At 46.0% G+C, this 71,500-nt stretch overlaps 2 protein-coding genes across 8 annotated transcripts in view; one reads left to right on the forward strand and one right to left on the reverse strand.

Annotated features, from left to right (window-relative positions):
* Window positions 1–25,587: 25,587 nt before the first annotated feature.
* On the reverse strand, window positions 25,588–54,699 carry SCPEP1 (serine carboxypeptidase 1). Its single transcript, XM_036106065.2, has 13 exons — window positions 54,566–54,699; window positions 51,184–51,332; window positions 47,128–47,217; window positions 42,586–42,741; window positions 42,161–42,235; window positions 39,059–39,131; window positions 35,497–35,534; window positions 34,917–35,045; window positions 34,197–34,290; window positions 33,308–33,421; window positions 31,682–31,819; window positions 29,905–30,068; window positions 25,588–26,163 (listed from the first exon to the last, which is right to left on the reverse strand). The coding sequence occupies exons 1-13, from the start codon at window positions 54,630–54,632 to the stop codon at window positions 26,101–26,103; spliced, it is 1,350 nt and encodes a 449-aa protein (XP_035961958.2). The 5' UTR covers window positions 54,633–54,699; the 3' UTR covers window positions 25,588–26,100.
* A 10,575-nt stretch (window positions 54,700–65,274) lies between these two features.
* Window positions 65,275–71,500, forward strand: part of COIL (coilin) — a 17,259-nt gene continuing 11,033 nt past the window's right edge. For 5 of the 7 annotated variants that reach the window (XM_036106092.2, XM_036106095.2, XM_036106105.2 and 2 more), the window contains exon 1: window positions 65,275–65,552. In XM_036106092.2, coding sequence (XP_035961985.1) covers window positions 65,308–65,552 — 245 coding nt within the window. In that variant the 5' untranslated portion in view covers window positions 65,275–65,307. Of the gene's footprint in view, window positions 65,553–65,740; window positions 66,090–71,500 lie in introns of those variants that run through there. The other 2 variants (XM_036106138.2, XM_036106131.2) reach the window with 2 other exon arrangements.

The raw sequence follows: 71,500 nt of genomic DNA on the forward strand, positions 1-71,500 counted from the left end.
AGACTCAATCAACCAAATCTAATTCCAATGATATTTTTTACATTATTGAGAAATTCTAAAACATCTAATTTAGAATTTTCTTCTTTTGCCCTTATTATCTTTTGAAAACCTTTTTATTATGGAAAATGTTGTACACAGACAGTTCAAAAAGGAGATAATCAGTGTAATGAAACCAATGTGTAAACACCACCCAGCCCCACCAACTGGGAACCAACTTGTGGCCAACCCTGTCTCACCCATAACCCTGTCCACTTCCCCTCTCATATTTTAGTTTTCCAACTAGTACTTTTATTGAGGCATCCCTTTATTGAGGTTATTTCCTTATTGAGGTAAAATTCACTTATAATAAACTGCATCCATTTTAGTGTACACTTTGATGAGATTTAACAGATATATACACCCTTGAAACCACTGCCATAATCAAAATACAGAACATTTCTATCATCCCCCAAATTCTCTTGTGCCCCTTTGCAGTCTCTTCCACCTTCTGGTGCTAGTCCCAGACCACCATGATTGGCCTTTTTTCACAATATATATCCCCCGTCATATTATTTTGAAGCAAATGTTAAATAGCTTATCACTTTGTTTATAAATATTTTATTGACTTATTTTTTAAAGATTTTATTTATTTATTCGACAGAGAGAGACAGAGAGATAGGGGACACAAGCAGGAGCAGAAGGAGAGGGAGAACCAGACTCCCCACCGAGCAAGGAGCCCGATGTGGGACCCGATCCCAGGACCCTGGGATCATGACCTGAGCCGAAGGCAGACGCTTAACGACTGAGCCACCCAGGCGCCCCTTGACTTATTTTTAATAAATATTTTAGTATACATCTCTAAGATGTTAAGACCTCCTTTAAAAAAAACCCAGCATAACCGCAATACCATTATCACACGACATAATGAGCAATAATTCCTTAGTATTACTAAACATCCCGTGGCAGAGCAGGTGCACAGCCCGCACACTAGGCTGAAGCCCCCCAAGCCTGGAGAAGGGGAGAAAAGCAGGGATCATGAGCACATCCAGCAAGCAATATCCACTGCTAGCTGCACAGCGCTCAGGAGCAGCCTGCCTGTACCTGGCCGTCAGATGCTGAATGCCCTCCCCTCAGGTGGCCAGATTTAGGAAATAAAAATACAGGATTGGGGCGCCTGGGTGGCTCAGTTGGTTAAGCGACTGCCTTCGGCTCAGGTCATGATCTCAGGGTCCTGGGATCGAGCCCCGCATCGGGCTCCCTGCTCGGCGGGAAGCCTGCTTCTCCCTCACCCACTCCCCCTTGCTTGTGTTCCTGCTCTCGCTGTCTCTCTCTCTGTCAAATAAATAAATAAAATCTTTAAAAAAAAAAAAAAAAAAATACAGGATATTGAGTTGAAGAGTTAAATTTGAATTTCAGGTAAGCAATGAATCATGCTTAAGTATGTCCCATGTAACACTTAGGACATACTTATACTAAAAAGTTATTTATTGTTTATCTGAAATTTAAATTTAACAGGTGTTTATCTGGCAATCCTACACCTCCCCCCCACACACACACATATTGATACTGAAGAGATGCTCTTCTCGGCCCTAAACACACCTCAGTTCCATGTGACCCTGCCTCAAGTGCAAGTGACCACCCCCCCCAAGTCTATATATAGAACACTGTCAGGAGCCCAGGAAGCATCTAGAGAGGGCTGGTAATTCAGAAAGCTAAGCTCCCTCTTGACCAAGGTGGGACTGAATAGAATGAGCTCAAAATCCCCAAAGGAGATAGGACATCTTCCTCCAGTCCCCTCCCTCTTCCCCATCCTTCTTGTGGACAGAGACTGACCTCCAAATTCCTCTCATGTATTTCCAACTGGTCTGGCTCCAGAGTCTCAAACAAAACCCAACCCAGAAGTCCCCTCTGCCCTTTTTTTTTAAAGTTTGTTTGTTTATATAATCTCTACACCCAATGTGGGGCTCGAACTCACAACCCTAAGATCAAATGTCGTATGCTCTTCTGGCTGAGCCAGCCAGGCGCCCCGCCCCCACCCCACCTCACTCTGCTTTTTTGACAGGCTCATAAAGAGAATAAAGTAAAGCCTAATTAATCTGAGGTACCTGGGTGGGAGCTTTCCCTCACACTTTTGTACAGAGTTGCACTTTGCTGTGGAAAGCTCCAAGTGGCTATTGTTACAACGTGAATGGGGTCTCATTCTTCGGCAGCCCTTTTAGGAATGCTCAGACATGTTGGCTCAAACGGCAAGATGATCTCACCAAGCACTGTCCTCCTCAGAATTTATTTTGTGTCTAAGGCACATTACCACAGTGGTGAGCCAGCCTGTGGGTTCACCTGCATGGGACATTTGCAGAAGGCAAAAAGACCTTTTGCCCCCTGTGGCTCTTTGACTGCCATCCTGGGTACCTGCACCTGGCCAATAACATCCCTCACCACACGATTGTTCATTACTCTAATTTTATTTATTGTGATACAGTTGCATGTGTCATTATAAATTGGGCGGCCACCACCAGGGCCAGAAGAGTACTCAGCTCCCCAGAAGCCCCTAGGGGACCCACCCCTCCTCACGTTCCCCTCCTCCCTTCGGAGATGGCCACCACCCTCATCTGTGGAAATCATTTTTGGCTATTCTGTTCAGTGTGTCTATTTGTGTACCACTAAGCAAGCCCCTGTTTTTGAAGTTCATATAAATGGAATTACGTTGTATGTATTCTTTGTGACTTGTTTCTTCCTCACAATTGTTCTTAGACTAGCAATGTTTTCAAGCTTGTGGATTCAGGAGTATGCCATCTTCACAAAAATTAGTGGCCTTGATGTCATACCAACCAGCTTTGTTTGGCCTCCTAGCTCAGCCACTTACTTGCTAACTGTGTGACCCCTCTTTTCCTCCTTTGTAAAACTGAAACCAGTTATACCTCTGGACATGAGCACTTCAAGAGCAGGAACTGTACTTCAGTTGTCTTCCTGTTTTCAGCAGCGCAGTGCCCGCTAGCTGATGGATCCCGAGGGAATAAAGGATTGGGGGGGCACCTGGCTGGTTCAGTGGGTAGAACACGTGACTCTTAATCTCAGGGTGAGTTCAAGCCCCATGTTGTGCTTGGAGCCTACTTAAAAATAAATAAATAAAATAAAAATAAAGGAGTAGGGATGAGGTGATACATGTGAAGCCCTAATACCACCCCTAATTCATAGCAAATGTTCACCACATGGTGGGTAAACTCATTATTATTGTCATTATTTTTTTTTTTTTTTAAAGTAAGCTCTACACCCAACATGGGGCTTGAACTCAGACTTTGAGATCAAGAGTTGCATGCTCTACCCACTGAGCCAGCCAGGTGCCCCTCATTAGTGTTGTTTATTTGAATACGCACCTGCCAGTGGTAGGCAGCCTCTGAAAGGGCCTCTGAATATTCCTGGTATTCTTGTACTTGTATATCCCTTGAGTATGGCCTGGATTTGCTAACTCTTTTTTAACAAATAGAATGTGGTAGAAGTGATGGGATGTCAAGTCCGAGAGTAGGTTATAAAAAGCCATGACTTCCACTGTGGGTCCTCTTTCTCACTGCTTCTCAGGTTGCTTCCCCTGGAGGAAGTCCCCCCCCTCCCCGCCGCCATGGAGGAAGCCATGTCATGAGGTAGTCTTGTGGAGAGGCCCAGGCGATGAGGGTCCAAGGCCTTCCAACAAACACACAAGTGAGCTCAGAAGCCTATTTCCCTTCTAGTTGAGCCTTCGAATGAGACCGTGACCCCAGCTACGCTTGACTGCAACCTCACAGAAGACCTTCAGCCAGAGGCTCCCGGGTAAGCCATGCCTGGACTCCTGACCCACGGAAACTGTAAGATAACAAATGCTTGCTATTTTAAGCTGCTACATTTTGGGGCAATTTGTTACACAGCGATAGATAACTCACAAACACCCTTCTCTTGGATGAAAGGGGTTTTCAGGAATTTTTTAGAATTTTTAGAGCATGTGACAGACAGGGAGATGCACTGCTCAGATCCCCATTTAAGGAGATCTTAAGCGCCTGATGCAAGGAGTGCAGTTCACTGACAGCCTTGAGGGGCCAGCCCAGTTTTCAAGCTGAGATCATGCTCTTCTTGGAGTGCTCTCCCCAGCCAATGGGTGAGCTGCAGTAGTGGTACAAGGGCCCACCCATCTCTGCCCAAATGCAGGACCCCTTGAAATGGGCAGTCGTTGCTTCAGAGCTCCATGTTGGGCTGGCAGAGACTTTGACTAGTCTGCACTGGGTCTTGTCCATCTGTGGGTGTCACTCCCCAATAAACCTCTCATTCTCAATCCCATTTCGGCCTCTGCTTGCACCCGTTCTGTAACCAAGGACAACATCTGCTTCACAGAAATCCAAACTTTCTAGTCAGCTCGGACCTGGATCCAATACAGACTCTGCCCCTTCCTAGCTCTGTGACTGTGGGCAAGTTACTTAACCTTTCTGAGCTTTTTCTTCTCACATGTAAAACGGATGATAAATAATGTGGGGCTGAAGTGAGATACTTATAGTGTGTGTCACAGAATGTGGAGCACAGAGTAAGTGCTAAATAAAGGATAACTATCGTGTACCCACAGACCATACACCAACCAGCCACTTTACATTTTCTAGAAAGTTGTATTGGAAATCAGTTCAATATATTGTGTAGTCTATCTATATTAGATCTTTAACATTCATGAGGATTATACCCATTATCCTTATGGGACCCCAAACTACCAAATGCCCCCATAGCACATACCATCACCCATAAAATGAAATAAAGTACAACTGAAAATTATACATGGCTCTTTTAGATCCTTAACAGTTGTATAAATAGGGAACTAAACCTTTATAAAGCTATTAAGTTATGCCAAAGCAATTTGGTGAATTGTTTCTCTTGTTTGCATTGGACTTCATAACATCAGAGGGCTGAGTCACCTCTGAATGCCGCCCTTTTAATAAACCCAGACATCTGAAATTTAACATGCCCAAACCCGTTCCTCCCACAGTCTGCCTCACTTTGGTAGATAATTCCAAGCCAGAAAACAGGAAGCCATCTAAGGCACCTCCCTCCCTCCCCTTCCCACCTCTGATCCAATAGCATGTTCTATTTGTTTTCCTTTTAAAATGCCCTAAACCCACGCACCTCTTTCCAGCTCCACGGACGCCACTCTGGCCTCTTTCTTCTCTTTCAAGAACCTCCTAGCTGGCTTCCTCTTGCCTTTAGAATAGAGACCCCAATCTTTGCTTAGAGGCTCTACATGAGCTGGGCCCTGCCCCTCCACAATACCACCTCCACTCCCCAAACACACCCGAGTCCAAGCTCGCCCTTGCTGTTGGACCATCCTGCAGGCCCTTCCTGTGTCTGGAACTCCCCTCCGCCTACTCTTTGCATTGCACACTCCTTTTCTTCCTTCAGGTCTGGGCCTACACGGCACCTATTAACCACCTTCTAAAGTAGGTTCCACCACGCACGGCTTCCTCCCATTACTGTCAAGCCCAGCAGCCAGGTCATTTCTTCTGTTGCCTGCATCCCAATTTGTCACGACATAGTTATTTGTTTACTGAAGGCTTTCTTCAGCTCGTTGCAGTTTCTTCAAGTGCACCAGTCTTTTGTATCCCTTTTGTTCATCCAGGGCCAAGCCCAGCATTGGCCATAACCACAGGCTTTGTAAACGTCTGTCGGATAAATTTTCCAGCTAAGAATATCGATTTTATCTTTAACAGTCATTTTTCCCCCATTGCCAAAGCCATACCTTTCCATTGTAGAAAAGATTATAAAATACAGATTGAAGAAAAGGATAAGACCATGTTACCCCACATTTAGAGCTAGCCACCATTAGCCTTCAGATTCATTCTTCTGGGGCAATCGTCATGCATCTCTAGCACCTATATAGGGATATATATGTTCTCAAGTCCTTCAGCTTTCTGTGGTCACTCTTTCAACGGCCCAACAGAACATCTTGGTCCCCATGACACCCTGAGAGAAATCAAGCCTTCTGGAGGGGCTGTAATGGGGCTTGGCATCCTTGTTTAGGAGGAGTAAAGAGTTCAGATGGCAGCATTCAGGGACAGCCTCTGGGGAGGTCCCCCGAAGCTGGGGAGACAAAGCTATCACGGACAGCAACCCAGAGCTGGAGGAGAAAGGGAAACGGGTGGCTCATAATCAATGTGTTTGACTTCGTGTTTTCCATCTTAGCCAGTTTAGGTTTCCTAGTGCTTCTCAAGACAGCCCATCCTATTTCTCGAGAACTGACCCGGTCAGATTTCAGCCAACCTGCCCGGCAAGATCTAAGCTGAGGCTAACAGCGTGTCCAGAGAACACAGAGGGAACAGTTACCAACAAGTGAGTTTAACTTTAGCCAAACTTAACCACATGTGGGAAAAGCATGAGAAGTCTAGGAGACCCCAGAGCTGTTTAGAATATGTGTGCCATCAAGGGGAGCCACTGGGCCACTTGACGATCAGACCAGATGGACAGCATGTGGCCAGGCACTTCTCATGATTGTTCATCTTCCCAACAACCTGCAGGGCAGAGGAGGTGTTTTTCACCCCTTTCGCAGGGAGGTTAAGTCATGCGACCAGAGTGACACGGCTAGAGGAGGCAGAGCTGGGATGGGAACCAAATCTGACTCCAGAACCTGAATTCTTCCTGTGAATCAGAAAGCTAGATAAAAGGATAGCATCAGCATTGCTGAACTCCAGGATGGTTCGTGGCATGGTCCCGTGTTGTTAGAAAGTAATGAAAATAACAATGAATATTTATGGCGTTGTGCTAAAATTCATACGTACATAATCTCCTTACTCCCCCTGATACAAAGAAGGCCCTATTATATCTGTCTTGTTTTTGCAGACGAGGAGATTGAAGGACAGAGAATCAGAATGATTTGTCCAAGGTCGAGTCAATCCCTGTGCTACAGTTCACACCCAGAGAATCTTGCTCCAGAACACATCCCTTTATGCGCCCATGCTATGCTCCTCCTAACACAACAGAGGCATCAGCTTTTAGGCACCAGCTGCAACAGTTCCAAAGGCCTGTGCACGAGGGACATGACTGTCCAGATAATGGGACAGGGGCTGTGGAGTCAGGCAGTGCTGAATCCACGTCCAGCCTGGTGACTCACCACCTCCTTCCTGCCATTTTCCAGGACTGTGATGTGAATGTGCAGACGAGCAAAAGCGCCCCAGCCCTGCTGGGGCTTTCCTACCTCCTGTGTCCAGCACCGTTCCCTCTTTTGTTCACCCCATGTCAACTGACCGCAGAACTCAGCACCTCCTCAGTTTCCAAAAAGACTGTGTTCACCCACATGCACAACAGGGAGCACCACCAACTTGAATGAAGATTTGAAAGCACAGCTTCGGGAGGGGACCTACAGCCCACGACTCACAGAAAACCATTATTGCATTTTCATTCTTCAACCCTTCTTTCCAGCCTGCTACCCATTTTACACCCATCCCGCTCTTGGCCTTTTTCCCACACATTTTCCCTGCCCTCTAGGGTAGCAGATGGTGGTCCAGAAAGGCCTTCTCTCTCTTCTGTGTCTTTCCTTCTCACTTTCCCCTCATCCCCTGGGCACACACAGATTTCTCCTGGAGCCTTGTTTGGGTTAGCTACTATCTTTTTTTTTTTAACTTATTAAGTAAGCTCTACACCCAATGTGGGGCTCGAACTCAGGCCCCCGAAACCAAAAGTCCCATGCTCTAGGGACTGAGCCAGCCAGGTGCCCCACCGCTACCTTTTCTTATATAGTACGTCCTTTGGGCCCTCCCTCTAGCCCAAGTGATTTGTTCAAATATTTGTTCCAAGTTAAGTGCTGTTCTCTCCCTGCTTGGAATGCTGGTTAATACATGAGCTCCCTCTACTGCCCCCTGCCCTCACGGAAGCTCTTCAGAAAGAGGACGGTGGAAAAGTCTAGCCAGAGCTGTGGTGCTTGTGTTGGGGGATGGGGAGGGGTTATTCAGCTGCCTTTGCCTGCACTGGCCTTTTCCCCACTTCCTCCCTTTCGAAAGGTCATTGGCTTCAAAGGTCTTGGCAAGTCTGCCCTGAGCTCCTATTTTTCCATCTGTGGGTTTCTAGCAACTCCTAACAGCAGGAGGGATTTGTCTCTGGTGACAGCGGCCAAACGTAGTGGCACGAATCTCAGAGCAATTACCTTGAAGAGCCTTCCCTGGAGAACAGGCTCTTTCTCTTCCAAATTGGAAAATTCTCACATTGTGCCAATTAGTCCAGAGGGCACTTGGAACTTTACCAGCGGAAACACTAACAACTCTTAAAGGGAAAGTGAGCAAGGCACAGAGGCAGGTGGCTCTTAGAAAGCACAAGGTAATAGTGAGCCGTTATCCTGGCTGAACACACTGGGAATATAATGATAACACCCATCACTGATTCAAGTTCAGTGTGGGGCTTGCCCCCACCCCCACCCCGCTCCCGCTCCCCAAGAGAGTATAGATTTCATTGCCACTGTCTCCTTTACCCTAGAGGTGAAATATCTATTCTGAAAAAGTCTTATAATACCGGAAGCCTCCTCAAGTCCATACATAAATGGACAATTTGACCCGCTGAAGGTTAATTATTTATCATAATAAGAGAATGGCCGAGGATGGTTGCATGTTTCCTTGTAATCGTATTGGCTTTGGGCTGCACTGCATGGTTTCCTTTGAGACACATTTGCCGCCTCTGTTAGGCTTTGCCTAAAATAACACTTAACTTTGTTTGCTCTCCCCAGGTGGGTGGCAACTGACTGGAGTAGTCCAGAGGTGTGCAGACTGGCAAGAGGATGGCTGGCTCGGGCTCACATGCTGCCATGTGCAGAATCACAGACTGCACGGCCGCTCTTCGGCTCACTCAAGAGAGGACTGCAGGGTTGTGCACACCCCCGGGAGCTTCAGTCCACAGTGAGTTAGGTGGGAGGAGGGAATCTTGCAGAAGCTGGCCGGACCCCTCCCATGTGGTTTGGTAGAGGGGACAGTAAGCAGGGAATTTGGAAAAGAGAGAGAGCTCTGTACACCAGAGGACGTCACATTAAGCTAACTTGACATTCCTATTTAATTCTGGAGAGAATCACCTGGGGGCAGCTCTTTGCTTTTGAGTCTGACCCTGATTTGCACTGCTGATGAATTCTAACTTTGGCAGGGAAGAGTGAGCACCACGATTGCTCTAAACATCACAGTAAAATATTGCATTCCCTTCGCCACATCCACAAATAACTTTTTTTTAAAAGTAATCTCTACACCCAACGTGGGGCTCAAACTCACGACCCCGAGAGCAAAAGCTAGACACCATACTGACTGAGCCAGCCAGGCACCTCAATAACCATCCTTTTTTAAAGTATTTTTTTTTTTGAGGAACAAAAAAAACCCTGACTCCCCAATCCTAATGTATTTTAGATCTAAATCCCAAAGTGTGTTTTCAGCAGACCTGATTTACTGTAACCGAAGTACATTCTAACACAACCTTCTTTGGACTTGGCATTTTACTTCTTTTTTAGATTGGCATTTTTATTTTAAAATATTTTCTCAGTGGTTTCCTTTTCTCAGCCCAGATGAAAACACGGCTTGACTTGAGCTTTTTAGCAAATTAAAACAGGTTATTCTTCTAGGAGCAGAGTTAAATGTGTTCCCAGAGAGATGCCAAATGCCACTTTATTTTTGGTTGCAGTTCTCTCAAGAGGGCCTTTTAATAGTTCTTGGAGTGGGGATGGTAATCTCTGGAAACAAGGTAAACTGGGAGAAGATTACCCTGCCCCAAGTCTTTTCTTTCCTTTACACTCAAGACAACCGTATTAGAGGTTGCACATCATGAATCTCACCGTTGAATCTGGACTTACCTGCTGCTGCCACTAGATTTTGTGCTGGGATCAGGAGGACTTAAGAAGCGAAACCTAATGATATGGTCTCAAAACACACTTGAGATGCTTCTCATGGCAGTAATTCTCAACATCTCCCGGCTTACGAAACAGACTGAAGCAATGCCGTTCCTAGTTTCTAAAACCACACTGTATTAGGACTAGGTCTGGCTCTGTGGGGTCGAAAACCCAAACCACCTGGGGCTTAAGACAGAACTTTCTTTCTTTCCCATGCAGAGACGGAAGTGGTGGGAAAGTGGAATGGTGACTCTATTCTTCAGAGATCTCAGGACCCTGGCTTCTTCTGGCTTCCCTCCCCATCACACCTGTGTTTTGGTCCTTATGCTCATTACCCCCACAAGGTGGCATCCACTTTCTAGCCAGTAAAATGAAAGAAAGGGAAAAAGAGGACAAAAAACACCTAATGGGGAAGGCTTCCATCCACTACCAGGAGAACACTTCTGCTTCTATTCCATTGGCTAAAACTTAGTCTCATGGTCGCGCTGAGCTACAAGGGAGGCTGGCCAATGTAGACCTTTTTTTTCCAGACAGCTGTGTGCCCAGTTAAAAATCCTATTTCTTTGTCATATACTCTAGGGCTTCTATTCTTAAAATTCATCCGTGTCTATCAATTTATCTTGAAAAAATTGGAACGCCTCTTGTGATTACTATATAACAATACAAGATAGCATAAAATCAGTATTAGAAATGCCCCACTCAGATGGGCAGGGGGCAAAAAAAAAAAAAAGAAAAAAGAAATGCCCACTCTTTATAATATTCATACTCTTTTACCAGTAATTTTGCTTTTGGCAGTCCATAGTAATTAAATACCCTAAATACAGAAAAAGTTTTAAACAAAACCATATTCATCCCATGGTTATTTGTAATCACACACAAAAAATGGAATTAGAATGCCAAAATATGGGGGATTGAGCACATCAACTATGGAATATGTTCTTAATGAACTATTATGCATCTGTTAAAATTTAGGTTTACAAAGAGTCCACAGTAACAGAAAACTGCTTATCCTGTTAAATAAAAATACAGAGATATAGATTTGCAGTACAGTTACAACTAACCTAGAGAGAGAGGAAAAAAGAAACAAAAACAACCAAATACTGAAAACCAACCCCAGTGACCTTTTTTGGCTAATGAGACTCCTAATGACTATTTTTTCTTATATTTCTTTATTTTCCAATGTTTTCTTAACAATCACACTTATTGTCTTATTAGAAATAAAAATAAAGGGGTGCCTGGGTGGCTCAGTCGTTAAGCGTCTGCCTTCGGCTCAGGTCATGATCCCAGCGTCCTGGGATCGAGCCCCACATCGGGCTCCCTGCTCGGCGGGAGGCCTGCTTCTCCCTCTCCCACTCCCCCTGCTTGTGTTCCTGCTCTCGCTACCTCTCTCTCTGTCAAATAAATAAATAAAATCTTTAAAAAAAATAAAAATAAATAAAAATAAATCCTATTCTCTGGTTTTTCTAGGTACCTACATTCTAACCAGCTCACAGGGTTCAATTTAATCCTTCTTCCTCTCTAAAAGCTTCCCCTGATCCCTCCCTCTCTCCCCGGCCTCACTGTTAGGGATGTAATGGAAAGTCACTACTTTGCCTTTCCAGCACCAAGGGGACTTTTCTGCTAGAGAAGTCTTGGGGCTTGAAGGGGTCTAGACCTCTGCTCTGTCTGCTCCTTGGCAGTTACTGTGCCATCCTGTGACCCAAGCACACTGATCAAATAAAATAAAGCATGGGATATGCTTTAAAAATAATCTATTTGGTGGGGGGCGCAGTCGGTTAAGCATCCAACTCTTGATTTCGGCTCAGGTTATGATCTCAGGGGTTCATGAGATTGACCTCCATGTCGGGCTCCTTGCTGAGCATGGAGCCTGGTTAAGATTCTCTCTCTCCCCCTCCTTCTGACCCTCCTGCCCCCACTCATGTGCTCTCTCGTTCTCTCTCTCTCAAAAAACAAATAATCATATGGGGCGCCTGGGTGGCTCAGTCGTTAAGCGTCTGCCTTCGGCTCAGGTCATGATCCCAGGGTCCTGGGATCGAGTCCCACATCGGGCTCCCTCCTCGGCGGGAAGCCTGCTCTCCCTCTCCCACTCCCGCTGCTTGTGTTCCTGCTCTCGCTATCTCTGTCTCTGTCAAATAAATAAATAAAATCTTTAAAAAAAAAAAAAAAAGACTGATAGAATGAAGAGAATTTACATAGATACAATGGAATATTATTCAGCCATGTGAAAGAAGAAAATCCAGCCATTTATAACAACATGGATGGACCTTGAGGGTACCATGCTAAGTGAGGTAAGTCAGACAAGGAAAGAGAAATACCATATGATATCACTTTTATGTGGACTTTTATTTTTATTTTTTAAAGATTTATTTATTTATTTAAGAGAGAGAGCATGAGCAGGGGGAGAGGGAGATGCAGACTCCCTGCTGAGCAGGGAGCCCGATGCGGGACTTGATCCCAGGACCCTGGGATCATGACCCGAGCTGAAGGCAGATGCCCAACGGACTGAGCCACCCAGGCGCCCCTATATGTGAAATTTTAAAAAGCTGAACTCATAAAACCAGAGAGTAGAATGGTGGTTACCAGGGATTAGGAGATGGGAGAACTGGGGAGACGTTTAAGGTTACAAACTTGCAACTAGTAAGTAACTTCTGGAGATTTAATGCACCGCATAGTGATTATAGTCAACAATACGGTATTATAAGCTTCGAAGTTGCTAAGAGACTAGATCTTAATTGTTCTCCCCATGAAAAAGAAATGATAATTATATGACATGAAAGAGACGTTAGCTAATGCTGCTAGAGTAATCCTATTGCAATGTATCAATGTAGCAAGCCAACATGGTGCACACTTTAAATTTACACACTGTTATATCTATTATATCTCAATTAGAAAACAAGAAGAGAATTAATACTGGGCTGGCAACCAACATGCCATGGATACACCACCGATCCCAAATTTACAATTCTATTTCAGGCCTCTGCACAAACTGAAGGTGAGTTCAGTCCCCTATTGCCAGAGCATTACTATCCTCAATCTCTATTCTAGATCCACACTCACCACTTTAATTAGGGTCCAGCTTTGTTGATCTTTGACACCGTGTGTTGTTAAGGTACACATTCTCTGCCCTTTCCTTCCAGGGTCTTTTTTTGATTCTCAAATACCTCTTCCTTTCTATTGCAAATCAAAAGCTATGGTTCCTAATGCTTCTTTCTTTTTTTTCAGGTAGTCTCTGCACCCCCACACAACCCTGAGATCAAGAGTAGCATGCTCTACCAACTGAGGCAGCCAGGTGCCCCTATTTGCATTGTTTTAATAGCTCCAATCCTTCCTTCCTTCATTCATTTAAAGTAGGCTCCAGGGGTCCTGGGTGGTTCAGTCAGCTAAGCATCTGCTTCCACTCAGATCATGATCCCAGGGTCCTGCGATTGAGCCGTGCATTGGGCTCCCTGCTCAGCAGGGGAGTCTGCTTCTTCCTCTTCCTCTCCCTCTCCCTGCTTGTGTGCTCTCTCTCTCTCTCTCTCTCAAATAAATAAATAAAATCTTTAAAAAAAAAATAAAGTAGGCTCCATGCCCAATGTGGGGCTTGAACTCATGACCTCGAGATCAGAGTTGCATGTTCCTCGGACTGAGCCAACCAGGTGCCCCTCTTCAGGCATTTTAGATGACCCTGGATGATTTGGTGAAGGATAATACACTCAGTAAGATAGAGAAGAACATCTCAAGGATTAACATTTCAAAATATTATCTTGCGGTAGATAAAGAATGCTTGTGGCAGTAAATGTAAAGAGAAGCTAACATAAACATAAAGACAATGACATAAATCATTATAAATCAATTTCATAGAATTACTCTGAGTCCAGAAAATGGGAACTATAAAATTTACATAAGTACCTGGAAAGTTGTTGTGGTTGTTGTTTTATTTACTATTACTGGTTTATTAGCAAGGATATGACTCAGGAACAGCCAAATGGAAGGAATGCATAGGGCGGGGCATGGGGTGACGGGTGTGGAGCTTCCACGTCCTCTCTGAGTATGTCACCCTCCCAGCACTTCGATCTGTTCACCAACCTGGAAGCTCCAATCACTGGAAAATTTTCTATGCAATATTATTCAATGAAAAACAGGGTAGGGCATGAAATAGAAACACATGATGTTTAAAAACATATCAAAATTAAATTTCCGTAGGGATCAAAATCAGAAGTGCTTATACTTCATCTTTCTAAACTGATTTCCTCATAGATAAAATGGGACAATTTTTTTTTTTTTAAGGTGTCCAGTTCATGAGGTCGGTGTAAAGAATAAATAAGACAAATGACGCCTGTAAACGCCCAGCATTTCACACATGCCAAGTGCTGAATAAATGTTAGTTGTTAGCATGGTATGGCAGTCAGAAATTAAATTGTAAGATGATAAGGTAGGAAGGGCAAATTTTTTTTGCAAAATTATTTCAAGGTCAAACATTTTTAAGGAAAAAAACACAAGAAAATTTGTTTCACTTAATAAAACACCAAAGTGGGGGCGCCTGGGTGGCTCAGTCATTGAGCGTCTGCCTTCGGCCCAGGTCGTGATCCTGGGGTCCTGGGATCGAGCCCCACGTCGGGCTTTCTGCTCCGTGGGAGGCCTGCTTCTCCCTCTCCCACTTCCCCTGCTGTGTTCCTCTCTCGCTGTCTCTGTCAAATAAATAAATAAAATCCTTAAAAAAATAAAATAAAATAATAAAACACCAAAGTGTCTGTTGATGACCTGATCAATCAGAGTTCTATGTATCTCCCACAAGACCTGACAAGTCAAGAAACAAGACCCTAATGAGATAATGGAAATAATGCAACCCAAGTTTGGTTCCCAGTTGGGCTGACGTGGTTTGTAGTGTTGGGGTACGGAGCCAATAGCCAAGAAAGAATTCTTGAGACATCTTTGGTGCAAAAATGTGGTTTTATAGGATAGGACCTGTGGGCAGAACAAGCTGCTGCCTCGGGATTATGGGGAGCAACTGATTCTGTACTTTGGGATTGGAGGAGGTAAGACAAACGGAAGTTCTAAAAGGACTTTCATATGCTAAAGAAGACTCAGAGGATCCTGGAGGCCTGGCTATTGTCAAGCTAAGGTGGTTTTCTCCTCCAGCAAGGCATTCACATTAAGACCGTTGGGAGCTTCCTGGAGGAAGGTTCTTCTCTGCCTGCCTGGAGTATTTGTCCAAGGGCTGCAGGTTATAAGGACATTTAATTTTATCTGCATTTCCTCCTGCCTTTGTTTCCCACATCAGGTCATGCTAAAGGTCAAGCAGGCAGAGCTCTCCAGGTGATGAAGGCGCACCTGGCAGGAGGGTATCCTGAGAGATGGGAGAAAGGGCAGGTGCATGGTTTCTCGTGCAGACAGCCACCAGGGTCTGCGGTGGACTGCATGGCCACAGGAAAACTGACATCACCGAAGTCCCAAATGAAACTGAACATGTATTCCTCCATGTCTTCGGTAGGCTCCATGCTCCCAATATGATGCTCACAATTTAGTTCAGTTCAGCAAAGATTAAGCAAGCACTCAATGTCCAGGCACTGGGCCAGGGACTTGGGATACAGAGACGAGTAAGACACTTTCTGTTCCCCTGAAGAGCTCTCCAGTCTGCTGGGGGGAACGGATAATGGTGTCTTCAGGGAGTCAGTCCTACATCCAAAGCTGCACGAGGTGACAGAGAGTCTTAGTAATCTGGGGACGACATGGAGGTGAAGTTGGAGAGCACCCATCCAGGTAGTTGAAGTGCTCTTAAGATTTAAGACAAATCCATTTTAAGACAGAGAAGGCTTTTAGTCCTGGCACATTCAACCTACAATCTGCTTGATTATCTACACCACTGCATGAATATGGACCTCCATAATGTCCAACCTGGCAACAGGCAGCCCTAAGTCACAGGACAGTTCCTCATGACAAATACCCTCCTTCTTGCTGTCACTGAAGACACTGCTCCCAAGGATCCCGCTACGGTGAACCTCATCTGCCACTAGAGTTGGAAAAAGAGCGGCACCCGTGAGGAGACCAAGTTTCTGGAAGGAGGAAATGTGGCAAATTTTTATAAACAGATGAAGCAAAAAGTGGGTGTCGTCATGAAATGTTGAAATCCCAGCCAAAGCAAGTGAGGTAGGTCAGAGCCTGCAACAGAGCAAACTCCAGTGGACCAAGAATGCAGCTCAGGGGCCACACTTCACATTCCGGAGGAGGTGCATCGGGTTCTTCCTCCAACCCCACCCTGGAATGTCAGCCAGCCAGCCATCTAATGAACACTGAAGGCCTGCCGTGTACCGGGGACACAAGGACATCATCACAAGAAGCCTGAGGATTACAGAGTACAGGGAAAGTGCTAGGAAGGCAAGGGAGGGGACTCTTAACCTAGTCTGGGGGACCAGAGAAGGCTTCTGGGAGGGGGGGGTCCTGTTTTTGCTGAGACCTGAAAGCTAAGGAAGAAGTAACCAGGTGGGGAGGAGCAGGAGGTATTTCGGCGAGAAGGGCACGTGACTAGTCCAGTGCTAGGTGTTGGGGTGGGGAGGAGAAATGCCTCTTCCCTAGTTCCGGTTTTAAGTCTTCCCTAAAGACTCCTGGCCTCGGGCCCTCCCTTAATGGTCCCCAGTGAGGAAGGGTGAGTTACTTGATGGGTATCTGTTTTGCGATGGTCTCAGCCTGTTGATGGTGCTGTGGGGCCACCAGCTAGGAAGGCCTGGGGGCACTCACCTGGACCCCTAGTACTGCCGCAGGCCTCCCCTCCTCCTACTGGAGCCAATTGGCTGCTAGGCTGCAAGATGCACCTCCCGATGACCTTCAGGGAACCTTAACAAAACAAGGTTTATTACTCACAAGCCCTGGAGGGTACACAGCAGCCTGAGGGCCACACCCGGAGGTCAGGGATAAAGAGTGCAGCAGACCTGGGATTCTGCCTTTTCTGGGTTGAGGATGGAGGCCTAGGGTTTCATGAGTTCATTCTTTTTTTTTTTTTTTTTTTTAAGATTTTTTATTTATTTATCTGAGAGAGAGAATGGGAGACAGAGAGCATGAGAGGGGGAGGATCAGAGGGAGAAGCAGACCCCCCGCTGGGCAGGGAGTCCGATGCGGGACTCGATCCCGGGACTCCAGGATCATGACCTGAGCCGAAGGCAGCTGCCCAACCAACTGAGCCACCCAGGCGCCCCCATGAGTTCATTCTTTATTGGTGAATTTAAAGCAAAGTTCTGAAGATCTAATGCACTGCATAGCGATTACAGTCAATTGTACTATAAAGTTCAAAGTTGCTAAGAAACTAGATCTTAACTGTTTTCACCACATAAAAATTTATGTGACATGACAGGTGTTGGTGAACATTGTGCTGGTAAGCACAGTGCAATATATAAATGTATCCAATCAACACGATGCACGCCTAAAGCTTACACAATATTGCTTATCAATTATATCTCGGAAAAAAAAAATGGAAAAACTTAAAAAAATCAAACATAAGAGGGAGAATTAGAGCACCAGAGGGGAAAGGCAGGGTCCCTCACGTGGCCAGTTTTGTAGGTCACCCAGGGCTCTCTAAAAGGGGAGCTTCATGGATGGGGCGGCCTGGCTCTCTATCCACGTGTGTAGTTGGTGGTACGTTTATTGGACACGGATGTCTCTGAGAGGGATGCCTTGGCAATCCAAGGCCCAGTTAATGGCAGGCACTCGTGTTACAGTCTAAAAAGCTAACTGTCAGGCACTGAGTATCGTATCATTCAAAGTTTAGTGCAGGAAACAGAAAGCTCTCTAGATGTTTGGGGCAGAAAAGGATTTCCCAGGTATTCATGCTTACATCATTGGAAAGACTGGAAAGAGGTGAAGAGCTGGCTCAAGGATAAGGTCTCCAGGGGTGACGTCAAAAGCCCAGGAGAAATGGCCCACGAGGGGAGCTGCGCTACCTGAGCCCTCCGCTGGACCACTGACTGAACGCAGACCTCCACAGTTGCAAGTCAGGGACCCGGAGACCCTAGTCAAGAAGCTGCCACAACAGCCCGTTGATATGCGCCAAAGATGGGTGCTGGAAGGTTGCTGCAGAAAAATCTCATGTTTCCACACCCTGACTTGCTGGCAACAATAACAAAAATCAGAAGGGGCCGCCATCAAATTTGCACCTATTTCCAACCAGAACCCTAGCTACAAAGGAGTCTGTGACTACGGTTTTTGGCTTTCTGACCTCTGCAGTCAGGATGGTGTCTTGGAGGGTGGGCTGGAGGTTGGAAGAGCTGGGCCACAGTACTCATCACAGCGGGCACACACACTGGCCTACATTTCTTGACTGGGTAGATCCAATCTGGCAAAGGTCCTGGATCTCAGGATTTGGTTTTTCTTTTTCTCTCTCTACTGGGATGAGTGGGAGGCAGTGTCTGCCGTACACATGCCTACCTTTCCCTTAGATGGTTTGGTTCAAGGTCAAGATTGGGGATTGGGGATTTTGACTCAAACACTGAGCTATGTCCTCCAATCTATTTCAGTTTTCTTACCTGCTGACTTTGTTTTTTGTTTTTTTTCATTTTTGCTTTTGTTTTCCAATTGTTTCAGAAGGTGGGTAGAGAAGAATACAATTTATAGGATCCTTCCAAAAACCCATCTTCTAATATGCTGCAGTGCAAAGAGCTGGGGGTAGAGAGACACCAAATGAGACTGAAGAGGATGATTCTATTAGGTCTTCTGGGTTTACTTAAGGATTGTGGATTTGAACATAAGACCACGAGAAAGCCATTAGAGAAGCATATTTGAAGGGACAACCCTAAAGTTAAAATGTATTAAATGAACAAAGAAGCAAAACAAGGAAAAAACCATTGCAGGAAGTACAATGAGTTGAGAAACAAATACGTTTTCTTTATTCTGCCCCTCGTGGGCTGTGTGAGCTCTGCCTCTCAGTTTCCTCATCTGTAAACTGGGCATATTTAAATCTTTCTCTCAGGAGAACAAAAAGGGAAAACTGCCCAGGATGGTGCTTGCCAGAAAAAGGTTGAATCTGAATCCAAATCCAACACTGTAATCACTAATGAAGCAAGTTCACAAAATGAATTGGGACGAAAAGAAAGTAACCTAAAGCACCCTCTCTCGGAAACCAAACCCCAAACAATGAGTTTGCTTGAGCGTGTCTGAAACTTTATATGGTGTTTACACACTTACATTCCAGAGTTGCCACTCATAGCTATGGGACCCCGGCCAAGTCACGTGATCTTTCCAAGCCTAGGTTTTCTGTTCTTTAAAAGGGCAACAAATTATTGTACTTGACTTCAGAAGCCTTCAGGAATCAGATGTGAAAATCCACACAAAGCGTCTAGTATAGAATAAATGTCCAAAAGCCGTGACATGGTGTTCATGTTATCTGTTGTTCATCTGGACCAAACTTTCAGAGAAGCAGGTGTGAGACGCAGCGCCTCCCTTCAAGGCAGGAATGCAGTGTGGTGCAAAGGGAGTGCAAGCAATTCTTAAGGGTTGCACTACTATTCCTCCCACTTTTAAGATGGACTTCGAGTCGGGCAGGTGTCAGGACAGACGGAAAACAGCCTGGTGAGCTCACTCTTCCACTACAGGAGTGTGGGGAGTGTGGGGAGTGAGGAGAGCCCACAGGCCACATGTCACCATGCGTTCTCCACGGACCCTGCTGCTGACAAGAAGAGATCTGACGTGAGGAAAGACAGAAGCAAATACAAGACCGAGTGTCGACCCACCATGACAGCTGGCTTCTAAATGATTCCTGATGACGGTCCAGCTCCTGGTACTCATGCCCTTCTGTAATCCCCTCTGCTCGAGGGTGGGCTGGACATGATGACTTGCTCCTAAAGAACAGAATAGGCCAAGGCGATGAGATAGCACTTTTGAGATCTAAGACGGTGACCTTGATCCTGCCTGAACTCTGACTCCTCTCTTGCTTGCTCTGATGAATCAAGATGCCACACTGTGAGCTGCCCTAGGGAGAGGTTCCCAGGGCAAGTAACTGGGGGAGGCCCTCAGTCCAACAGCCTGGGAGGAACTGAATCTCGGACAACCTCCTGAGTGTGAGCTTGGAAGCAGGTCCTTCCCCACTGGAGCCTTGGGGTCTCAACTGCAGCCCCGGCCAACACCTTGCTGGCAGCCTCGGGAGACCCTCAAGTACAGGACCCAGGTAAGCTATACCCACGTTCTTGACCTACATAAGCTACCAGATAATAAATGTTGTAAGTCACAGTTTATGGGTACCTTATTATGCAGCAATACATAACTAATACGCCCAGCAAACAAGGAGTCCCTAGGTCTCTCTTGACTTTGTTTCTTTACCAAAGTGGTTGGTCCATCCTGAAGCAGGAAACACAACAAAATCTGAGTGTTTCTGCTGTTAGTGGTCCACAGGGAATACGTTCCCAGTAATTACTGCCCAACCTGCTAGCATCCATCTTCCTCAGGCAGCAGAAAGACTAAATGGATCATATAGATCCACAACATCCAATCTTCCTGAATAAGAACTCAGTGAACAATCTAAGAAATAACCAGATGAACTGGAAGGGGAATTAGAGGATTCCCATAACCACCCTCATTCAAAAAGACGTAGGCAAACACACGAACCTGAAAAACACACACAAAAACCGAAACTCAAGAAGTTAACGCGAGATAAAAAAGATAGATGAGGAACATTCCTTCGAAGGTTTGTATTAGGAAAGTCTAAATACTTTGCTCCCTTTCAAGGAGATTAGAGCAAACACGGAGTCCAGGAAATAGGAAATGAAGAAGCAGACGAGGAGACTTCAGTCAGAAGGTGAAACGCCAGTTGGCATAACGGGAAAATAAGGAGAAACAAAATTACAGAAAATAAAAGCACTTTAGAAATGTCAAAACTTGACCAAATTTGGGGCACTTGGCTGGCTCAGTTGGACGAGCGTACGACTCTTGATCTAAGGGTTGTGAGTTCAAGCCACACGTTGGGTGTAGACATGACTTAAATAAATAACTTAGGAGTGCCTGGGTGGCTCAGTCGGTTAAGCATCTGCCTTCGGCTCAGGTCATGATCCCCAGGTCCTGGGATCGAGCCCCACGTTGGGCAACCTGCTCGAGCGGGGAGCCTGCTTCTCTCTCTCTACCTCTCCTGCTCCCCCTGCTTGTGCTCTCTCTGGCTCTCTCAAATAAACAAATAAAATCTTAATAAATAAATAAATCTTTTTAAAAATTGACCAGAGTTTATCAAAAAGTGAAGTAGTGATGCTAATGTAGTCTTGTTTTTCCCAGCTTTTTTTGAGATACAATTGACACATTGTGTGAATTTCAGGTATACAGTGTATTGATTTGATACATTTATAAGTTGCAAAATGATTAGCACCACAGTATTAGCTACTACCTGCTGATGGCAGTCTTGGTTAAAAGTACCCGGAACGGGGGCGCCTGGGTGGCTCAGCTGGTTAAGTGTCCAATTCTTGATTTCAGCTCATGTCACGATCTCAAGGTTGTGAGATCGCGACCCCTGTTGGGATCTGTGCTCAGCACGGACATTGCTTGAGATTCTCTTACTCCCTCTCCCTCTGCCCCTCCCTCTTCACTCTCTCTCTCTCTCTCAAAAAAAAAAAAACAACTCACTAAAGAAAATCACAAAAAGCTCACTAAATATCAGGCAAAATTAATTAAAAACTACAAACATCGGGGCGCCTGGGTGGCTCAGTCGTTAAGCGTCTGCCTTCGGCTCAGGTCAGGATCCCAGGGTCCTGGGATCGAGCCCCACGTCGGGCTCCCTGCTCAGCCAGGAGCCTGCTTCTCCCTCTCCCGCTCCCCCTGCTTGTGTTCCCTTCTCTAGCTGTCTCTCTCTCTCTCTCTCTGTCAAATAAATAAATAAAATCTTTAAAAAAAAAAAACTACAAACACCAATGTACCCCCTGAAGTTACCAATCTGTAAGATTAAACAAAGAAGTGTACGGCAACAAGGTTTCAAAATTAAGCGTTTATAAAAGTAAAACAAACAAACAAACAAAAAACCAAAGTCAAGTTGGTTTCAAATTTCTCAGCAACTGTTGATGCCAACAGGGAAGGCGAGATGTGACCCAGGGCTCTGCATCGATCAAGTTGCTGCTCAATGTATAGAAGAGAAAGGCATTGTCACACATGCAGATTCCCGTTGTGGGCAACTCTGAATCCATTAAAGAGTAACTGAATCTCATTTATGGTATCAGTCAGGATTCAGTCAGAGAAGTGGAACTGTGTGCATGCACATGCATGTGTGTGTGCGTGTGTAGGGACTGGACTCACGCAGTGTGGGAGCTGGGTGGGCAGTCCTCCTCAGGCTGGTGCCTTCAAAATGTGATGCTGGGGATTGAGGGACAGAGGGCCGGCAGTCAGGAAGGGACAGTAGAGATAAAGTAGAGAAGGAAAAGCAGTCTGAATCCCGTGAGCTGGAGTCCATGAGGACAGTCCACGGGACAGAAACTCATGCCAGGTGGGTCCTCATCATAGAGCTAAGCACACTCACCTGGCCCAAGAGGCAGAGACGCTCCAGGAGGATCCAAGGGAAGGTGGAGCCGTGGCAGGCCTGGCTGCTAATGAGCTGAGCCGGCAGATAGATGACAGCATGTTTGAGCTAAAATTGGCCGCTGTCTCATTTCCATCCTCCAAATCTCCATGAGAATCTCTAGTCTTGTGGGCCGTTCTAATCAGAAACATACAGGAAAGGTAATTCTGGAAAATATAATTTGGCCTAGGCAAGTGGAAACATTACAAAGACCCCACGGTCCATCCCTTTTGGACTTGGCACCTGTACACATTGCCCTAAACCAGACTTACTCTCCAAATAAAGACAGTAACAAAATCACGCTTCTGCGCAACACGATACAAAATCCCCCGTACGGCCAAAACCACACTGACCTTCTCCCTAGAGACCCTTGTTTGTCTTTGGAGAATGTGCATTCTTTTCTGAGCTGGTTCATACTCCTCTTATAACTTAAATACTTACACATAAAGTTATTTATTATGAGCACATCTTAAATTAGAAGATAAAGCGTTGAGAGAAGAGATTTAAAAAAATTGGCTAATATTTATTAAAATATATTCGAATCACAATAAGGAAGAAATACTCGTAACTATTACAGTCTTTGTTCTACAACAGGTCATGAGGTCATAGCTAGTATTTATAACTACCATCATTCACTACTTATTTCTTTTGTCCTCAGCAAGCCCCCCGGTCATAGTTCCTCGCCTGGTGGAATGACCCAAACCTTTGTGGAGGGTGTGGGCCATTACCAGTATAAATTGGGTTATTATCGTTTTCCTTTTACTTTAATCAGAGGCTATGGGAGTACTATAAGGTACCACAAAGGATCTCTGGCATTCTCTTGCCTTATCCTCACTATGTAGTAACAACCCAAATTCCCTTTGATAGTCAGGATCACTCCAGACAGTACTTTTGCCTTTTTATTCAGTGCCCAAACACTCCAGATGATAGCTTCAAGCTCCATTTCAAGGCAATCTTTGCTGTGTCTCCTGGTGAAAGCATTTCTCCCTTTGTAATTAAGACTTCTAGACTAGCAGAGGCTAAAGTTGCAGGAATGGGAAGCAAAAATTTGACTATTGGATCAACAGGGCTGAAAGGGGAGGAGTGACTTTCATTTTTATGCCTTGATTCCTGGACTCCTGGGTCCGGGGTGTGGGAGAAGCACGATGCTGATTTAGATCGTATACCACATGCTGAAGGATATCGCCTCAGCCCTGCAAGGATCGCCACCTAGCTGGTACTGTAAGCTAATCTTCAAAAACTCATTCAACCATGTTTCAGGGCAGTTGCTTCAAGATGATGGGGGAACATGGTAAGACCAGTGAATGCCATGAGCATGAACCCACTTCTCCATTTCGTGTGCTGTGAATACCATGATGGCAGATGACACATTCTCTAAGGCCACAGATGGCAGTTTTGGCAGAAGCACTGTGGGCAGGGAAGGCAAATCTATGCCCAGAGCAAGTGTCAATTCTAATAAGAACAACTTGCTGCCTTTTTCATAATGAAAGTGGTCCAATGTAATCAACCTAACACCAGGAAGCTGGCTGATCCCTTCGGGCAATGACACTGTACCAGGGGCTCAGTGTTGTCTCTTGTGCTGGCAGATTAGGCACTCAGCAGCAGCTGTGGCCAGGTCACTCTTGGTGAGCACAAGTCCATGTCCAAGAGCAAATGTATAACCTCCATTGCTGTCACTATGGCTCCTTTGGTTGGCATTGAGTCCCCAGGAGCTGCTGGGGAAGGAGGCTGGCCGATGTCTACAGAATGGGTCGTTCTAGCCATCTGATTATTAAAATCTTCCTCTGCTCTTTGGTGAGCACTCACGTGGAACACAACTTAGCTTCATATTCTGCCATTCAAAGGTCTATCCTCATACCTCTTCCTCAGGCCTTTTGATTTTTCACTGATGTTCTTTCCAAGTCCAACTACCCAGCCAAATGGTGATCTGGTACCCTTTCTTCTGACCATCTCTCCTTCCAGGCAAAATGAACAAATGGGTACCTTGTCCCAAGTTCTGTCCCCTGGGAGGATTTCCACTCTGTCCACTCTCAGCTGATGCATGCCCACCGTGCAGAACTATCTGTAAACTAAGCCCCAGACTTCCTCCCCACGTGAACTGATCACAGGGAACGTCCCATGAAGGCATGGGTGTGGGTTGAGAGCGAATGTAATGTAGCAGAAAGAGGGCTTTGGGCATCTTGGAATTGGTGACAGGATCTTAGGGCAGGAGGAGATTGACTTCCTTGGGCAGGGACGGAAGGGCTGCTTCTAGTGGCAAAAAAGGTTTGAGGAATCTGGAATTCACTGGAATCTGCCCATGTGGCCATCCTAATGTTCAAACTCAGATTCTTTCCCAACTAGTACCCTAACTTCCTTTTTTTTTTTTTTTTTTAAATTAGGCTCTGCACCCAGCATGGGGCTTAAACTCAGACCCTAAGATCCAGAGTCACATACTCTACCAACTGAGCCAGCCAGGTGCCCCCTAATACCCTAACTTCTAATGAAAGAGACCCTGTGAGGTTGGGAATTCAAATGTGTTGTAATTCAATGCCAGAAGGACTCACAAGATTCGGTAAATAGTTATACTCGTGGCTAAATTTTCTTCCGGCAAAGGACACCCCGCAGAAGCAACAGGAAAACAATATGCACTGGTGGAGGATCCAACGGGATCCAGCATAAGCCTGTCATGTTTTTCCATGTCCAGGGGCACACAGGAATGCTTTCTCCCCAATAGCGAACCACAGGTAAGTGCGGGGTGCCTCTGCCCAAGAAGCCTGCTTCAGTCTCAGGTCCAAGGGGGATGGTCATGTAGACATAACCCACTATTTTTTTTTTAATTTAAATTCGATTAGCCAACATATAGCACATTATTAGTTTCAGATGCATAACCCACTATTAACACTCTCCTCACTGAGTTCCACAGGAAGACCCTGGGTTTGGTTTTTAATAACTCAGCCCCACAACCACAAGACACAGTGTTTCTTTCAGGGGCATCATAGAAACTATGACATCCCTTCTGCAGACCGTGGGCTGCAAGTGAAAACTTAGAGGTCCTGCTTTTTAAATTAAAGAGATCATTTCAATTTTAAAGAGAAGTTATAATTCTTTGACTAAACCATTGTGCCTTTAGGAATTTGCTGTAAGAAAAGAAGAAGGATGTGTATAAAAATATAACTGTCAGGATGAATCACCAGAGCACTGTCTCTAGCAGACACACTAGACGTTGCTCACATGACACAGTTGCGCATTTGGTACATCCACAAAATGGAATGCTCAGCAGCTATTAAAAATGTTACAGGAGAACATTTATTGACATGAAGAGGCGTTTAGGACAAACTGATATGTGAGCCAGGTAGTCAAACAACATACAGTAATGATTCCATTTTTGTAAAAAATATATATGCATATATAGCAAAAAAAAAAGGCTTGCAAGGATGGACACTAAACTGATAACAGAGCTTGTCCCAGGGAAGGGAGGAAAAGGGTGTTTATTTTGTTTACCTGTATTTCTCTTTTTTTCCCCCATACATCACATCATTTACTTTTGTCATACCAAAATGTCAACCTGTTTCAACTCTTCATTTTGATTAAAACAAATCCGTTGGAAAAAAATGGGGGTTTTTCAGAAGCAGAAATGATTTCCAAGTTGCCGCGGTGGCAGCGAGTCTGTTCTCTGGACACACGGGCAGGAACCTTCACGCGCGCAGGCAGCCGGGTTCGCGGGAGACCGGTGCTTCCCGGGTCCTCACTCTGGGCCCCCGAGCCCTAGGGCCAAGCAACTCACCGCCAGTCCATCCTACTCCTGCTGAGTCACCATCCTCATCATCTTCAGAGCCGTGTCCCCTTGGTCAGAAGGAACCTAGAACCAAACAGTATCCAAGTCCACACTCCGGGTTCTGGGTTCAGGGGCGACATCCTGAGACCCTGCTCCCAGGAGGAGTGCCGGCTCCACGACCAGCCTAGGAGGACATCTGCACCTGAATGCGCCCCTTACGGGAGGGTCCCATCTGAGAAATAACCCCTGCACAGGACAGAAGCTCATCAGGTTGCAGGGGTCTAAAGCAGTCAGCATTTAGGAAAGAACCTGCTGTTCCATTTGGGGCTGATCTGTTGATTGATTGACTGATTGATTTTTAGAGAGAGAGAGAGAGTGAGCGCGAGTGGGGGGAGGGGTGGAGGGAGAGGGAGAGAGAGAATCTCAAGCAGACTCCCCACTGAGGGCTGAGCCCCACCCAAGGCTCAGTCCCATGACCCTGAGATCATGACCTGAGCCAAAATCAAGAGTCGGACACTTAACTGACTGAGCCCCCCAGGCGTCCCTGTTGATTTCCTTGGAAGACTTGTGCTTATGTTACCAGGACCTAGCCTGTTCGAGGAAGAGGGGAGATTCTAAACATTTTAAAGGATTCTCTGGGAATGGAGTACAAAGTAGACGGAAGCTAATAGCAAATCTGTCAACAGATACAACAAACGAACAAGATGCTTTGTTTGGGTGGCACCCCATTTTGGTATTATTGTTATTATTCAATTTTCTTTTGTTTTTCCTTTGAATTTTTCAGATAGGTTCCACACCCAATGTGGGGCTCGAACTCATGACCCTGAGATCAAGAGTCACACGCTCTACTGCCTGAGCCAGCCAAAATTAGATTTTTCAAATAATTCCTTTATAAACCCCCTTCCCACACACCATCGGAAAGGGGAGGGACAGAGGCCTCAGTTTCTCCTCCACAAAGATGGGCGTCCAGTTGACGGCCATCAAGTTCTGAAAGCCCATGGGTCCATGATTCTCTACGGCACACTGCTGTCCCCAGTCCTCTTGCCCAGCAAGGTCCCCTGGAGGCACAGTCGCACACCAAAAAGACATTTCATCAACTAAAGGGGAAGTGGTTGGAGCGCCTGGGTGGCTCAGTCGGTTAAGCAGCTGCCTTCGGCTCAGGTCATGATCCCGGGGTCCTGGGATCGAGCCCTGCATCGGGCTCCCTGCTCAGCGGGAAGCCTGCTTCTCCCTCTCCCTGCCTCTCTGCCTACTTGTTCTCTCTGTCAAATTAATGAATAAAATCTTTAAAAAAAAAAAAAAGGGGAAGTGGTTGGGGATAATTTAATACCAGTGTCCAGGAGCTATTTTAAGGCTGCCCCAACTGATGTCTTGGTTCTCTCCGTGACAAGCCAGAGGAAATGGGCCTGAACTCCAGTATATGAGCAAGAGCATGTGCTCTCCTTCCCCTCCCCTTCCTCCTTCCCCTCCCACCTGCCCCTGCGGGGACCCTTCTCACAGCACTGTGCCCTAAGACTTCCTACTAGCTTCCTCCCTAGTTGATATTGAGGGTATTCAGAATACGTAAGGCCCTAACAGGGAGTTGCCTGGGTGGCTCAGTCGTTAAGCGTCTGCCTTCAGCTCAGGTCATGATCCCAGGGTCATGGGATCGAGCCCTGCATCGGGCTCCCTGCTCCAGGGGGAGTCTGCCTCTGCTCCTCCTTCTGCTCATGCGCGCACACGCATGCTCTCTCTGTCTCTCCCTCTGTCTCTGTCTTCAATAAATAAATAAAATCTTAAAAAAAAAAAAAAAAAAAAGCAAGCCCCAACAAAATGCCCTCCTAACCGTGGGTCCTGCTGCCTTGTTCATGGTCTCTTCAGATGAAGTTTCTTAAAAGGGCAGATTCCTATCCTTCCGGTTTCTGAGAGGAAGTTGCCTTCCCTCCCTCACTGTCCATTCATCTGCTGCACCCTTTCCGGGCTGCCTTCCAGGCCCGCCACTGCACCGAAAGCGCTTGCCACGAGCACTACGGATACCACTGTGCCCGAATCACTGCTGACACTTCGCTCCTTTATCTGAGTTGGTGGCAGCTTGCGACACCACCGGCCCCTGGTGACTGTGGATGCCCACGTCCCTGGTCTCCCTCCTTTTCTGGCTGCCCTCTCTCAAGTCTCATTTGTAGGTCCTTCTTTCACTTCCTGCCTTTTAAATACTGGTCCGTCCCTGGCCTTTTTCATATTCGACTCCCAAATCTCTCCAAGAGCAAAAATTTGACTCCGGATCATATATACACAATGTATATATTCAGCTGCCTTATGAGCATCCTACATGGCGGTTCTGCAGGCAAACAGGTACCATGTCCGGCCAGTTCTCCCTTCTGACACTATCAAATTCCTCTACTTCTCTCCCTCCTTGATTACTATAAGAGTATCTTAGAGGGGCGCCTGGGTGGCTCAGTCAGTTCAGCGTCTGCCTTCCTCTCTGGTCACGATCCCAGGGTCCTAGGATCGAGCCCCAAATCGGGCTCCGTGCTCAGCAGGGAGCCTGCTTCTCCTTCTCCCTCTGCCTGCCACTCCCCCGATTGTGCTCTCTCTGTCAAATAAATAAATAAAATCTTAAAAAAAAAAAGCACTTTAGATCAGCTATTTGCCCCAGTCTCATCCCCTGGGGGGGCACCCCATCAGTTGGGGCAGCAGACCAAACCTTTGTTGCTAGAATGCCTTTTCTTAGACAAATCTGGCAATTTCACTCCTTTGCTTTAAGACCCTCAACGCACGCCGTTGCTTTCGGGATACGTGTGAGCTCCCTAACAAGTATCCCCGGCCTCATCTCTCCCCAGGGCCCCTCCTGAGGCTCCGTTGGACCTGCCCATGCTGTTTTTCTTGCTCCTACACCTCCTCCTTGCCTAGGTAATACCCCTAAGGAGTTGGTTTCTGGAGAGCACTTTAGTTCCTGCTGAAATCCCTCTTAGCATCTCCTCGGCCATCCAAGTAAACACACTATATGTGCTTGATGTACAAACTGAGCTTCAAGACCAGTTTTCTAGCCAGACCACCACCCCTCAGCCCCTTCTCTATGGAGATTCTGTCCTAAGCACCAGGGGGCCAAGCGGAGAGAGCCGCCCACAGGGCACCTTACCACCCCTCCCAGTGAATCTCCTCCAGGAAAGCACTGTCCTGGGAAGAAGAGAGAACCTGCATGTAAGTGGCCAGACCAAAGCCTAACCGTGAGGGAAGCACCCGACCCCTCGGGCGCCTTTGCACGTGTGTTTACAGTGGATTTATCCCTCCAGAATCTCCCTCAGCCCATGGATAGCCACTCAGTCAACCTACGACCTAAGGGGAGACAGTGTGTTCGCTTAGCAAGTGCAGGAGCGAGACAACCTCATCTTTGCACACAAAGCCTCTTCCAAACTGGAAATCTGGAAGCTACTGCTGCTCGAACACTCCCCCTACCTTGTACCATGCCCTGCGACTCAGCTTTCCAGAGCGCTAACTTTGGCTTTCGGTCCCCGAAAATGTGAGGGAAAGACAATTTCTCCCTTCTTCCCCCAAGACAAATGATTAAGAGGAAAGTAACATTAAACTCATTTAAGCTAAAGAGTAAAAGACAGAGCCCAGCTTAACGCTCTCAGAAGGATTTAGTTTTAAATGAGGATCTCTAGATTCAAAGGACTGAAGCACTAATAGCAGGATTTCATTAGAGACCCGGAAACACTTCCCAAAACAAATCACTTCCTCTAAGGCCAGTCTGGGCAGTGCACTCGCATAATCAACTGCCTGCCCACGGCTTCACCCTCAGAGCAGCTAAGAGCCCACCACAAAGGCTGAGGGACACGGCCTCACCATGTGCCCGGCTCTCAGGATCCAGTAGAAAGCCAGGTTCTTGTAGGACTTGATGAAAGCAGACGTTTCTGAAGACTTCGGGTCACTGTACATGGCCTTCCACTTCAGCTGGTTGAACTTGGGCAGCTCTGCCCACTTCAGTTTCCGCACCCAGGCCTCCTGACCTGGCGAGAGGGCAAGAGCAGGGCCTGGCATCAATAGCTGGGTGGGGTAGAAACAAAAATCTAGATCCCATCACTTCGCCATTCCCAAACTGTGATGCGCACAGAACCCATCCCGAGATCCGCTTAAAATGCAAATTCAGAGTTGGTAGGTCTGGGTAGGGCCTGAGACTGCCTTTCCAGCAAACTCCCAGTGATGCCCAAGATACCTGGGAGAAACCTAAACGCTGAGAAGCCTGACTACTTCTGCCTCTGCCTTTCCCACCACCGTATGCTCTGAAGCAAGGCAAGTGGGGACCTCTGGAGGTGGCAGGACTCTCCGGAGGACTGAGAGGTCTCAGGGTCGGAAGGTGCTAACGTGGATCACTGGGCAGGGCAGGTCATGGAAGAAACACAGAACCCTTTCAAAGTGGCCTTAGTGCCCTTGGCTTACAAGTGGTGGAAATATTCAATCCCGCTGACCTCAAGAGGTGCGTCATACCTGTCAGACCGTGTGCCTCGATTTACCTGCTGGTTCTGAGAACCTGCCTCTCAGTCTTTACCTGGTTCTACTGAAAAAGAACCCCAAAGGCCATTTCCCCTGGGTCCTCAGGTTTAGAATCGGCAGGGTTTAGTTTCAATTCAGCTTGCAGAGCTTACCACCTACTGGGACAGTGACAAAGACTCAACTCACCAGTGCATTGACCCCATGGCCAGGAAAAGGTCTCCTTTTCTATTTGTGGTGGGAGTAGGTGTCATGCATTTCTTAATCATGCATAAGGGCCTCAATATCTGGCAGGCCTAGGCTTCTCTAAGGGGTCACCGTGATGAGGGCGCAGAAGGCTAGCTGAGGGCAAGCACAAGCTGACAACCTGCAAACTGCCCCCTCTACCCCCAGGTGGGATCTGTGAGACATTCCTCAGGCACTCCCCGCTGCCCTAAAGCTAAGGGAAGGAAAAACAAATGTTTAACTAACAGAGATCACAGTCCAGCAAGACCAGCGCCTCCCTCAGTTTACAAATATCTTCATGATTTCCAAGAAAAAAGCATTCTTATCAATCACCTAACTTCCAGAAGGAAACTCCCAAGTGTCTTAATGTTAATGCTTTACTAGAGGGAGAAACCACCTTAACCTGACAATGGCAAGGCCTCCAGTATCTTGTAGGTCCTCTTTAGCGTACAAAAGTTCTTTTGAAAACCTCCGTTTTTCCTTACCCCCAACTCCAGAGTATATAATCAGTCACCCCTCATAACCCTGAAGTAGCAGCTCTTTCTGCCCACGGGTCCTGTCCCTGTGCTTTCATAAAACCACCGTTTTGCACCAAAGATGTCTCAAGAATTCTTTCTTGAAAAAAACAAAAAACAAAAAAAAACCAAAAACAGAACAAAAAAATTCTTTCTTGGCCGTCAGCTCCAGACCCCATCCCATCAAACCTCACCTACATTCAACAACTGCCTCAACAGCTCTGTCCTCTTCAAAGAGGTCAAGGTCGGGGCAGATGAACGTAACAGGAAATGGCCTTCCTCCAGGCATTTCAATGTCCCCATCCCCGACTGGCATGTCTGGCCAGGGCCAGTTCCCTTCCAGCTCACCCCACGGAACTGCCTCCAGGTGCCCCTCAGAGCGTGTTCCTTACCTATGGTGTCCACGATGAGATCGAGCTGTCCGTTATAAATGGTCACATTGACCCCGGCTTCCAGCAGCTCGTCCACAATGCTGATGACCGGCTTCATGAAGTCCCCCTCCATGTTCTGGAAGACATCGGCAGACTGCCCTGCACGTGAGGAAAGAGAAAGAGGTAAGAGCCTGCAATCTGCCAGAACACAGGGCACCTTTCAGACCAGAGCCTCCTGGGCTCCGGCACCCAAAGTAACCACTGTGCTTCACCAACAGGGACCGACCGCCCAGACATCCATGCCCGGAGCCAGTCTCCTGAAGGCTAATGCCCAAGCAAACAGGGAGCTTCACAAAATACTCGTTAGGCCGGTCCTCTCGGGGAACAATCTCTGCGTTGGGGCAGGTGTTAGTTTTCCTCCTTTGCTAAGTAACACCAGGGCCACAAGTGGGGCTACCCTAGTAATAAACCAAATCAGACCTAAACCAGTGCAGAGCTAGCCCTCAGGAAAGCCACGGGGAGGATGAGCCCCATGAGCCCCAGGCAAGAGAGAAGATGGTCAGCACCGCACTCCTGGCGGATTCCTGACTGTCATCACCGTGACAGCGAACCCCACAATAACAGTAGCTACTCTTCATTTCTGTCCGCAAGCACTTTACAAACAAGATCGCATTTCCTCGTCATCAAGGATATATACTCCCTCTATATACTCTGGAGTTGGAGGGTAAGGAAAAAGGGAGGTTTTCAAAAGAACTTTTGTTCGCTAAAGAGGACCTACCAGATACTGGAGGCCTTGCCATCGTCAAGGTGGTTTCTCCTTCTAGTAAACTGGGAGGTACGGAGTCCTAACTTGGGCAGTGGTTAAAGCGACCGAGGCTCCGAGAGGCTAAGACGCATGGCCAGGGAGAACGAGCCCGTCAGTGGCAGGCGGGGTATGAGCGCGGGCCGGCGGGCTCCCCGGTGCGTAGGCCGAACTGCACGCCGGAGCGCAAGCCCTGGGTATGGGGGTCGGCCGGCAAGTTTGTCCTTTCCGGACCAGACACAGCTGGGGCCACGGGGCTTTCTCTCTCAGTCACGGCCTGCCAAACCACGGGCAAGGGGACTACACTGGGCACTGTCCCTTGCCCCCAGCAGTTCCTAATACGGTCCCCAGAACAGAATACAGTAGACCCCGGAACCACATCCAGCATCAGGATTGGGGGGAGCGGGGAGCCTGGCCGGGGAGCTGGTCAAAACCTGCCCCAAAGGACCTTTGTATGGAAGTCACACCCATAACCAACTGTGGCTTTGGGCGTGGCTTTTTTTTAATCTCGATTTTTTTTTTTTATTATGGAAAACCTCAAACTGATAACAAGTCAGAAGAGTAAGAGGATTCCCAGGTGCCCATAACCTGGCTGCCACAAGATTTATCAACACCTAACCCATCATTGCATTTCCCTCCCCACCCACTTCCCTACCAACCTCTTATTCTGAACCAATTCGGGCACGTTATGTTTGCTCACCTATAAAACGTGGCCAGTAAGGCTGTCCTACCTGCAACCTATCATCACCACCGCCAAAACCCATTCTTCAAATTAAGGCCTTTGAACTGGCCCCTCCACTGCCCTGCAACCCCACAAATGGCCCTTAATTAGGTCACAGAAGTACCTCCCCAGGAGCAATCCTCAGGAATAATTCTGAGCTTCTTTCTGATGGGACCGTTCATGAGCTCACTTAAGGTATCCTTCTGTAGGTGTCTCACGTGGCGCTGGTAAAGGTGAACTGAAACAAACTGGTACCCGGTGAGTCAAAGGACTGGCAATACGACCAAGAGCACGTCTTTCCCAAGCGGCTGGGACAGTGTGTCTAAGAGGGAGGCTTTCAGCTGGAAAACGAAAAGCGTCACCTTCATTCACCCCAGATGGAGGAAGAAAGCCAGAAAGACATTGAAAGTGGAGATGCTTTATTAATTTTGATTGCTGCACTTTATGTACTTTGGGGCCGCTGAGATTATCCAGCTCGGCCAAAGGAGATCAGCTGGGAAGTGGAATCTAGAGGCTCCCGAAGCCTTTACAGGCCTCCTACGGAGGGAGGACGCCAGGCATTCAGCATGCGCGGCGAAGCTGGGTCAGCTGAAAGACAGCTCGATCCAGCCTTCAGAAGGACTGTAATGTGTAATGCGCCAGAAGTTGGTTTCCAAACTTCAAAAACACTATGGTAAGCGAAAGAAGCCAGATGCAAAAGACCACCCATATAAATGGTTCCATTTATATGAAACGTCCGTATCTAGAAACACAGATTAGTGACTGCCTGGGGCTGGGCGTGGGAACGGAAACTGACTGCCAGGAGACACGGGATCTTTCTGGCATGATGGAAATTTCTAGAACTGGATTGTGGTGATGGCTGTGCAGCTTTGTGAATGCACTAAAACCACTGAATCATACACTTAAAATGGGTGAGTTTTGTGGTATGTAAATTACGTCAATAAAGCTAAAAGAATTGATTTCCTCTTGCATGGAGACAGAGACAGGGTCTAGCAACGTCAAGGTTCACTTACCTAGGGGGCTCTGGGTGAATTCTAGGCTCGACTTCACTGCAGATGTGGGAGTGTTTTTAGTTAAGATGTTATAGAAGTTCACCCCATCCGTGTTCTGAAACACAGAATGATATTTGGCTGTTTGTTTTATTTATCCATTATCAAAGCTGCCTAACAGAAAGGCAACAGGCTCTCCATCTTATCCAAGGACAGCTTTAACTTTGTAAATGTGCCTGGACCAGCAAGAAATGCAGCTCTGAGACCAGCTGTCAGCCTGATTTCGGTGTGGCGGGGGGGGGGGGGGGGGGGTGGTTTGCGGTAGTGAGCAGCTCATCCAAGTGGATCTCAGATGCTGGAGAAAACCAAGGGCCCACATGTTAATTTACAGGGAGAAGAGGGCTAAGGAGGGTCCGGCACACTCGTCCTCGGCTGTGCATTCTTCCCCCCTGGCTCACTGGGGACAGAATGTTGCCTGGCAAGGATTCAAACATTCACTTCTGCAAGACATATTATTTCTTATAGTGTCCATACATTTGGTCAAGGGACAAGTAGGTCTTGCAAGCCCGGGGTGGCTTTCTGAGCTCGTCACTGCTCAGACTCGTCGGCTTTATCGTTTAGCACTTGATCATTTTCAGATCTGAGGGGAGTCTCAGGAGACACCCAAATCCTGACAGCACCAACCAGGGGGTCCTGGCTCCCCGGGACACGGCAAGCGGGCTGCCCTCGAGCCTGTCTCATTACCTGTTCAATGACCACTTCTGCTTTCCCCCACAGCTGGGTGGCCTCTTTGTAGAGCCCCTTATTCACGGCATCCAGGACATCCTCTGCGACCTGAGACACCTCTGCTAGGCCTTGGTCATCGAGAAGAGACTGGAATGCAAACCGAGAACGACCAGGTCCACATCGCTCAGGGACACAGACCTGGCATCACCACAGCTAGGGACAGGTGACAGAGAGAGTGCGAGGAGAAAGGCCTATAGATGAAAGTGTATGGCCAGTCACGTCGTCACTGATGAAAGAAATACAGTGAAACGTGAGCGGAGTCCAGATGGTGGGTATATGGGTGTTCACAGGGATCTTTCAACTTTTCTGCACAGGTGAAAATTTTTATCATAGAAAGTTGGAGAGATTTTAAACATTGTGTTTCTTATACCCAGAGCAATGGGGAACTGGGCTGATGGTTCATTAAATTTGCCCCCAGGGAGCAGTGTCAACCTCCTAGGCAAACCCAGCTAGCCTGTTTGTCCTGGGCACGGAGCCAGGAGAGATCAGCCGCGCTGCTTACCACCCAGGGTGCAGAGGGGGGAACTCATCCACTCACCATGCTGTACAGGAAAGGTCCCCAGGAGAGCACCGAATCTAAAGGAAACCACATGTGGACAAAATGTACAAAGTAAGTCCGCAGTGGCTCTGTCCTCCCGGAGAAAACCCAAACTAGCTTCCCTCCCAAAGCGGAGACAGAAGCAAGAAGGCTGGTGGCTTCAGGTCTATAGGCTCCTTCACTCACTGATGTCCCTGCAGGGCTGAGGGCTCAGTCGTCGGGAGGTGGGTTGATGTGAGGGCCTTTCTGTTGACTCAAGGCTAATGACACGTTAATTTGGCCTAATACTGGAGCAGCGAGTGTGTGTGTGTGCACACAGTGAAAATTCCTGTCAGACCTCTAGGCTTTTTGAAAGCTTAGAATATTTCCCCCGCCCTCACATTTCTGCTCTGTATTTGCTCCTCCAGTTTGGGGACACTTGCTTCTGCCAAGGAGCTAATTAAGGAAGGAGACTAAGGATTTTGTAATTCAAGTGCCTATGACTATACTGTCAACCAATTCTTTTTTTTTTTTTTTTTTTAGGATTTTATTTATTTATTTGACAGAGAGAGACAGCGAGAGAGGGAACACAAGCAGGGGGAGTGGGAGAGGGAGAAGCAGGCTTCCCGCCGAGCAGGGAGCCCGATGCGGGGCTCGATCCCAGGACCCCGGGATCATGACCTGAGCCGAAGGCAGACGCTTAACGACTGAGCCACCCAGGCGCCCCTCAACCAATTCTTTTCTATTCCACAAACATACTGAAAATTTACAAAGGGTCTGAAGCCAGCAAGGAGTTTGAGAGATACAAATGAGTAAAACAATGCCTGCCTCAAAGAGAGTAGTTGGGCTTGCTTTGACAGATTCATAATTCCCGTAACTCTAGGTAAGGCTAGGACCACTGAGATGTGCCAACAAAGTATCCAGGACCGCAACTGGCACATTTGAATATGTCACTCCTTTGCTTAAAAGCCTTCAATCGTTCCCTAAGGCCAAGCATCTCAAAGTGTGTTTCAAGTAACCTCAGTACTACAGGAGTTCAGCCTAGGTATTAGAGAAGAAAAAATGATTCTTCAGTTAAGTATCTTTGAGGCTATGCAAAACAGAATATACCCCCCCGGCCCTGCCCTTGCAGGACTTCTCAGAGCCTTTAACATGCCTGTGAAAGCTTGAGGAGGTGGCGCCAGTATTTAGCCCTGGCAACTTATTTAACTACGAAGCCCTTTGTACAGCACCTCTTTGGGTCTGGTATTCTTCAGGGTACACTCTGAGACACGCGGGCATACCAGGTCCTCCGGAACCTTGCTATCATTCACCTCTCCAACTTAACTATCAAGCTTGTGCCTTAGTTTCTTTTTTTTTTTTTTTAAGATTTCATTTATTTATTCATAAGAGACAGAGAGAGAGAGAGAGAGTGGCAGAGGGAGAAGCAGGCTCCCCGCCGAGCAGGGAGCCCCTTGCGGGACTCGATCCCAGGAGTCTGGGATCATGACCTGAGCCGAAGGCAGATGCTTAACCATCTGAGCCACCCAGGCGCCCTTGTGCCTTAGTTTCTTGAAATAGAGAATCGTCTGCAATTCTCCAGTGCACCCCATTCCCTGCTTGGTCTAGACCAGGGAGGGACAAAACTTTTCTATAAAGGAACGAACAGTAAACCTTTTTTGCTTTGCAGGCCCGGCGGCCTCTGTTACAACTACTCGACCCTGTCGCGGCAGCCTCCAGGCAGCCACAGACAACATGTAAATGAATGGGCATGATTGTGTCCCAGTAAAAAACTTCTCTACCAAAGGAGGGTGGCAGGACAGACTCAACTTGTAGGCTGTAGTCTGCCAACCTCCGATGTGCAACAGAACTTTCTGTAATGATGGAAATATTCTCTATCTATGTGGTCCAGGACAAGTCAATAGTCACATGTGGTTACTGGGCACTTGAAATGTGGATAGTGCAATTGAAAGAGTTAAATTTTTATTGTATTTTAATTAATGTAAATTTAGTGGCATACGGCTACAGCTACCATCTTGAACTGTGCAGGTCTTTTTGAGGACACGGAGCATGCCTGTGCACCTTTCCTAGCACCTAGCACATGCCTACTACCTAGCAATTAATAATTGTTCATATATAAATTAACAGTATCTCTCTCTCAAAAACAGAGTATTCCTGGGATGGAGGGGTAGAACTGAAGTGGATCTGAAAGGAGGGATTCAGATCTGGGCAGAAGATTTCTTTTTTTCTTTTTTCTTTTTTTAATTGAGAGAGAGCACACGTGCGGGAACAGGGAGTGGGGGTTGGGGGTGGGGAGGGAGGGGCAGGAGAGGGAGAAAGAGAATTTTTTTTTTTTAATTTATTTATTTGAGAGAGAGAGAATGAGAGACAGAGAGCATGAGAGGGGGGAGGGTCAGAGGGAGAAGCAGACCCCCCCCTGAGCAGGGAGCCGGATGTGGGACTCGATCCCGGGACTCCAGGATCATGACCTGAGTCGAAGGCAGTCGCTTAACCAACTGAGCCACCCAGGCGCCCGAGAAATAGAATCTTAAGCAGGCTCCACACCCAGCGTGGTCTGGGGGAGTTTGTGTGTGTCACACCGGGGTGTGTATACCGGCATCTAAAGGGTAGAGACGCTGCTAACATCCTACAGCGCACAGGACAGCGCCCACAACAAAGAATTATGTGGCTTAAAATGTCAATAGCCCTGAGATTTAGAAATCCTGTGTTAGAGTTAACCCCACCAACGTGACTATCTCAGATGTCGGGAGCCACACCCCAGATGTCTGCATCACAAACAACTTTTATTTGTACTCCCAAAGAGGACACTCTGGTTATGAAACTATGAACCTGAGCGGCAGGACCTAATGGTAACCTTGTCTCATCACCACGGTGAGCAACACACGGGAATTTCACCCCAAATGCTCATTCTAGTGGCAGTGACAAATAACCAACAGACTGGGGTTTGAATCCTGACCAGGCCACTCATGCTGTGTGTCAGAGGGCAAACTCCATCACCTCTCTAGTCTTTAAAATGTTTTCATTCTCCCTCTCCCACTTCCCCTTGTTGTGTTCCCTCTCGCTGTGTCTCTCTCTGTCAAATAAATAAATAAAATCTTTTAAAAAATAATAATAAAAAAAATAAAATGTTTTCAACTGTAGGGGTGCCTGGGTGGCTCAGTCAGTTAGGCATCGAAATCTTGATTTTGGCACAGGTCATGATCTCAGGCTTGTGAGATCGAGCCCTGCCTTGGGCTTGCGCTGGGCATGGAGCCTGCTTAAGATTCTCTCTCTCTCCCCCTCTGCCCTTCCCACTCTTAAAAAAAAAAAAAAAGTCTTCAACTGTAAAATGTGATTCTTTTGGTGTAAGAATCAAATAAGAGAATTCAGTCTGGCCAGCAGCAGTCCATGGTAGGGAGCTCTATAAATGAGTTCTCATCCCCAAATTTCTTGGACACCTCTGGGGTTAACACTTTTTGTGTTGACATCTCTAAGGACCCAGAAAATCCTGTTTCCCTGTTTTCTGATCTGCACCACACAGCCCAAAGTCCCAGGCAAGGATGGAGAAAAGGAGTAAAGAAGTATCTGAGGATTGTGTACTTACCAACAGGGGAGATCCACGAGTCACCCAAAGCGACACCGGCAAAGTTGCACTGGATGGTCCCTTGCTGAATGGCCTGAAAGAAGAGCCCAGAAACATTCTTGCCAAGGGAACCCAGGGACCTCCGTCCCTTCTTCAGCAGGAGGGAGCCAAGCCTTTATGCACCACCTCTCCCAAGCACAGAAAACTTCTGCCCATCCTTTCTAAGACTCCCTGGGTATCCGAAGACCTAAGAGACCCAGTAGAGAGCAAGAGCAACTCTTTCCTGCTGCCATTTGCAAAATGAGGAAGAACGGCTCAAGTTTCTCTCTACTGTTTTCAAGAGTGCTGGCAGGATGTGCGTGGGGTCTGGTGCGGCCCGAGCTTCTTTCCCAGGGTCACTGGCACTCTTTCCCCTACGGTCTGGGATTTCTAACAAGGTGCTGGGGGGTTGAGTGGGGGGGGGACCAGGGTACAACGGTCACTGTCCACATGGCAGTCACTGAAGGGTGGCGGGCCTCCTCAGGAGGTCCTTGAGGGAGAGATGGATGCCTCAGGACTATACTATCATTTGTATAAAATGAGAAAAAAGAATATATAGTGGACTCTTGAACACAGGTTGGAACTGCACGGATTCACTTATACACCAATTTTTTCCAACAAATACAATACAGTAACGTAAATGTATTTCTCTTCCTTACGTTTTTCTTAATAGCATTTTATTTTCTAGCTTACTTTATTGTAAGAATACAGTATGTAATACACGTAACATATGAAATATGTGAATCGACTGTTTATGTTCTCAGTAAGGCTTCTGGTCAACAGTAGGCTATTAGTAGGTAAGTTTGGGGAGAGTCAAAAGTTATATTTGTATTTTCCATAGCATAACTTATATAGAGAAAGTGAATCACTGTGATACACGCCTGAAACTAATGTAACATTGTGTGTCAGCTGTCCTCAAACAAAAAAAAATGTGTTTAAAAAAGATGTGTTGGCGCCTGGGTGGCTCAGTCGTTAAGCGTCTGCCTTCGGCTCAGGTCATGATCCCAGGTTCCTGGGATCGAGCCCTGCATCAGGCTCCCTGCTCGGTGGGAAGCCTGCTTCTCCCTCTCCCACTCCCTCTGCTTGTGTTCCCTCTCTCGCTGTGTCTCTCTCTGTCAAATAAATAAATAAAATCTTTAAAAAAAAGATTCTCTCTCCTCCCTCTGCTCCCCCACCATCCCACACTCTCACTGACTCTCTCTCTCAAATAAATAAATAAATAAAAGTTAAAAAAAAAAATTCCTCTGACACACACACATTTAAGAATTCCCAAGGACTTGGGCGCCTGGGTGGCTCAGTTGGTTAAGCGACTGCCTTCGGCTCAGGTCATGATCCTGGAGTCCCGGGATCGAGTCCTCATCGGGCTCCCTGCTTGGCAGGGAGTCTGCTTCTCCCTCTGACCCTCCCCCCTCTCATGTGCTCTCTCTCGTTCTCTCTCTCTCAAATAAATAAAATCTTTTAAAGAAAAATTATATAAAAAAAAAGAATTCCCAAGGACAGGTTCCTGGAACTGAAATTATTGGGTCCAAGGGCATATAGATTTTAAAAGTTGACAGAGACTGCCTAATTGCTCTTTTAAAATGACTTACCTATCTCCATTCCCACCAAGAGTGCAGGAGAGCACTTATTTCCCTGACTTCTTACCAAAACTGGGTGTCATCAATCTCTAAATATTTGTAAGCCTTACAGATTTAGCTACTAACGAAAGTTGAGCATTTGTCTGATCTTCATGGGCTGTTTACATTTTTTTCTATAAATGGCTTGTTTATATTCTTTGCCAATTCACTACTAGGATATTGTCCTTTTTTATAGTTATCAATATGAATACTTTTTCTATCATATATTTGTGTGTGTATATATATACATCTTTTGAAATTATCTATGGAACTCTTAAGTTTTAAATTTGAATGTGGTCTAAATATGTCAACCTTATCCTTTTTGGCTTTTGGGTGTTCCATCGTATGAAGGAAAGCTTCAGGGGCGCCTGGGTGGCTGAGTCCGTTGTGTCCAATTCTTGATTTAGGCTCAGGTCAGGATCTTGGGGTTGTAAGATGGAGCCCCACGTTGGGTTCTGTGCTGGGCATGGACTTTGCTTGAGATTCTCTCTCCCTCTGCCCCTCCCCCTCTCCCTGGCTCACGAGCACTCACTCACTCTCTCTCTCTCCAAAAAAAAAAAATATTTAAAATTAAAAGAAAATAGGGGCGCCTGGGTGGCTCAGATGGTTGAGCATCTACCTTCGGCTCAGGTCATGATCCCAGGGTCCTGGGATCAAGTCCCGCATTGGGCGCAGGGAGCCTGCTTCTCCCTCTGCTTCTGCCTCTCTCTCTCTCTCTCCGACTCTCATGAATAAATAAATAAAACATTAAAAAAAAAAATTTTAAAGAAAATAAAAAATTTTTTATTTTTTATTGTTATGTTAATCCCCATATATTACATCCTTAGTTTTAGATCTAGTGTTCCATGATTCATTGTTTGTGCATAACACCCAGCGCTCCATGCAGAACGTGCCCTCCTCAATACCCATCACCAAGCTAACCCATCCTCCCACCCCCCAAGAAAATAAAAATTTTTTAAAAATGAAGGAAAGCCTCAGGTTTTCTTACAGTTTTGATTTTTATGTTTAGATTTTTAATCTATCTAGAACTAATGTTTTATGAAAGAAAGAATTCCACGTTACGGTTTTTCAAAGCGAGAGCCGTTCGTTTCCATACGATTCATTGAATATTCTATCTGCGGCCCAATGATTTGAAATGCCATCTTATCATCGGATATGACAATGCCATATGATCATATGCATGACACGTTATTTACATACACACATGTACACATCATATCCTGCCGCATTTAATCCGCTAGTCTGCTGCTATGTTAGTACCACATTGGTTTACTCGCTGTAGCTTTCTTTATAGCTTGTTCCACATTGGCTAGGGCAACCTTCACTGTCCTCTTTGAAACTTTTTGTGGTTATTATTACAGACTTTATACAAGGTCCCACTCAAAGTACACTCAATATCAGGTGATATAGAAAGAAACAGAATCAGTGTCTGTCTGAAACCAAACAACAAAGTCATTTTCCCCGTTACCTTATAAAGTTCTAGACCAATGCCAGCCGCCATTTTGCCTCCATAGGACTCTGAGAAAATGTAGAATGGAATCGTCTAGCAAGAAAAGGAATTTACAAAGAATAAATATCCCGGATGCCTTTTTTTTTCCCCACATGAGTTAATTTCAAATTTCTACCACATGTAATGGCCAGACAAAACAAATCTGCTTTTCTTGGTCTTTTCCCCCATATCTGATTAGAATACTGGGCTCTAAGGTCATTCTTTCAAGCTCAAAACCACTTTGAGATGATAGAAACAAAAGGCCACAACCTGCTCTCGGGTGCAGAAAAGTTTTCTCTGGTAATGGCTGAACATTGAACTCTTGGGGAAACATGTTAATTCAGATGGCTGCAGCAGGGTGACTGCTAGCCCCTTTGCTCACCTGTCCCCGAGTCACTGCTCACCTGAAATTCCTTGTGGCAATCAAAGAAAGTCTTCAGGAGAACCATCATGTCTGAGGCCACCGTGGCGAGGTCTTTGGCATATGCGTCACTCTTGTTCACGTAACTGAACCCAGTGCCCACAGGGTTATCCACAAATAGGAGACTGGCTGACTGGAGCTACACGTCACACAGGAAAGTCAAGTGGTACAACCACTCAGTTAGCCACCGACTATCTTTCCACCATCTTTTTTTAAAATTTATTTTTATTTTGTATTTTTTATTTCCACCATCTTCTATGCGTGTTAACCCATGCATGTGAAGATATCAGTGTGCTTACGATCCTACTGCTAAAAGGGATTTCAAAAAATAGGGGACAGGAGGGGCCCCTGGCTGGCTTAGTTGGTAGAGCTTGTTAACTCTTGACCTCAGGGTTGTGAGTTCAAGCCCCACATGGGGCCTGGAGCCTACTTAAAAAAATAAATAAGAAGGACCAGGAACATAGACTACTAAGGCAAAGAAAGGCAAAGAAAAGAAGAGCTAAGAAGGAAAGATTAACATACACACAGGGACCAAAGCATCTGAGCTGTCACTTTTCACACAATATGGCATCCTAAACGCAATCCATTGGCTCAGGTAGAACCACGCGGCATCAGTGGGAGCCACGGCTCAAAGCAGTGACAGTACCACCGAGGTCTGAATATCACATAGCAGTTTTCTTCAAGATGAATCCAATTTCCACAGAAGCCTGGCCTCCAGTACACCGCCAAGTACAGAATTTACCCTAATACCTTTTCCAAAGTGGCTCAGAGCTATAGAATCTTCGGTCTGGAAGGATCCTCACTGGTGACACAGTCCAGCCATGTCCTGTACTGATCAGGGAATTAAAGTTGAGAAAAGACCCAGGACTTGTCCAAAGAAGGTCACAAAGCTGGACAAGTAATGGCAGGATCAGGCCCGGGCCTCCTCACTTCTCATCCAGGCTCTCTGCCTGACTTGTGCTATGCTCTGAGTTCTGGAAAACTTGCAAACAAGCCAGTGTGGCACTCTGCTACAGCATGTAGCAAGTTCAGGAATGTTCCAGGCTAAGGGAAGAGCATGTGCAAAGACCCTGAGGCAGAAGTAAACTGCACTTAAGAAGGACCAGCAGGAGACAGACAAAGAGAATCCAAGGGCTCAGAGGGGACCTTAAGGAAGAGGTGGTCCCACATTGAGTCTTAAATGGTAGATGTGAGTATAGGAAGCTAGATGTGAATGAGGGGCCAAAGGAATGAGGTCCAAGCCAAGGAACTGGCCAGGCAGGGCCTGAAGGGAGTGTGTACATGGACAGACGTTGGGAAATGGGGCAGGAGGTAGGCAGAGACCAGTTTATGCCCAGGAATCTGGCTCTGATCTTCTGGGAACCGAAAGATATTAAACTAAGGAGTGATTTGTATTGGAAAGGCACTCTGAAAGCAGCCACTAGAGAGCCTGGAAAAGGGATGGATGAAGAATCTTAACACGTGGGTATTAAACATAGAGTTACCATATGACCCAGCAATTCCACTTTGAGGTAGATTCCCCCCCACCCCAAAACCGAAAATAAGAACTCAAACAAATGTTTGCCCATGAGTTATCCCCTGCACTCATCAGAGCCAAAGGGTGGAAACAACCCAGGTGCCCATCAACAGATGAAGAGACAAACTGTGGTCTATCCACACAATGGACTATTATTCAGCCTTACAAAATGGGGACCAGTGGCACATCCGACATGGATGAACCTTGTAAATATCATGCGACGTGAAAGAAGCCACACCCCAAAGGCCACATACCGTATGACTCCATAGTTATAAGATAGCTAACACAGCCAAGTCTGCAGAGACGGGAAGTTATTGGTGGTGGCCTAAGGAGGGGCTGGTGGTTAATACCTAAGGGGTATGAGGTTTTCTGGGATGGGAGGGTAGTGAAAATGTTCTGAAATTGATTGTGGTAATGGTTGTAAAACTCTGAATATATGGAAAGCCACTGAATTGTATACTTTAAATGGGTGAGTCGTATGGTATGTGAATTATATTTCAATAAGGCTATATTTTAATAACTCATTTTTAGGGGCACCTTGGGTGGCTCAGACGGTTAAGCATCTGCCTTCAGCTCAGGTCATGATCTCAGGGTCCTGGGATTGGGCTCCCTGCTCAGCGGGGAGTCTGCTTCTCCCTCCCCCTGCTCGTGCTCTCTCTCTCTCTCTCTCTCTCAAATAAATAAATAAAATCTTTAAAAAAAAAAAAAAAGAATTCATTTTTAGGTAAAACCAATTGGATGAGCGGGGTGAGGGGTAGGAGAAGACAAGGATGGCTCTCTGGTTTCTGGCTCAGGCACCTGACTGGGACACATGGAGTTCGCTGGCTTTGTGGGTGGGCAGAGGGTCTGGTGTACTAATGAATATAGTTTGGGATATGCTGAACAGGGGATGTATGAGGGACATCGACATGGAGACATCTCAGAAGCAAATGGAGAAATAGTTCTGGGGCCAAAAGTTCTGAGCTGGAGATACTGACTTGGGAGTCATCATCACCTTCTATGTGTCATTAAAGCAGTTGGAGAGGACAGGGCTGCCCAAAGAACACACAGAAGAGAATGTTACCAAGGACAGAGTACGGGACACAGCAACATCCAAGGCACGGGAAAGGCCAACAGGGTGGCAAAGACATCCATGAAAAGAATCCCATGAAGGATCTGCTGGCCTTGGGATTGGGAAGCCAGCATGCCCCTGGGGACAAGAGCTCCAGCAGAGTTACGAGGACAGAGCCAGGTGGGTTAGCGCGGGGCTGCCCAATCTCACCGCGGCCATGGAGGAGATCCGTGTATTGCGTCCTAGAGCTAATGTGCACTGGATTCCCTAGCACCCACTCTCTCCTGCCCCCAGCCCCAGCCCCCAGCCCAGAAGGCTCTAGGCGAAGGCATAAATAGGAGGTAAAGAAGATGAGACAGCAGTAAACAGAGGCATACCTCATTTTACTGCACTTTTTATAAATCGAAGGTTTGTGGGCAGCCCCGCAGCAAGCAAGTCGGCCGCTACCATTTTCCCAACAGCATCTGCTCACTTCATGTCTCTGGGCCACATTTTAGTAATTCTTGCAATATTTCAAACTGTTTAAAATTGTACTTGTTACAGTGTTCTATAACCAGTGATCACCGCTCACAGAAAGCTCAGATGACGGCTAGCATTTTTAGCAATAGGGCCCTTTTCCCTTAAGGTACGTACACTGTTTTTTTACACATCACATCAGTGCCTGTGGAACAGACCACAGGATAGTGTAAGCATAACTTTTTTATACGCCCTGGGAAATAAAAAAAGTCATCTGACCCACTTTATTGTGGTGGTCCAGAACCGAACTTGCAGTATCTCCGAGGTTTGCCTGGATAAAGAATTCTCTTAAGAAAGGGCGGGAGCGGAGTGCCTGGGTGGCTCAGTCGTTAAACATCTGCCTTGGGCTCAGGTCATGGTCCCAGGATCCTGGGATCGAGCCCCACATCGGGCTCCCCGCTCAGCGGGGAGTCTGCTTCTCCCTCTCCCTCTGCCCCTCCCCCTGCTTGTGTTCCCTCTCTCGCTGTCAAATAAATAAATAAAATCTTAAAAAAAGGAAGCACGGGAGCTGGAGGGGCTGGTGTAGTAGGCTGGGGAAAACCTGTGCATGCCCGCATCCCAGGGAGAGCCTAGAGACGGCGTAAGGATAGAGAAAGGTAGTAACTGAGTGGACTCTTGGAGGAAAGGATGTCAGCAGAGAGGAGCCTCAGGTGTTGTTCTGGGAGGGACGCTGGGGGACAGAGGGGTAAAGTACTTACTAGCGAGGACAGGGCATAGCTGGTCACAGGGGGCGGCTCTGTTCTCCCGGGAGGCAGGGGGACAGGTCAGACACGGAGGGGAGCAGAGTCTCAGCACACAGCAGAGGCGGCCCTAAGCCCGGGCGAACCCCACAGCCAGGCAACAGCCCCACCCGCTACGGCGTTGGCCGCCAGGGCTGGGCACCTGGGAGTAGGAGCCAAGGAGGTGGACAGTGGGGCTGACCCAAGCTTGGGGGTGGCAGGGCTGTTCTGGGAGAAGGATGAAGGAGCCGGGGTTGAGCAGCGAGGGGTTACGGCAGGAAGTGAAACTAAGAATGAGGGAGGGAGGGAGACAGAACTAGAGACACCAGAAGGGCAGAGGACAAGGGGTCTGAGGTCTTGATGGAGTCAAGAAGCAAGGCAGGCGAGGGGAGAGGGGACAGGATTGAGGGTTGTGGCCGGAGGCGGGGACCCTGCAGTTGGACTAGAGAGATGGCCAAGATGTAGGAAGTGTCAAAGTCCAGGGTGCCAGCTAGAATAGGCTTCTGCCGCCAAGGGGAGAGAAAGCTCATTGATGTGGCACGGCCAGAGAGGAAGCCTGTGGACAAGTGCGCAAGGCCCCAGGACACATGGGGAAAGGGATGGGGCAGGATGGCTAGACTTGTGACCCCACCCAGAATGGGGTAGGGCGGGGGGGCGGGGAGGCGGGCCTCAGCCCTGGGGAGGCCACAGGGCACGTGCACTTAGGGGCTGTGCTCACTGTACCCAGGTAGTTCTTCGTGGTTTAAGATCACTATCAAGAGGCCCAATTTCCTTGAAGTTTCCAAATCCAGTGCTGGAACCGCCTGGACCACCCTGCAGAAGAGAAAATAAAAATAAACCCAGAGAAAACATCAGTCAAATCTTAGTCATTTTAACGGCAACCACATTCAGAATAAACAATTCATGATTTAGCAACGGCTGGGACAACGTTCTACAAAAGACCTAACTGACCCGGTGAACCAGGGTGTCTGTACTAACAGAGCCCCTTTAAAGGGAAAAGACCCAGGGACACCTGGCTGGCTCAGTCCGTAGAGCATGCGACTTTTGATCTCAGGGTTGTGAGTTTGAGCCTCGTGTTGGGTGTAGAAATTACTTGAAAATAAAATTTAAATTTAAATTTAAATTTAAATAAATAGGAAGAAAAGGCGTGGCCTAAGAGCCCCAGAGGGAACTTTCCTACCTCTGATCCTCTGAGATTGAACCCTGGCCTGCCACGGGGCTCGCTGACCTTCAAAACACCTTGTCCACCGCCTCTCATTTCCAGGATGAGCAGTCAAGGCTCAGGGAAGGAGCACAGCAATTAGGGGTCTGCCAGGCCTGGACCTGGGGTCCTGTGACTCTCCACCCCATCACCCTCTCCTCAGTGTCCCTGCGGACTGACAAGGGATGCAGACTGAGGGGCAATTTGATCACGAGGATCCCCAGGATAGAATTCAACAAATGCAAAAAAGTCTCCAGAGCGGGGAGGACCCAAAACTGTGCACACCCAGGACCAAGGGCAGGGCAGGACTGTGACCAGAGCTTGGTGCTGGGGCCCAACCATGAGAGGTGGAGGTCCTGTGGGTTGTGAAGGGCTAAGCAAGGGAGGGAGGCCCTTCAGAAGATGGTCAGGGGAAAGCATGGTCAGTACTCTTCTGGACAAAGTCTCAGGGGCCGGCTGAGCTGAGGGGATAGGCCTTGAATAAAAGGATATTGCCTCCCAGTGCATGAGCAAGATGGACAGGAAAGGGAGATACACAAACATGGAAGGAATAGCTCTGGCAAAAGAGAAGCCAGGGCTATTTGTATAGGGAAATCTAAAGGGAAAAAAAAAAAAAGTCGGGGCGCCTGGGTGGCTCAGTTGGTTAAGTGGCTGCCTTCGGCTCGGGTCCTGATCTCGGAGTCCTGGGATCGAGCCCCACGTCGGGCTCCCTGCTTTGCGGGGAGTCTGCTTCTCCCTCTGCCTGCTTGTGTACTTTCTCTCTCTTTCTGTCGAATAAATAAACAAAATCTTAAAAAAAGAAAAAAAAGACAACATAGGGTCAGGGCTTAGGGGTAACTGGAGGACTCCAACAGGGGAAAGACTGTATGAAACTATGTAATGTTTTGAACCTACACCAAACTATTACAAAACTGGGTGGCTATAAATTCCTCTAATTATATGCACTCTGTTATCTTAAGCTTTCCTAATAGCATGGTAAAAAGCTCACCAACCAGAGGCAGCTATTCATCACAGTGATATTTGTAACAGCAAAAGGATGCACCTCCAGTGTCCCTCACTTGGGAACAGGTTAGTAAGTTATGACACGTCTACAAGACGGACTATGAAACAGCCACTTAGAACCACAAACTATACAAACCTATGTGGCAACATTGAAAAATGCTTATAATGCAACACGCAGTAAGTTAAGAGCAAGTATGTATCCTTGGGTGAGTGCTGGGCCCCTTCCTCCTAGCTGACTGACTGGGAGACAGGAGGACAGGACCAGAGCTAAAGGAGGGAAGCTGGGAATCCTAGGGGGCTTGACCTTGGTGCGACAAACCCCAATTTCCTGTCCTGCTTTTGATAAGCTGTGGTTGGCAGCAGGAGAAGACACTCCCCTCCCCCCCCCACCCCCCCCCCACCCCGGCAATGGCAACAAGAAACTGGCTGGAGGATGTTTCTGTTCTATTTGAGAACATTCCACTGCAAAATCCTTTTTCCTTTAGAACTTTGGGATGGGGTGCTGTCATGGCCCAGGACTATCCAGTGGACTCTGAAATATGGGAAATGTGTCAGCAGACCAACTGAAATGCTTAAATGACTTGAGAGTGTACCTAAAATAGCTCACTACTCCACTCAGAGTTACTTCACTCAGGGGACATGACCTCAGTTCTCAAAGACCTGCCCACAGAAGTCAGTATGTGTATCGTCAGTAGGCTGCTAAGATAGATCTCCTTTAAATCTAAATTAATTATTTCTTCCCTAATCATAGTCTTTTTCCTTCTCCCGTGGGCTTCTGGGGAACTGAAGGGCAGGCTGGTTAGTTAGCCTGTTGATAACCTTCATATAGTACCTCAGCTCAGAGGGTTAACCTAACCAAAGGTCACAAATGGGGCGGCCTCTGGGGGCCACGAAGTGTACGCACGAGCAGAGAACTGAGCTGTGGGCAGAGGGCTCCCCTCCTCCAGAAGCTCCTGCCCTGTCTGAAAGGGGCCCACTGCCACTCAGCTCTGGGAGAGCAGGGTCAGGCCCCAAGTTGCCAAGTCTCCTGATTTTTGGAAAAAGGAAAGAAAAGTCTTGAATTTAAAATGTTGGCAACCGGGGCGCCCAGCTGGTGCGTCGGCTGCGCCTCTGACTTGGTTTTGGCTCAGGTCGTGACCTCAGGGTCATGAGATCGAGCCCCACGCTGGGCTCCACGCTCAGCCCGGAGTCTGCTTGGGATTCTCTCTCCCTCTCCCTCCCCGCCACTTCTCTCTCTCAAATAAATAAATAAATCTTAAAAAAATAAATGTTGGCAACTAATTCAGATCGAACCACCGCCTCACACTGCAATCAACCAAAGGGAAGGTTTGGCAACTTCTGAAACTGAACAGTTTTTAAATTCCTGAGGGCCCAGAAAGTGCCTCAGGGCGGCACATGACAAAGGGGACGCTGACTGGGCAGCACCTGGCCTACACGCCAGCACTTCTGCTTTATGGCTCTGTTTGTCAGCTCTCACTTGAGCGTGGAAAAAGTCTTGCTGATTAATAAAGACGCTCAAAACCCTCAAAATCCCTCAGATTAAAAACCAAAGCTCAGAAAACGGAACCCTCCGGCAGCCTGGGGGTGGACAGAAGTTCTGTGGGATACACACGTGGGATCTTTTCTCAGACGTTTTCATATCTGCACTCTCAGGCTGGGCCTCACCTCTAGCCCTCAAAGGAGACAGTTGTGATAATGCTACAGCAGAAATGGCCCTCCCTGCAAAGGGCTCCTCTGAGCTCTAGCTCACCAGAAAAGTCTGTAGGGGCTAGCTGAGGAGGCCAAGCCCAGGGCACTGGCAGGTTGCCTGTGAATACTGACATTCTGGGAGGAAGTGACCTTTGCATCCCATGGAGGGGAGTAACAGGACACCCTATTTACCGGTGAGCAACCTGGAGCCCAATCTCAGCCATACGTCCAGTTTCCAGAGGCTGAAGCAAGTTTCCTCAACCCCTCCCTAGAGGCTGGTCTTCCAGGTGGGTGTGGGCCACCTCTGGACAGGTATTTTAGGAAGGCAAGAAAGGATCCTCTGCCTGCCCCCAAATACCCTTCAACCAGCTCCTTGCCTTCCATCCTACAATCAGAGCTCAAGATTAAAATGCAAACACACTCAGGGAGAAGGATAGGGTACAACATTTAATACTAAGGTACAAAAGGCTGAGTCCTTTCAAAAGATCAGCTTTTCTGGGGGCGAGGAGTTAGGGTCGAGGAAGGACTGGGAGAAGAGGGAGAGGGAGGGCTGCTCAGAGTACCTCAGCCTTTGCTTTGGATTCTTTTAAAACATTTCTGTCAGCATAGAGTCAAATGTGTCTTTATGAGCTTCCACGAAGGCATCCTGCCCCTGACTGGGCTCAATATAAGAAAACCCCTGCAAAGGCTAGAATCACTCTCTGATTTGGCCCCCTTGGCATACCATTGCCTTTGCCTGCCTCAGGAGGACACCAAAGCCCCAAGCATAGGAGACCCCCCACTGGCCGCTGGATCAGATCAGTCCTTCACTGCTGAACCGTGAGTTCTTCAGAGCAAGCCAAGTGGTTAAGTGGGGAAACCTGACCAGGCAGCCAAGCCACTTTTACCTGAAGCCACATGACCAGGGGCAGTTCTGAGAAGTTCTTGCAAGGGTTAGTGGCATAACAGAGCCACCAGAACATGTGGGCATCCTTGCGGATGGTCACATAATCCCATACTTCCTTTCCCTCCTCTGTGGGCCGGTCCGTGATTGCTCCTGAAACAGAAGCACAACGTGATTGTCCCAAAGAATGTGTAACGTCCAGGTAAATTCCAAGCCCGCAGAGACGGCCATGATAAACTGGAGATGATATGGTTTCTATTTTAGGCACTCTACTCACTCTAATATATTGTGGAGATAAGGAAAAGCACTTCGGTTATGATAAAGCAAACCAGGAGCGCCTGGGTGGCTCAGTCAGTTAAGTATCTGACTCTTGATCTCAGCTCAGGTCCTGATCTCAGGGGTGTGAGTTCAAGCCCTGCACTGGGCTCCATGCTGAGCACAGAGTCAGCTTGAGATTCTCTCCTTCTGCCCCTTCCACCCATTCTCTCTCTATAATAGATAAATAAATCTTAAAAAAAAAAAAAAAAAGGCAAACCAAAATTAATAGTGGCATAGGAGGTCGGGGCTTTCACTTTTTCCTCTGCACCCCCTGTAATATTTGGATTTTTAACAATAAGCATGAAACACTTTTGCAATTCTGTTTTAGAAAGACAGATTCAGGGGCACTTGGGTGGCTCAGTCGTTGAGCATCTATCTGCCTTCGGTTCAGGTCATGATCCCAGGGTCCTGGGATTGAGCCCCACATTGGGCTCCCTGCTCCACGGGAAGCCTGCTTCTCCCTCTCCCACTCCCCCTGCTTGTGTTCCCTCTCTGTGTCTCTGTGAAATAAATAAATAAAATCTTTTTTTTTTTTTTAAAGATTTTATTTATTTATTTGACAGAGAGAGACACAGTGAGAGAGGGAACACAAGCAGGGGGAGTGGGAGAGGGAGAAGCAGGCTTCCCGCTGAGCAGGGAGCCCGATGCGGAGCTCATCCCAGGACCCCGGGATCATGACCTGAGCCGAAGGCAGACGCTTAACGACTGAGCCACCCAGGCGCCCCATAAATAAATAAAATCTTTAAAAAAAAAAAAAGAAAGAAAGATTCACACTTCTGGAAAAAAAGAAAAATCACAAAATGCAAAATGCTAGCCTTTATATCTCATTTAATATATGATTAAAAAGGTATCCCAAATGAGAGGGACCAATAGTCACTATCTTATGCTGAGGCAACTGTTAGCTTTTGTGAAGGAGAAAAAAAATGTAGGTCCTTACTCGATACTATAAACCAAAATAAATTTCAAGCAGATCAAGTATTTCAATTTTAAAATTTAGATATTAAAAATAATATAAAAATATAATTGAGGATGCCTGGGTGGCTCAGTCGGTTAAGCGTCTGCCTTGGGCTCAGGTCATGATCTCAGGGTCCTGGTACCGAGCCCCGCATTAGGCTCCTTGCTCAGTGGGGAGCCTGCTTCTCCCTCAGCCTGCTGCTCGCCCTGCTTGTGTTCTCTCACTCACTTTATCTCAAATAAATAAATAAAATCTTTAAAATATATATATATATATTTGAATGTTTTTTTGATCTCTGGATGGGGAAGTGCTGTAAGCATACCCCAGAGACTATAAAGGAAAAGATCAAAAGAGTTGAGGACAGAGACTTGTTATATTTTCTGTACAACAAAATTTATGTACATCAGAAATAAAATTAAAAGGCATACAACAAAGAAAGATCTGCAACAAATATGAAAAAGAGTGATTTTTCTTACTTGTGTAGATCAATTTCAAAAAGGAAGATCCTAATAGTTAAATGGGTCAAGGCTCTGAGGAAATAATTTATGAAAAGGAAATTTGAATGTCTGATAAATATGTGAAAAAAGGGTTAACATCATTAATATTCAGCTATGAAAATCAAACCAATATGAGGTCACTAAAAAAATCTTTGCTTCTTTGATAGATAAAAAAATAATGGCAAGTGCCCAATGGCCACAAGGAGACAGGAGACCAGTCCTCAGCACTGTTGGCAAGAGTGCACGCTGACATCAGTTTTGGGGAAGGCAGCTTGGCTTTCCAAATATCAAAAGAAAGATACTCCATAGATCAAAAGCTATATATATATATCCTTTAATCCCACAGCTCCAATTTTCCCTAGTTAACTTTGTAGCATCTGCAAAATATGTATCCGAGAAGAGGAGGTTCAATACATTTTCCATGTCACCTTTGCTAAAGTAACAACTCTCCAGTTAGTTGTTTTTCTCAAATACCCCTCTGCGGGTAAGAAAAGGCGGCTGTTCAAAACTGATGGGCTCCCCATGATGGGAGTTTCCTGCCTTCTACTTCCTCTTTTCTTAAATTTCAAGACCCCGTGGCAAGGAAAAGCACAAACACTGGTCTCAAAAAGAAGAGAAGGGAGTAGAGAAGGAGACAATGGGGTTTTGTAAGTGAGAAGGATATAAATTAAGAAAACCAGAAAGTGGCTTGAAGAGCAAAACAGAGTGGCTAGATCATAGATGTGGCTGGAAGATTCTCTGTACAAGTGACCCAAGATTACATGACAGATACGGCTCGGGTCCCTTTTGACTTAACCGCTGGCCCTCCTCCCTTCCCTGGCAGTGACGGCTGTTAAAATCGGCGGGGGAGGGGGGGGGGCATTTTTGACAACATTTCCCAGACCCAAGCTGAAGGGCCAGATGATCCCCAGTTTATAAAAGGAAAGACGAGAACTCTTAAGCAGTCTGCCTAAGATCACAAGGCAAGTTGGTGGCCAGTTCGAATTCTCGGATCTTGATTCAGACCACGAAACATTTTGCTGAAAGACTGAAAATCGATTTGCAAGTCATCCTATTAAACACGATTTTGTTTTTGTCAAAAAGAATGGCAGTGAGGGGAGATGTTATGCTGTCTGTTCTGTTAAGAAGAGAGAGAAAGACCTCATCTCAATGAAACATCCCAATCGTGGTAGGGTTGGTTTTTCAGGGTCCTTCGCACCGCATGTTTCAGCTCAAAATAAAAAGTCCTCATTAATCCCGCTTAGCAGCCAATCACCGCAGGAAAAGAGAGGTGGACTTAGGATCGTGGAAACCTCATCGATCAGCAGTTTCCCCAAGTCATGTATTTTGCACAACTGCTTCTACCTAGGCGTAGGGAAGAGAGGAGTACCAGAGCATTCAGGGCCAGAAAGGGGTAGAAAAAGCACTTAGCATTAAAAAAGAAGAAGAAGAAGAGGAAGAGGAAGAAGAAGAAGAAGAAGAAGGAAAGAGAGCGAGGTTCTAAAGCAGTATAATTACGCAAGGTAGAAACTGGGGGAAAGAGATTTGCTTTCAAAAGCATAAACCCACTAATAGACGCTCATCCCTGGAGAGAGACGGAGGTACCGGCCGCTGATGCACCTTTTGCCCGAACCTACCGGTGCTCAGGCCCAGAAGCAGCAGCAACAGCAGAAACACGGGAGAGGTTCGGGGCACCAGCTCCATGGCGAATACCGGGTGGCTGCAGCAGCAGCAGCCGCAGGCTGAAACCCGCGCCCCACCACGTGACGGCGGTGGGTGGGGCCTGGCCAGGACCGGGCCGGGGGCGGGGCCTGTCTGAGGGGCCCGGGCGGGGGCGGGCCCGGGCGGGGGCGGGCCCGGGCGGGGGCGGGGGCGGGCCCGGGGGCGGGGCCTGGGCGGCGGGAGGCGGACGGCTGTCTGTGTCCCGGTCGCGCTCTGCGGGTCTGGCCCGGCCGGAGGCGAGGGGCGGCGCTCGGGGTGTTCTGTCTGCCCCACCACGTCCTCCTCTGCCGTTTTGGGGACGGATCAGAGAAGTTGAGGCGTTTAATGCATTTGATTAGGTCGGATCGTGGGACAGGACTGAAACCCTACGGACTAATAACCACGAGAACCGTCCTTCCTGCCGGGCTCATCTCTTCCTTCCCCTAAAATAGCCCTGGCATTTCAAAAGCTCCTGCGTTTCCTCCGAGCAGATGAAGCCTGAACCAGCTGGTCGTAGAACACTGCGATTCCATTTTCACAGATTTAGCTTCAATATTATTTTAACTATAAAATTACATATATCGTGGACATTTTGAAATTACAAAAAAAATTTTAGATCCTACAAAACCGTTGTTGGCATTTGGGATATATTTTTCTCTGGTCTTCATCTTTTTAAGTATAATGATAAAAAGTTTTATTGTTTTCTGTGTTGATAATTTGTCATTCACATAATTCTGTGTTAACATTGTCTTCACAACAGTCCTTTTTTAAAAAAAAATATTTTATTTGAGAGAGAGAGAGAGAGAGTGAACACAAGCAGGGTGGAGAGGGAGAAGCAGACTCCCTGCTGAGCGGGGAGCCCTCTGTAGGGCTCGATCCCAGGACCCCGGGATCATGACCTGAGCTGAAGGCAGACGCTTAACAGACTATACCACCCAGGTGCCCCCACAACAGTCATTTTAAAGAGGGAATTGTAGGTTTGGGTAGGAGAAGGGAGGAAATGAATGGTAGAGGGGTGTGTGTGTGTGTGTGTGTGTGTGTGTGTGTGTGTGTGTGTCTAACGGTCTTTTTTTTTTTTTTCCCCTTAGGATATACTGAATAACTCACCTTGTAGAACTAGGACACAAGATAATACAAAGACAGTGTGAGGGTCAGATTATTGCTGAATACTCTATTTCAAAAAGTGCATATGATAGAAAATGAAACAGAAAAACGAAGTCCATGTGATAATGACTCCTTTTCCTGTTCCCCTCTGTATCCCTCTCCTCCTGACTCTCATAAATGGACAGATGTTTTTATCTCAACCTTATGAAATGACAGTCCTGCCGGTGAAGGGCAAGGGCACTGAGATTTGGGCCAGAGAAAAGAATTAGGCAAGCAGGTTCTCTTAAGCTTTAGCTTGGGTTGGTCCTGGAATGTGTTAAATGTCATAACGAGGGTACTGGGGATAATAAGCCTCTTCTAAAGGAACATTTGAAAAATATACATACAGGTTACACCCTCAGTTAAACAGAAATAACTATGTCAAAAACATTGTCAAAGTTTTTCCTATCTAAAGCATCCAAGTTGGTCTGTGTCATCAGAGCTTCAAATACTCTTAATCATTCCACTAGAGCTAGACTTTCAGGGTTTCGTGTTTTCATTGCAAAAATAACACTATAGTAAATATATTTTCTGTATGGTATTTTTGGGATTATTTCTCTAAGATAAAATAGAAGTGATCCTCTTGTATGAAAGTCTACAGATGTTATATAGCTTTATTTTATTTTTTTAAAGATTTATTTATGAGAGAGAGAGAGAGAGCAAGCAGGGGAAGGGGCAGCGGGAGAGGGGGAGGGAGAGAGAATCAAGTAGAATCCCCACTGAGCAGGGAGCCCCACTCGGGGCTGGATCTCACGACCCTGAGATCATGACCTGAGCAGAAATCAAGAGCCAGACTCTCAACTGACTGAGCCACCCAGGCGCTCCAACTTTAAATCACGGGGTGGGCTTATTCAGTACGGGTGATGGGGATACAGGTAAGAGCCAGGGTATTGCCTAATAAACAATGGTGTATGGGGCCCCTGGATGGCTCATTTGGTTGGGTGTTTAACTTGACCTCTGTTCAGGTCTTGATCTCAAAGAGTTTGAGTTCAAGCCCCACATTGGACTACGCGCTGGGGGTAGAGCCTACTTAAAAACAAACAAACAAAAACAGTGGTGTAAACATCAACTACAAACTATGGTTGCCCCTCCGGGAAAAAGGGCAGACACTGACAAGGGGAAGGGGCGTAAGGTAATTTCCTGAAATAACAGTAATGTTGTATATTTTGGTAGGTGTGTTAAAAAAATAAAATACAACTGAGTAAATTTTATTTTTCTTAAGTTTTATTTATTTAAGTAATTTCTGCACCCCACAAGGAGCTTGAACTCATGATGCCGAGATCAAGAGTTGTACATACCTCCAACTGAACCAGCTAGGTGCCCCTCAACTGAGTAAATTTTAAAGATCTTATTGGCTATATTCAATGATTCATGAATCTGGCAGGATACCATCTAGCAGATAGAAAGGGGATCTAAGGAGCTGTACAAAATTTAAGGCTTTTTATAGGCAGAAACCTCTGACCAAGGAAGTTATTAACAAAAGAAAAAAATATATCGTTTCAGGCAAGATCCCCTTTCTTAGGGGCTGGGTGGGGAGGTGGCGTTTATCATGCAGATTACTTAACTAGTGCTGATCAGGAGATTTCAGATTGACTATTAAAGGGCACATACCTGGGGTACCTGGCTGGCTCAGTCAGTATAGCATGTGACTCTAGATCTCAGTGTTGTGGGTTTGAGACCCAAGTAGAGTGTAGAGATTACTTAAAAATAAAATCTTAGGGGCACCTGAGTGGCTCAGTCAATTAAGTGTCTGCCTTCAGCTCAGGTCATAATCTCGGGGGTCCTGCTTGGAGGGGAACCTGCTTCTCCCTTTCCTTCTGCCCCTCTCCCTGCTGTGTGCTCTCTCTCTCACTCTCTCTCTCTCTCAAATAAATAAATAAAATCTTTAAAAAATAAAAATAATAATCTTAAAAAATAATAAGATCTTTTAAAAAAATAAAGATCACATTTCTGCAATTAAGCTTTAGCTTGCTGTGGGGGCAAGTTACTCCATATTGAGTCTGTTCTTTCTTTTTCTCTCTTTCTTTTCTTTCTTTCTTAGCATTACATAAAAGGAATTTATTTGCCATACCCAAATGGAATTTATTTAAGAATGTAAGGCTGGTTCAATATTCAAAAATCAGGGATACCTGGGTGGCTCCTGGAATTGAGTCCCACATTGGGCAGGCTCCTTGCTCAGTGGGGAGACTGCTTCTCCCTCTGCCTGCCATTCTCCCTGCTTGTGTGCTCTCTCTCTCTGACAAATAAATAAATAATATCTTTTTTAAAAAATCAACCAATGTGATCCATCATAGTAACAGGATAAAATCATATAATCATATAAATCAAGGCAGAAAAAGTATTTGACAAAATTAAACATCCATTTATGATAAAAACTTTCAGAAGATAACAATGGAGGAGAACTTTTTCAGCTTCATAGAGAACATTTACAAAAATCTACAGCAAACATATAATGGTGAAAAATGGAATGTTTTCCCCTAAGATTGGGAATGAGGCAAGGATATCCACTCCCTCCACTCTTATTCAATATAGTACTAGAACTTCTAGCCAGCACAAGAAGGCAAGAAAAAGAAAGAAAAGGCATACAGATTGGAAAGGAAGAAATAAAACTGTCCCTATTTGTAGATGACATGATTGCCTTCATAGAGAATCCCAAGGAATCAACATATGCCAAAAACTCTCTTAGGATTAATAAGTTAGTTCAGGGGTACCCGGCTGGCTCAGTTAGTAGAGCATACAACTCTTGATCTCAGGGTTGTAAGTTCAAGCCCCACGTCAGGTGTAGAGGTTACTTAAAAATAAAATCTTTAAAAATAATAATTTAGTTCAGTAAGGTCATGGGACACAAGATAAACATATAAAAATAAATCATATTTCCATGTATTAGAGAACACATGGACATCAAAATTAAAAACACAATACCATTTACAATTGCTAGAAAGAAAGACAGGTGTAAATCTAACAACAAATGTATAGGGTTTCTACGCAGAAAACCACACAATGCTAATGACAGAAATCAAAGATCTGTATAAATGGAGAGACATAATGTGTTCATGGATTGGAAGATTCAACATAGTAAGCATGACAATTATTCTTGAATTGATATATAGGTTTAACACCATTCCTATAAAAATCTCAACAAGATTTTTGTAGATATAGACGAAGATTATTCTAAAATTTATAAGGAAAGGCAAAGGCACTAGAATCGCTAAAACAATTAGAATAAAGCGTAAATAAAGTGGGTAGATTTGTCTACCCAATTTTAAAATTTATTGTATATCTACCACTGGAGATCAAGACTGTGTGGTATTGGTAGAGCGCCTGGCTGGCTCAGTCAGAAGAGCATGAAACTCTTGATCTTGGGGTAATGAGTTTGAGCCCCACATTGGGTATAGAGATTATTAAAAAAAACAAACTTTAAAAAAATTTAAAAAGACTGTGTGATAGGGGCACCTGCGTGGCTCAGTTGGCTAAGTGTCTGACTCTTGATTTCACCTCAGGTCATGATCTCAGGGTTGTGACATCTAGTCCCATGTAGGGCTCTGTGCTGGGCATGGAGCTTGCTTGGGATTCTCTCTTCCTCTCCCTCTGCCCCTCCCCCCTCTCTAGAAAGAAAGAAAGAAAGACAAAAAGAAAAGAAAGGGGGCGCCTGGGTGGCTCAGTCGTTAAGCGTCTGCCCTCGGCTCAGGTCATGATCCCAGGGTCCTGGGATCGAGCCCCGCATCGGGCTCCCTGCTCAGCGGGAAGCCTGCTTCTCCCTCTCCCGCTCTCCCTGCTTGTGTTCCCTCTCTCGCTGTGTCTCTCTGTCAAATAAATAAAATCTTTAAAAAAAAAAAAAAAAGAAAAGAAAGGAAGAAAGAGACTGTGCAGTATTGGTAGAGGAATAGACACATAGATCAACAGAACCAAACAGAGAACACAGAAATAGACCTGTCAACTGATTTTGGACAAAGGTTCTTTCGGGGAGCAAGAATTCCTGCCCTCTCAAATGGTTTTCTAGCTGGACTAAGAATCAAACTGATATAATACAGGAGAAAACCAAATGTAATAGCATACATATGGAGAACCCACATAGACATGGAAATTCAAAGACAGGCAAAATGAGGTACATATGTCATCCTGAACTAAGGAGAAAGGGGTAGGGGTCTGGGACTTCATAGAAAAGGATAAGAGCCATAAGAAGAAGAGTAGATGTTTGGTAATTAGATATTTGCCCTGCCATACAGATGGGTCACTCAGATAAAATTGATCTCTGCTAATAACCCTTATGAAGACATTGGATTACTTCATACATTGCAAGTGGGAATGCAAAATGGTACAGCTACTCTGGCAAACAGTTCAGCAATTTCTTAAAAAACTAAACATGCAAGGGGCGCCTGGGTGGCTCAGTCAGTTAGGTGTCTGCTTTGGGCTCAGGTCTTGATCCTGGGGTCCTGGGATCAAGCCACAAGTTGAGCTCCCTGCTCAGCGGGGAGTCTTCTTCTCCCCCTCCCTCTGCACGCCCCCTCCTTGTGCTCTCTCTCAAATAAATAAAATCTTAAAAAAAAAGACAAAAAAACTAAACTAAACATGCAACTATCATATGACCCAGCAATTGTACTCCTGGGCATTTATCCCAGAGAAATAAAGTCTTATGTTTACATAAAAACCTGTCAATGAATGTTTATAGCAGCTTTATTTGTAATAACTCCAAACTGGAAACAACTCAAATGGCCTTGAACACGACCAACAGGTCTTCGATGCAAATGGTTAAACAAACAGTGGTTCACCCATGCCACGGGATACTGTTCAGCACTAATAAGGAACAAACTATGGATACACACAACAACCTGAATGAATTTCCAGAGAGTTATGCTGAGGAGAAAAAAAGCCAATACCAAAAGGTTACATACTTTATGATTTCACTCATATAACATTCTTGAAATGACAAAATCACAGAAATGGAAAGCATCATGGTGGCTGTAACAACAATAGGGAAGATCGTTGTGATAATGGAACTGTTCTGTGTTTTGACCGTATCAATGTCAATATCCGGGTTATCACTGGGGGAAATTGGGTGAAGGGTACATGGGATCTCTCTGGATTATTTTCTAAAACTGCATGTGCATCTATAATTAACTCATATTAAAAAAACTAATTTAGGGGCGCCTGGGTGGCTCAGGTCATGATCCCAGGGTCCTGGGACCGAGCCCTGCATAGGGCTCCCTGCGCAGCGGGGAATCTGCTTCTCCCTCTCCCTCTGCTGCTCCCCCTGCTTGTGCTCTCTTGCTGTCTCTGTCAAATAAAGAAATAAAAGCTTTTTTTTTTAAAAGAAACCTTAATTTAAACATGCTTAATCTAATATTCATTCATTCGCTTATTTAAAGTAGGCTCCTCCTCAATGTGGGGCTCGAACTCATGACCCTGAGATCAAGAATCAGACGTTGGGCGCCTGGGTGGCTCAGTTGGTTGGGCGACTGCCTTCAGCTCAGGTCATGATCCTGGAGTCCCGGGATCGAGTCCCGCATCGGGCTCCCTGCTCAGTGGGGAGTCTGCTTCTCCCTCTCCCGCTCCCCCCTCTCGTGCTCACTCTCTCTCTCAAATAAATAAATAAAATCTTTAAAAAAAAAAAAAAAGAATCAGACGTTTAACTGACTGAGCACCCAGGTGCCCCTAAAAGAAAACAAAAAACAAAAACAAAAAAACCCTTAATTTTAAAAAGGAAAGCATAAAACATACACTGCTCTGCTCCTTCTCTTTTCTTTCATTATATCCTAGGCACATGTCCATGGCAGTATATTTAGAACTACCTCAATAGGGATTTTATTGCATAAATTTTGATACAGTGGAATTCTATACAACTGTTGGATGTACACTAATTTTATTCAATTAAATATCTGTTGATGGGTATTTATTTTGTTTCTTGTTACTTGCTTTTTCAACGTTTTAGGAAACATGGTACAGGAGTCTTTGCTCATAGTATTTATCTCTAGGATAAATGAATGCCTAAATATGCAATTGCTAGGTCAAAGGGTACATGAAAAAAAAAAAGGGTACATGAATTTATGGTTTAGACAAATGTTGTCAAACGGCCCTTTAGAAGTTTTTAAAGGGTCATTTGACAAAAGAATAGGTCCTGTCTATAAATTTTTGCAGTCATGAACATTGCAAAATACAGATAAACACACAGAATTGGGTACCTACCACTCAGTCTTTTTTTTTTTCTTTCCGAGAGAGAGAATGAGAGAGAGAGAGAGAGAGCATGAGAAGGGGGAGGGTCAGAGGGAGAAGCAGACTCCCATCCAGATTTACAATTTAGAATCAATCCTTTGTCATCACTCTAGGTCCCCATAGTAAAGGGAATGTGGCATTTCAGGAATCTCCAGGAAGGAAACAAGAATAGGCAGGCAAGTACTTAAAAGCCACCTGCTGCTTAGGTAACTTTCTACTTTTGGAGTAGCAGTCTTCACACTGGGGTTAAGTCAGTCCTGAAGAGTACCCAAACACTTTCTAAAGAGAAAAGGGCATGCACAATTTTAAGAAAATCAAGTTATACATCTCCTTTCACTTGAACTTCTTCCTAAAACTGATTGTCTGAGAATGTGATTGCACTTTCTGTTCTCCCAAAAGAAATGTGTTTCTCTCTCTCCTGTCCCATCCATATAGCCTCACTGGCACCTACTATACTTAGTTATTCGTTTCTACCCAGTATTATTAAATTTACATTAACTTTAGGGAAAAATGTAGTACATTCTATGGTAAATAATGCACATGACAGCAATCACTGATACATAAAATCTAGTAATGCCCTGAACTTGAGAACAGCTTCATTCTATTGGGATTAACTCCTTTCTCTTAGATATTGGTATGCTCTTTCTTTCTTTTTTAAGATTTTATTTATTTATTCAACAAAGAGAGTGAGAGAGTACAAGCAGGGGGAGCAGTAGAGGGAGAGGGAGAAGCAGGCTTCCCGCTGAGCAGGGAGCCCAACGCGGGGCTCGATGCCAGGACCCTGAGATCATGACCTGAGCCGAAGGCAGACGCTTAACCATCTGAGCCACCCAGGCGCCCCTGGTATGCTCTTTCAATTCAATGCGTGCTTATAAACATAATTGATTTCAACTATCAGATTAAATTGCTGATAAATCTATAAGAGTTCACAAATGTCCATCTCCCTATCCATGAATATGCAAGTCTTTGATTACGACCCCCATTTTTAGGGAATTGTCATTTTTACCCCAGTTTCATCTAATGTTAGCTCCAGAAACCAGGCACCTCTAAGTGTAAGAGTAAATATAATAATCATTTAAGTCTTAGTGGAGCCTTCCCAGATATTGAGAATGTAAATGACTCTAGTGACTTGGTAAACACTCCTTTGGGAAGTCAGGCGTTTGCTTTTAACTTTCCTTTGTTACATTTTAACAATTTTTTGTTTTTAACATTATTTATTTATTTTTTTTAAAGATTTTATTTATTTATTTGAGACAGAGAGAATGAGAGAGAGAGAGCACATGAGAGGGGGGAGGGTCAGAGGGAGAAGCAGGCTCCCTGCCGAGCAGGGAGCCCGATGCGGGACTCGATCCAGGGACTCCAGGATCATGACCTGAGCCGAAGGCAGTCGCTTAACCAACTGAGCCACCCAGGCGCCCTGTTTTTAACATTATTGAACATAACTGAATTGTTGGCTGATGGAGTACTGAAAATAATTTTTAAAGGAAGAGCTCTAGGTAACTTTAGCATGTAACTTGGCAGGAATTGGCTGACATTGCCAACGATATAAGTCCTTCTAGGCTTTTTTTTTTTTTAAAGATTTTATTTATGGGTTGTTGTATCAATGACTGAGCCACCCAGGCGCCCCAAGTCATTCTAGTCTTATCTACTTACATAATGAACAAGTTTTCTTAGGACTTTACATCTATAAAAACAAAAAATAGATCCAGAATCCATGTGGAGCCCTGTCTCATTTAGGAATATTCATCCACAGAGACTCGGACTAATTAAAAAAAAAAGCACACACCTCCATTTATTTCATTAATAGATATGTTTCCATGTCCATTTTATTTTCCCTGTTTAATAATTACCAAAATGTGTGCTATTTTGATCTTAATAGTAATGATAATTCAATCAGAAGACCTACAGCATAAGGTGACAGGAAAATAAAATTTACAAAAACATTTTTTTTCAATGTTTCCACTGACTACAAAGTATTAGCACTTACTAGTTCAGTGACCTTGTGTTAGTAGCTTCATCTCCCTGAACTTTTTTTTTTTAAGATTTTATTTATTTATTTGACAGAGAGAGACACAGTGAGAGAGGGAACACAAGCAGGGGGGAGTGGGAGAGGGAGAAGCAGGCTTCTTGCAGAGCAGGGAGCCCGATGCGGGGCTCGATCCCAGGACCCTGGGACCATGATCCGAGCCGAAGGCAGACGCTTAACGACTGAGCCACCCGGGCGCCCATCTCTCTGAACTTTAAAAAAATTCTTCAACATGGGAATACTAATAGTTTATAATTCATATCTTTGTCTTGAAAACTAAAGGAATTAATATACTATGTGAGAGAATGGAAATTTAAATGCTGTACAATTTATCATTTACTTAGCTAGTGGCTAATAAGAGGGCTTATTTTTATATTTTAAAATATGGATGGTGGTAGGTATTATATTGCTCAGGTCTCTAAGTTCCAGGAGGCACATGTAAAGCTCTGATTAATGGTTTCATTTTTATTTTATTTTATTTTTAGATTTTATTTATTTATTTGACAGAGAGAGACACAGCGAGAGAGGGAACACAAGCAGGGGGAGAGGGAGAAGGAGAAGCAGGCTTCCCGCTGAGCAGGGAGCCCGATGCGGGGCTCGATCCCAGGACCCTGGGAACATGACCTGAGCCAAACGCAGACGCTTAACAACTGAGCCACCCAGGCGTCCCTAACGGTTTTATTTTAAAACGTGGATATTTACAACACATTGGGAATTGTATCTTTTCCAACGAAAAATTTTGTCAATTAAATGTATTGGGGGGGGCGCCTGGGTGGCTCAGTCATTAAGCATCTGCCTTCGGCTCAGGTCATGATCCCAGGGTCCTGGGATCAAGCCCCACATAGGGCTCCCTGCTGAGCGGGAAGCCTGCTTCTCCCTCTCCCACTCCCCCTGCTTGTGTTCCCTCGCTCGCTGTCTCTCTCTCTGTCAAATAAATAAGTAAAATCTTTAAAAAAAAATGTATTGGGAGTTAGTGTTTTTTGAAATTCTTTTCCGTGTGAAAGCAACTATCTTAGAAGCCAACTACTGAGAAGTGCATGTTTATCCAGAGAGCTGCCTAAATTCGGACCTGCGCAGTGCTCAGCGGGAAAGGAACTCACTTACACTCTTCCCTAGCCCCGTGATGAACAGAATGGAATCGAATCAACCCCGCTCGGCGTTCTTGCCGGTCACGGAGGCTGTAGTAGCCACTTGGAGCCAATAGGGGGCATACGTTAAAAGGCCCCAGGGGGCGGGCCGCCGAGCACGCCTCTCGGTAGCCCTGTGGTGTCTCTCGGCTTCCGTTGAGCATCGGGCAAGATGGCGGCCTCCGAGACGGTTAGGCTACGGCTTCAATTTGATTACCCGCCGCCGGCTACCCCGCACTGCACGGCCTTCTGGCTTCTTGTCGACTTGAACAGATGCCGAGTGGTCACGGATCTCATTAGTCTCATCCGCCAGCGCTTCGGCTTCAGTTCTGGGGCCCTCCTGGGCCTCTACTTGGAGGGGGGGCTCTTGCCCCCAGCCGAGAGCGCGCGCCTGGTACGAGACAACGACTGCCTCAGGTGCGCGCTGCGGCGGGGTCGGGGGTGGCGGGGAGGGCGGCGGGCTGCGGATGCGCCTGCGCACGCCCGGGGCGCCTCGGCCCTCGGAGGCCGCGCGTGGGTGGGGGGTGTGGGGTGGGGAGTGGGGGTGGGCGTGGGGTGGGGCTGTCAAGCTGCGCGTTTGTGAACCCAGGAGATGCTGATTGGTCTAGGCAGGCTTGGGGCTCAGGAAGCCGCAGGGTGAGGAGCATCCTCTCCCGGAGTGCTTCTGAGCCAGGTGATTGGTGGACCAGACTTGGAAAGACCCTGATCCTGTGCGTGGGCCGGGCCTGTGTTTCTTTCCGCCCTGATTTAGCGGGCACTCACTTAGCGAGACACTGTGGAGTGCGCGTGATGCAGAGGGCCTGAGACCCGGCCTTCCCCTGGCGGCTCTCAAGGTCAGGTGCAGGGGACCCAGGCAAACAGGAACAGTCGCGTTTTCTTCAAAGCGTGTGGTTCGTCCTACCTTAGTGCTCCTGCGAGATCTTCTCAGACTTACGGTGTCATTCTTGTCATAACGTGGGTGTTTTGTGGTTCTTTTAAATAGGTATTTGGGACCTTTTGGGTTGTGAATTGAGAAATAAAATAGTTTTAAATATGCTTTTGGAAATTAAAAAAATGGTACTGAGATGAGTATCAAGGAGCTGTTGTGGTATGAATTGCCCGTGTGTGGTTGATTTGTCTCAATAAAATGGTAAGACATGATCATATCAGTTTGCGTTTTTTGACTAATTTATTCAGGGCTTCTTTTAAAGGTCAGCTACAATGAAAAAATTCTAGAGTTATGAACCAGGCTACTTCCTGTGCTTGCTCTTTGTTGAATATTCTGTTCCTTAGAACATGTCAGATTTCATAAGATTTCTTCAGAACATCAGGGAATTCAGTTTGGAACAATAACTACATCTTTGTGTATGTGTATCTCTCTTAAAATCAGGAATGCTGTGATTTGTTGAGAATGTTTAGCTGTTTCTAAAGACAATTTGAAATGGTCCAAATTTCAAAAAGAGTTCTTTTTCCTTTTTCTTTCACTGTAATGGCTCTCCATTATTTCTGCAATTCAGGGACTACTTAAATATCAATTGCAAGGACTGCCTCCCCTCCTATTAAGTTTACTTTCTGAACTATCCCCTGCCTAATGAATTAATAACTTGCTGCTCACTAACTGCAGTTATACCTCAATTAATGAATTATCTGGGAATTATACTCTTTATAATGAAGTTAATGTCAAAAGCAACCCATGACAGCTGTTATAGGAAATAAATACAGCACAATGGCAGGCAGAATTTCTCCTAAACACTTCAAATGCATAATTGTGGTGTGGTAAGAAATACCTCTGCAGCTGGCTTCAGTGGTAAATGGGGCAGACCTTAGGAAAAAACTGAATTTGGAAAAATTTTGTATTTTTTTTTTAAGATTTTATTTATTTATTTGACAGAGAGAGACACAGCGAGAGAGGGAACACAAGCAGGGGGAGTGGGAGAGGGAGAAGCAGGCTTCCTGTGGAGCAGGGAGCCCGATGCGGGGCTCGATCCCAGGACCCTGGGATCATGACCTGAGCCGAAGGCAGACGCTTAACGACCGAGCCACCCAGGCGCCCCAAAATTTTGTATATTTTTGTGGTTGCCGGTTTTCAATCATTCTGTCTTCCAATAGATTCACCTTTCTTCGGAGCTACAGAAGAAAGCATAGTCTCTTTTCTTAAAGGTTGCTAGTATTGTTGGAGTGGACCAAAATAACTAGTTTCATGCTTCTGTAGATTACCTTCTTGTGTGATGCAGGCCATCAGCCTGGGTAATTATACTATGGTGTGCTGCTAAGTGCAGAAGATGATTGAGAAGGGAGAGATCATCATGGAACGCAAATGGTCAGGGACTTTCGCAGTTCTTTGATGGACATGTTAGAAATGGAAATGTTAGATGGCCCAGGAGAGTTGTAGAGGCAAAAGCTAGACTGACTTGGTGAAGAGGTAAGTCTGACTGCAGAAGGATTCTGTAGGGATTGCTGGGAGTACTGAGAGAAGTCTAATGAGGAAAGGTGGAGTCAGGTGGTAGGAAGCTTGAGAGGCCATTTCCCCATGGCCATTTCCTCACAGCCCATTCTCTCAAGCCCCCAGAATCTTTTTCTGTTCTGACAGACAAAAAAAAACCCTTATACTTCAAAATAGTTCAAGGTAAAAAGTCCCTTATTTCTCTTCTACATACTCTTCCCACACCCTACTCTCTGGAAGTATCCTCAGTTTAGTTTGGGATCTGTCTTCCCAGATTTTTTCCATACATATGCAAACGTATATACTTATACTTTTTTAAATACACATGTCATCATAATAAACATATTGTCTGCACCTCACTTTTTTACCTAACATCATGGGTATCTTTCATTTGAGTGTATATAGTATGTGATGTACATCATTCTTTTTTTAAATTTTTTTATTTTTGCAAGCGAGAGATGGAGGGAACAAGCAGGGGGAGGAGTAGGGGGAGAGGAAGAAGCAGGCTCCCCGCTGAGCAGGGAGCCCAGCGCAGGACCCCTGGGATCATGACCTGAGCCAAAGGCAGACGCTTAACCATCTGAGCCACCCAGGCGCCCTGCATCATTCTTTTTAAATGCCATGTAGTATTCTTTTACATGACCATGTCAATTTCTTTAACCATCCTCTTACAAATGGACCTTTTAGGTTGTTATCTTTGTTCATTTGGGTTGCTATGATAAAAATACCATAAACTGGGTAGCTTATAAACAACAGGAATTTATTTCTCACAGTTCTAGAGGCGGGGAGTCCAAGATCAAGGTGCCAGCAGATTCAGTGTCTGGTGAGGCTTGCTTTCTGGTTCATAGATGGCACCTTCTCACTGTGCCCTCACTGTGGAAGGGACTAGGGAGGGCTATAGGGTCTCTTTTATAGGAGCACGAATCTGGTTCGTGAGGGTTCCACCGTCATGACCTAAGCACCTTCCAAAGTCCCCACCTCCTAATTCCATCACCTTGGCGGTTAGGGTTTCAACATACAAATTTTACAGGGACACAAACATTTAGACCATGGCATTTTGTTTTGTTTTGTTTTAAGATTTTGTTTTTAAGTAATCTCTGCATCCAGCATGGGGCCCAAACACAACCCTGAGATCAAAAGTCACACACTCCATCGACTGAGCCAGCCAGCCAGCCCCTCCCCATGACGGTTGTTTTGTGTTTCACTGGTACATACCGCTGTAGCGAGCATCCTTGTACGGCCTTGTGTACTTGGGCAGTGGTTCAGCAGGATACATTCCTAGAATAGGTACTTTTTGGTCAGATTTTAAAATTTGGTAAGTACTGTCAAATTGGCCTCCAGAAAAGTTGTACAGGTCTGGGGGCACCTGGGTGGCTCAGTCGTTAAGCGTCTGCCTTCGGCTCAGGTCATGATCCCAGGGTCCTGGGATCGAGCCCCACATCGGGCTCCCTGCTCTGCCGGAAGCCTGCTTCTCCCTCTCCCTCTGCCCCTGTTTGGGTTCCCTCTCTTGCTGTGTTTCTCTCTCTGTCAAATAAATAAATAAAATCTTTAAAAAAAAAAAAAGTTGTACAGGTCTGTATTTATGCCAACAATATGAGTTACTTTTGTTCAGTATTGTGTGAAAGGTAAGAGAGCAGAGTGATTAAGAGTTCAAGGTCTGGAGTCAGAACCCTAGGTTCGAATCATGACTCATTAGCTGTGTTCCCTTGGTCAAGTACCTTAACCTCTCTGACGGTGATAATGCAGCAGCCAGGCAGGAGGGAGGCCGCAGGGAACTGAGGGGACCCAGAGAGGGTGCACCTCTACCTTTTCACTCTCCTTGTTGGATTTCACCTCCATTTGGTGGGACAAATTCATTAAAAACCCGCCAACTCCTGTCCTCACTGGACTAACAATTATTGTATTAATAAAAATTAGAGTTAGCATTTGGAGAGGACTTGCTCTGAGTCTGGCACTGCTGTAAACCTAGATGGGGGCTCATCTGAGTGTTGTAATTATTATCACTGTCCCCAGTCTTACAACTGAGAAAGGTTGAGGTACTATTTAAAAATTCTACTTAAAGTGGGAGAAGAAGGATTTGAATCCAGTCACTTTGGCCTTGGCAGGCAGTGGGTTTGGGGTATCAGGCTGTGCAGCTGGGCGTGGCTGTATTTCTGTACGACAGAGTCCTAGAAAGGAAATTGCACATTTAAAGGGAGCGCCTTGCATTTTGGGGTGCCTGGGTGGCTCAGTCGGTTGAGTGTCAGACTCTTGGTCTCTGCTTAGGTCGTGATTTCATGGGTTGTGAGATTGAGCCCTGAATTGGGCTCCGCGCTCAGTGGGGAGTCTGCTTAAAGATTCTCTCCCTCTGCCCCCCCCCCACCTGCTTGGGCGCATGCTCTCTCGCTCTCTCTCTCTCTCTCTCTCGAATAAATAAATCTTAAAAAAATAAATAAAGGGAGTGCCTCGCATTTTGATAATACCACCCAGCTTGCCCTGCAAAGAGTTTGCCTGAACATTGAAGAGTCTGTTTTAAAAACTTCTTGGAATTAAATCTTTTATTGCTAATTACATAGGTAATTCTCTTTTTTTTTTTTTTTTTAAGATTTTATTTACCTACTTGACAAAGAGAGAGAGATAGAGAGAGCAGGAACACAAGGAGGGGGAGTAGGGGAGGGAGAAGCAGGCTCCCCGCGGAGCAGGGAGCCCGACGCGGGGCTCGATCCCAGGACCCCGGGATCATGACCTGAGCCGAAGGCAGACGCTTAACGACTGAGCCACCCAGGCACCGCTTACATAGTTAATTCACTTCTCTTCGTACAAGGACGGCTACATTTGTTATCTGTGATACAGGAAGAGAAATGAAGGACATTCCCAGGGAAAGTGTACACCCTGAAAGGAATGGTAACTCAGCAGACCCTAATGAACCATTTCTTACCCTCTGGATGGCAGTTTGTCTCTCAATCTTACTGTGTTCCAAACGGAAATGATTCTCCCCAGGAACAGCAGAGAGTGAGTGAGGCTGTAACAATCACAGGACCTTTAAGCCAATATCCACAGATCCGACGTCTTCAGAATAGGTGAGGTGATGCCGAGGGCGGGGTTTTGAAAGCGTGAAGGTGTTGGAGCCTCCTCTGAATGGCAGCAGGTGCTGTGTTCCAGTGATTTAGTAAACTACAGGACTGAACAGAGAGTCTTGCAACCATTTTCAAAGTTTGATGGGAAATTTGGTCCTAACTGGTTGCCTCAGGATTGAAGCTTGAATCATAACATTGCTAGAAGTAAAACCAATTTATCAAGAATGTCAAGGGACAATCCAATATACTGCAAGTTCCCCAGTAGTTCTTAGATTCACAGGATGCCAAACTACTTTTTGCCCATTTGAGAATTACTTCCTTGCTGCTAGATGCTGAGGTCCATCCTGGGAATCGAGAGTAATGTGTTTTTATAAATTAAATCCTTGATCTTGCAGACTTTTATTTCTGTCTTTATCCTGATATCAGTAGCTTTGATTTTACTTTGATTTGTATGAGTCTGTGTATTTGTGTATTCTGAAGAGTAATTGTGGATTTTTTTTCAGCTACCACATTGTGATAAATCACAGGATTACTATCCCATAAAAAATTGTTTTTAAATGCCTGTATCTTCTTATTCCCCAATTATACTTTTTTTTTTCAAATATGATTATCTAATCTTTCTGTGGTCACTAAAAAAACTTGATGAAATATATAACTGGATATAAATGTATTAAAAGTATAATGTCTGTTTTTAGCAGGCAATTTTAAGCACCCGCTATGTACTTGACACTGGGGACAGTCCATCATTGGACTGCACAAAAAACAGAATTAGCTGTTGCCAGTTCATGGAACAACAGAATTTCTTTACTATGATAACAATTTTGGATGGAGTGTGTTAGGGTTCTCCAGAGAAACAGAAACAATGGCGATAATAGATGTATATATAT

The sequence above is a fragment of the Halichoerus grypus genome, chromosome 2 (assembly GCF_964656455.1).
Source record: "Halichoerus grypus chromosome 2, mHalGry1.hap1.1, whole genome shotgun sequence".
Classification (NCBI taxonomy): domain Eukaryota; kingdom Metazoa; phylum Chordata; class Mammalia; order Carnivora; family Phocidae; genus Halichoerus; species Halichoerus grypus.

What these genes read in the sequence shown, in the direction of transcription:
- SCPEP1 (XM_036106065.2), bottom strand. Translation starts at nt 54,632, where the DNA reads ATGGAGCTGGTGCCCCGAACCTCTCCCGTGTTTCTGCTGTTGCTGCTG. An exon ending in CAGAAGTGGTCATTGAACAG is followed by an intron (nt 34,291 to 34,916) that starts GTAATGAGACAG and finishes TCTGTGTTTCAG; the next exon opens with AACACGGATGGGGTGAACTT. An exon ending in TGAGGATTGCTCCTGGGGAG is followed by an intron (nt 31,820 to 33,307) that starts GTACTTCTGTGA and finishes CCTCACGTGCAG; the next exon opens with GGCAGTCTGCCGATGTCTTC.